The sequence below is a fragment of the Lepidochelys kempii genome, chromosome 1 (assembly GCF_965140285.1).
Source record: "Lepidochelys kempii isolate rLepKem1 chromosome 1, rLepKem1.hap1, whole genome shotgun sequence".
Taxonomy (NCBI): Eukaryota; Metazoa; Chordata; order Testudines; family Cheloniidae; genus Lepidochelys; species Lepidochelys kempii.
In genome coordinates, this window is record NC_136380.1 from 256,607,509 (window position 1) to 256,679,597 (window position 72,089).

General features: G+C 44.8%; 1 long non-coding RNA gene across 1 annotated transcript; it reads right to left on the reverse strand.

Annotated features, from left to right (window-relative positions):
* Positions 1-18,296: 18,296 nt before the first annotated feature.
* LOC140906367 (uncharacterized) lies at positions 18,297-45,835 on the reverse strand. Its single transcript, XR_012157088.1, has 3 exons — positions 45,645-45,835; positions 42,903-43,045; positions 18,297-18,377 (listed from the first exon to the last, which is right to left on the reverse strand). It is a non-coding gene; the product is annotated as an uncharacterized LOC140906367 (long non-coding RNA).
* Between the last annotated feature and the right edge of the window lie 26,254 nt (positions 45,836-72,089).

A 72,089-nucleotide genomic window follows, 5' to 3' on the forward strand; every position in this document is an offset into this window, starting at 1 on the left:
AGTCTCTGGTGTGCTGCAGTGCCCAAAGAGTGGACTCTCTCCGTATGGTCTCTCGTTCCTTGCAAAGTAAGCATCAGTGTTGCTTTTGCATGTCTAATGACAGTTTTCTATAGCCCACTGAGCCTAGAAAATATTAGAGGAGAGTTGGGTGATTAAATTCAGCTGGAGCTAGGCCAAAACTACTAGTTCTTCAACGTTTTGGAAAATATGCAGCAACAGTTTGCGGATAGCAAGTTCCAAAATGTTCCTCTCCTGTCTGTTCATCTCAAATTCAGGCTGTCTTGCATTCCTTCTTCCCCAAGCTAACACCCACTGACTTGTCCTCCTTACTGCACTCAGACTCACACTGGATTCTGTAGGAGTGGATTGTATAATTTATAGAGCAAACAAATAACAAACAGCTATGAACTATGAGGCTATTATTCCATCAAGGGAGCCTGTTCTCATTCAAATCAGAACCCTTCTGATGATGCCATAAACCACAAAAAGGATGCTGGAATCCTTTGAACCCTTGATGGAATTACAGGCACGTGTGGTAAACAACTGCCTTTTGTCTGGATAGGCTGGCTTTGGTAACCTCAAGCTCTTTGGATTGTTTAGGACAAAGAGGAATCAGTTTGATTCCCTTCTGTGAGGTAAAAGCTGGCATTCAATAATGCACCAATATCTCCAGCTTCCTAGTTAAGCGTGAGCAATGGCGAGCAAATTGTCATTTGCGAATTATGAAAAATGTGCCTCATTAGCTCAGAGCAATCCCGTCACATACCTACTACATCTGCACAGATTCCCTCTCCCATCCACCCCCATTAGGAGCTATATGGCTCAGAGGCAATACATTATGTACAAGGATCTGTTTCCTTTTGCAGCCCTGCCACGTTGCTCTAGAGTCAACAGAAGACTTACTGTCACTGAGCAGCGTAGGACAGAATGTGGGGTAAAAATGAATGCCTCTTTCATTTGTTCACATTACCTTGCATGACTGAGCTGCAATGTGCTGCCTGCCCCACTGATACCCAGCACCGTGCACCTCTGTAGTGCTATGTAAATAGTGAATCATCATCACCATCATCATCATTCCCGGCCTCCTTCAAGCATACTGAGCTTTACAGAGTACTGCCACTCAATCCAAGCTCCACTGTCTCGAGGGTACTGGCTCTCTGTCACCCACCCCCTTTACAGAATAGCCCCTACAGCTAGTTGGAAATCGGAATTTGCATTCTGCGGGAAACTCAGATATTTTGAAGTTTGTTTTCGTTCCAAATCAGTACAAAAAGCTGAAATTTTGAAATTTACCATGCAATGAAAATTCAAAAAAAAATTCAATGTGGGACTGTCAAAATGCTTTGTTTTGATAATGCCAAAACATTATAATATAATACAAAATATTAAACATGGTATATAAATTATCAACTATTAATTATAATAAAAGAAAATATGGAAAATATTGTTTTAATATAATATAAAGGTCAAAATAAAGTGAATCAAAATGATAAAGTCAAAATGAAACATTTTTACCTTACCAAAACGAACTATTTTGACACTATCAATTACAAATGATTTGTTTCAACTTTTTTCCATTGAAAATTGCATCAAAATCTAACCGTTCCCACAAACCATTTTGATTCTGGCAAAACTACATTTTCCTACAGAAACCTGTGCTGTTGAAATGTTTGAGACCAGCTCTTATACCCATCCTGCACTGCACTGCCAGACTTCTAAAGCACCATCCTGTTACAACTCAGCTACGTTGCAGTACCAGTCCCACATTCCTGGAGCTCTTCTACAGCCTGATCCAAAGCCCATTGAAGACAATGAGAGTTTTATGATTTATTTTCATGGGCTCTGGATCAAGCCCACACAACATAACCGCTGCAATCCCTCTAACACCATCTCTGAGCTCCACCCCTTACATCAGAAACAAACTCCAGTGTGCTACTAGGCTCTCTGGCATCCCCAACCTCAGAGATCCCTCCCCCTTTACAACACAACAATGCTGCAGTGGTACAGCACGTTCCTATCCTGCTGATATTCCCAGTCTCCTGGCAGAGGGCGAAGATACACGCTGCTGATAGCAAAGCAGTGGGAAGAACAGCTCTAATGTTATAAATAGGAGCTGTGTGATCACATCTATGTAACATTACTTGAAGGCTAGGAGGTGGCACCTTTGCCACTCTCCAACGTGCGATAGAACTACATTTTGGAGAATTTGCTAATTTACTAATATCCTTAGCTATTGACAGAAAAGTCTAAACACAACATTGTCATTACACAGTTAAAAATTTGGCTATGTCAAATGTAAGGTTGCCCACATGACCATAAATGTGTCCCTTATCTGTAGAGAGACAGGGTGGGTGAGATAATAGCTTTTATTGGACCAACTTCTGTTGGGGAGAGAGACAAGCTTTCCAGTCACACAACGCTCTTCTTCAGGTCTTGGAAAGGAACTCCCAGCATCACAGCTAAATGCAAGATGGAACAGATTGTTTAGCATACGTAATTAGCACATATTCTAAGGGACCATTCAAGGTAGAGTGTCCCTTATCTGCAGTATGACATGGTTTTTCATCACACGATGATATACTATTTCTCAAATAGAATATAATCTCAGATTTTTGTTTTACAACCTTATATACACATGTGTGGGATCTGGTAATATTTTCTTCCGTTCTTGTATATTTATACTCATTCCACTCTTATAATATAATGTCCAGGACAGCTCTATTTGAAACAAAGCAATTGGCACAGCAAATCAGACCAGTGGTCTATTGAGAGTGGCTGGTGTCAGATGCTTCAGAGGAAGATGCAAGAATCACAGGAATGGGCAACTACAGAACAACCTGCTTATCAAAAGAAGTTTCTTCCTAACCTTTGTCAGTGTTGGGTGGGCTTATGCCCTGAAGCCTGAGGGCTTATACCCCATATCATTTTTCTCCTGCCTACGTCACATAACTGTGGATGTCCTTGCTAGCCTTATAAATGTCTAATCCTCTTTTTTTTTTTTAACCACCCTGAGCTCTTGGGCTCCAGGAGTTGTGTCAAAAATAATTCCTCTTATCAGTCTTAAATTTGTAGCCTTTCCGTTTCATTGGCTGTTCCTTTGTTCTAGTTTATTATTGTCAGAATTAGTCTCTGTCTCATTCCTCATATAGCCTAATATTTGGTGTGCTAATTCTTTGCTGCTGCTGCACACTGAGCAGATATTTCACAGTGACAGCCAGGTCTTTCTCCTGAGTGGTTACAAAATTTGCAGATGGCACAATATTACCGACATTAGTCTAGACTAGAGAAGGCTGAAAAGGTCTGGCCAAAGCTAGATGCCTGGGCAGCACAATGACAGATGAAATGTAACCTTGGTAAAGACAAGGCAATGCAAGCTGGAAGGAATAATGCACATTTGTCTCCCAGTGCTTTTCCTGGGCTACTGCAACTCCACTTTGTCCTTTGCTAGGGACTCCATGCTACTAGTACAATCTAGCCCTTTGTTAGGATTTAATCAGCTTTACAAAATGCTCACTGCACCGGCTCAGTGATTTTCAGATGCTCACAACTTTGTCAAATGGCAGGCGTTTTCCTCAGGAACAAGGCTGAGCACTGCTGCTGTGTGAAGCCAACTTGCACGACAAGCCGCAGCTTTCCAACTCCAACCTTTTAGGCTACATCTTGGTCAGGCCTCAACAAACAAGGGCTGGGAATTGTAGTGGACTGTGAAGGCCAATTTTAGTGAAAAAGCTGGAATAAAAGTAAGGACTACTTGGCCCTCTAACCTGGACATATTCCCTAAAGGGGCTTTCTGGGTGATAAAAGCAGCAGAAAGAGGAAACTAATTTTGACCAGATTTGGGGTTTCCCAAAATTGTTCAGCTTGGTTAGAGCCATTCTGGGGAGCGGCCAGTTCATTGTGTAGCTACATTAATTTAACAGATAACTGCAGTGTTACACATTGGGACCTTGATCCTACAAAAATTTATGCACGTGCTTAACTTTCTGCATTGGGAGTAGTAGCCCTGTTGAAGTCAATGGGACTGCTAACAGTATATACAATTAAGCATGTCTTTGCAAGATCAGGGCCTTAATGAGCTTAGCAAAATATACCCACTATAACGCATGCTCAGCATGAAATTTTCAAATACTCATAACTGGGTCAAATACAAACCAATCTCCTCCATAATAAGGCTGGGCACTGCAGCTCAGTCAGAGCTATTGCCATGCCAGATTGTGACTTTCAAATATTAGCCATTTTGGCAATAAGGGCTACTGTAAAGGGTCACCAGGAAGAATGAAGAAAACCGTATTCTGTTCTCATTCTCACTCAGAAAGAGCCTGAATCATTTCCATGCAAACTTTCCAAAACGGTTCAGAAAGAATGGAGAAATTTAGCCCAGAAAGGGGATGTTTCATGAATTAGGATCATCTGAAAATACAGCTTTGTACTGGAAGTCATTTTACCACCTTAAGTATACTGGTAGCTGCCACTTCTCGTTATACTTTATTAATATGTGTTATAGTGTAATATACACAGAACATATTGTTTTGTTTCTGGGATTCTAATTCTTCTAGCAAGAGAAATGCAACCAAACATGAAACAATGATAAACTGCTGCACCAAATGTACAAGGTTAGTAGGACTTGGAGGTGTCTGGAGCAGTGATATGAAGATGGCTTACTTTGTTTTACAGTGCGGTCATTCTTATATATTCCTGGGAGAATTCTCAACATAGTGATAACACATAGCAGTACCTTGCACCTTCTCCTACACTAAACAAAGAAACCATGGGCACCATTCACTCACATGGGACCTGATTCTCAACTGTGTAATGCTACTCTTATACCAAAGTCACTCCACTGACTTCAAGGAGAGAGCCAAGCACCTTCTGCTCAAAAAAACCAACCAACCAAAAAAAATTTTAAAAAAACCAACACAGGCCTCTATCACTTGAGCTACAGAAGAACCTTTGTTAGCTATTGCAGTATTAGGGCTTCTGTCCACACTAGGCGCGGGACTGATGTTAATCCCCACTGAAGTCAATACAAAGGCTTCTATTCATTCTTTCAGAAAGGTCCTCTGGTTTGAGCATTAATCTAGAGTTTAGGAAACCTTGGTTCAATTCCCTGCTCTGTCACTCTTGGGCAAGTCACTTAGTCACTCTCTGCCTTAGTTTCCCAGAGGTGAAATAATAGAATTGTGACCTCAAGAGGTCTTCTAGTCCAGTCCCCTGTACTCAAGGCAGGACTAAGTATTATGTAGACCATCCCTGAGAGGTGTTTGTCCAACCTGCTCATAAAAATCTCCAAAGATGGAGATGCCACAACCTCCCAAGGCAATTTATTCCAGTGCTTAACCACCCTGACAGTTAGGAAGTTTTTCCTAATGTCCAACCTAAATCACCCTTGGTGCAATTTAAGCCCATTGCTTCTTGTCCTAGCCTCAGAGGTTAACGAGAACAATTTACCTTCTTCCTCCTTGTAACAACCTTTTATGTACTGAAAACTGATTTATGTCCCTCAGTCTTCTCTTCCCCAGACTAAACACACCCAGTTTTTTTCAACCTTACCTCATGGATCATATTATCTTGACCTGTAATCATTTTTGTTGCTCTTCTCTGGACTTTCTCCAATTTGTCCATCTCTTTCCTGAAATGTGGTGCCCAGAACTGGACACAATACTCCAGATGAGGCCTGGAGTAGAGCGGAAGAATTATTTCTTGTGTCTTGCTTACAATACTCCTGCTAATACATCCCAGAATGATGTCTACTTTTTTTGCAACAGTGTTACACGGTTGAAACATATTTAGTTTGTGATCCACCATGACCTCCTGTTTACTTCAGACCATTTCTCAGATTTGTCCAGACAATTTTTAATTTTAATCCAGTTTTCTCCAAAGCACTTCCAGCTCCTTCCAGCTTGGTATCATCTGCAAACTTCATAAGTGTACTCTATGCCATTATCTAAATCATTGATGGAGATATTGAACAGAACTGGACCCAGAACCTATCCCTGTGGGACCCAACTTGTTATTCGCTTCTAGCTTGACTGTGAACCACTGATAAGTAGTCTCTGGGAACAGTTTTCCAACCAGTTATGCACCCACTTTATAGTAGCTCCATATAGATTATATTTCCCTAGTTTGTTTATGAGAAGGTCACATGAGACACTATCAAAAGCTTTACTAAAGTCAAGATATATCACATCTACCTCTTTCCCTCTATGCACAAGGCTTGTAACTCTGTTAAAGAAAGCTATTAGGTTGGTTTGACACGATTTGTTCTTGACAAATCCATGCTGTTACTTATCACCTTATTATCTTCTAGGTGTTTTCAAATTGATTGCTTAATTATTTGCTCCATTATCTTTCCAGGTACTGAAATTAAGCTGACTGGTCTGTAATTCTCTGGGTTGTCCTTATTTTCCTTTTTATAGATGGGCACCATATTTGCCCTTTTCCAGTCCTCTGGGATCTCTCCCATCCTCCATTAGTTTTCAAAGATAATCATTAATGGCTGAGGTACCTCCTCAGTCAGCTCCTTGAGTATTCTAGGTTGCACTTCATCAGGTCCTGGTGATTTGAAGTAATTTTTAATGTGTTCTTTTCCCGTTTTAACCTCTGATCCTATCTCATTTTCACTGGCAATCGCTATGTTAGACTTCTAATCGCTACTAAACTTTTTGGTGAAAACTGCAACAAAATGTCATGTAGCACTTCTGCCATTTCCACATTTTCTATTATTGTTTCCCGCCCACTCATTGGGTAATGTTCCTATCCTGTCCTTGGTCTTCCTCTTGGGGATAACAGCACTGCCCTACCCCACAGGGGTGTTGTGAACACAAATAGATTAAAAATTGTGAAGCACTTTGGAATCTACTGATAAAAAGTGCTGTATACGAGGTAGATATTAATTTCTGAATGGGAAATGGATCAGGCCCATCAAGTATACTTGAGCTGGTCTGATATTCCATCCTAGAGGACAATGATATGCATACACACTAGCCAGCTGTACATTAACAACCCCCCTGGACCCAATCCTGAGCTGATTTACACTCTGTAGAATCCCACTGGACAGAATGTAATTTAGCATAGGGTTTAGTCCACTGGTATCATGATGGATGTGTTGTTTCAGTGTGGGATCGTTCTTTTTACTGCTGTGGTAGTGAGCTCATAACCCCCACCACAGGATTTGGGTGGGATTTTTTAAAAGAAGATAAATTGTGATTCCTCTTGGCCGAGGCAAAGCCTTGTAACCCTGGAAATGAACAAGACCCATTTTCCAGAACCCCACCTGAAGGCTCTCGGCCTGTACAAAAGCAGTATGCGAAAAACAAAAGCCACAGCAACAAGGCTAATAATAGTTCCAATAAATGTTCAGTGCATAATACCACAGTACATAATTGTGAACCTGCTCGTGGGAAGTGTTGCTTATATTCATTTGCATATTAATTCCAGAGAGAAATGCTAGCTCTTTGGCTGGGATAAATAACTCCAGTTGTAGTGCCAAGGTTCTTGACTGTTAAGTTTTTATTCCGACTTCCCAGCAGACATTTCTTTTGTAACGGCCAGGGGAGTTCTGGGCCATTTGGACTCCTGCAAGGCACATGCACCTGTTGCATTGCCATTCTAGGGCAAGGGATCAGAGTCAACCATAGAAACTGCCATGCTAGATCAGACTGGGGGTCCATCTAGTCCAGTATCCTGTCTCCAAAATTGACCAGATGTGCAAATTAAGGTCACAGATGGGCCAGGCTCTAGAAGAGCCTCTTTCCCCCCCAGAAGCAAACCATCGATTCAAATAGACTTTCATTGCATCCACCCTCCTAACATCCTTTCCAGAACAGGGAACAATCTGAGACTTGCCCTGTGGGAAACTGGCATGGTTGGGACGCTCCTTATTGTCAAAATGAGCATTATGCAGTGACGGTGCTGGGGCGAGGGGAGATGACCCCTTGGAATAGGATGCAGCCACTAAGGATAGGGAGGGAAATTTGAGCAGGATTCAGCCTATGGGTACACACAGCCATGCAAATATCATTGAGTACATCTAGTACACTTTGAGGTGGGTTTTATTTTTTGGGTTTTGTTGCCTTTAAATTGATCCACTGGAAATTAAAAAAGAAAGAATCCGCAAATTCATTGTATGTTCTAATGGACAATGAATGGCTTTTACGGCCATCACAAAATGCCTGCATATAAATTTGCAGATGCACACAGTGAAAGGGATAAGGAAGAATGGAAATTATAAGGTAGAAAGGAAATTATAAGGTAACATTTGTGATTTATGGAAAATTCTTCATTTTACTGCTAATCATAATGGACTCCTGCTGCTTATAACCTTATTGTAATCAAAGGAGTCTATTCATTTCTCACACCGTTATGTGCAAATAACTCCCATCGAAGCCAATATGAGTTATGTGCATGCTCTGAGTGGCAGAGAGGTCCCATACAATTAAATCATTTACTCCAGCTGCATTGTATTTGATAAGAATGGTTCATAATATCATAATTATAGCTAACAGTACATATTTTAATTTAAAAGATGCGTGGGCCTTGGCCTCGTGGCCATCTGTTTAGAAGGAGCGGGAAGTAGTAGTTGGAATGCTGGACTGGGAGACTGGGTTCTTTGCTTGACTCTGCTCTGACTTGCTGTGTGACCCTGAGGAGGTCACTTAGCCTCTCTGCACTAAACCTTCCCCTCAGTCCAGGCACACAGGAGTAAGTGAGGGGTATGTACTGGCTATTCCTTTCTCCTGCTCCAAAGCGGGTGGTCAGGGGGTGGGTGGAGCCTAGGCTCCATCCCTCTCAAAATACATCAGCCAGCACAGCTCAGCTGCCACAGGAGGTATCATAATTTGCTACTGGTATAAGCCAGCTGCAGATTACTACCTGTATCCCACAGCAGAGAGGAAGCAGGGATGGAATTGTGCCTCAACACTTGTAGAGTGACGTAGCTTGTAGACCAACCCTTGCTCAGGTCTATGCCCCATATAGCCCTATTTGAAAAGTGTAGCGAGCAAACACCTTCTTCCTTCTCACCCCTCTGTTGGCAGCAAGCTGGGCAGATCCTTAAGGAGCCAACGTTGAGAACCATAAATTACTTTTAAAAAATAAGACCAAAATGTGCAAATCCCTGATGAAATTCATAGATTTATTAAGTCCACAAGGGAACATTATGATCATCCATTCTGACCTCCTACATAAGAGGTCATAACTGCACATTGAACTACAGCATATCATATAGAAAAGCATCCAAACTTGATTTAAAGACTTCAAATGATGGAGAACCAGCTAAGTGGGGCCAATGATTAATTACCCTCACTGAAAAATGTGTGCATTAAATCCATTTTGAGTTTGTCTAACTTCAACTTCCAACCATTGAATTTTGTAAGATCTTTGTCAACTAGGTAAAAAAGCCTTCAACTATCAGATATCTTTTCCTCATGTAGGCATTTATACAGAGAGTTGGTCAAAAATGTTTAGACAGAAAAATTTTCCCATCAGAAAATCAAAACATTTTGTGGTAATGTATAGATTTCACTGGAATTTTCAACAGGAAATTAGATAACCACTTCATTTTGACATGGTCAGAACACTTTGTTTCAACTTTATTGTTTACACTTTTATTTTAGAATAGAATATAGTTTAAAAGTGCAGATACGATACTATACTATATAGTTGAAAGGATAAAGTCAAAATAAAATGTTCTAATCTTATTGGAATAAAAGGTTTCAATGGGGTCATTCTGATGTTTCCAAAATGAAATACTTCAGAAATTTTGTTCAGTGATAAATTTCAACATTTCAACTTTTCATTCTGATTCTACACAAAAGCACATTTTTGAAATGTCAGACTTTCCCACAGAACAGAAATTCCATTTTCCAGCCAGCTATATTCACAGACCATAATCAAGTCACTTGTTAACCTTCTCTTTGATAAATTGCATATAACTTATCACCTCTCACAACCAGTAATATCACATCCAATATCACATCCAATATCTTCATCCTCTGCAGGCCAAATATAAAAAACATAATCCATACTGTAAGGAAAAAAGAGACAAAGTATTTATGTTTAGGTGCCTATAGTTAATCAACCTATTTAGATAATTAAATAAGCGGGGCTGATATTCAGCTGTGTCCTAGCACCTACAGTTCCCATGGAAGTCTTCAGTGCATAGCACTTCTGAAAATCTGGTCATCTACTTGGGTGCCCAAATACATATTTAGGTCCTAATTATAGGACCTCAAGTTTGAACATTTGGGCCCTGGTACCTAGATATTAAAGTGATGGGCACTTTCGAAATACCTTAGATGGACAGAAAATGGATATTATTAACATTGTTTACATTCTCATATTACCTAGAGCAACGGTTCTAAAAATTTAGCAACCCGAGGACCCTCTCTTTTGATTTAAAATTTTTCAGGGACCCCACCCCCAAGCCTCCCGCTCCTTTCCTTGCCCCCTTCCCCAGACCATGCCCCTGTCCCATCCCTTCCCCTAGGCCCCTTCCCCCACTCAATCCATCCCCCCTCCCTCTGACACTCAGTCTCCCCCACCCTCATTCACTTTCACCAGGCTGGGACAAGGGGTTAGGGTGCACGAGGGGGTGCGGGCTCTGGGGAGGAGTTTGGGTGCGGGAGGGTGTGCGGGGTGTGGGCTCTGGGAGGGAGTGTGGGTGCGGACTCTGGGATGGGGCAGGGAGTTGGGGTGTGGGAGGGGTTGAGGGTTGTGGCTCTTACCTTGAGCTGCTCCCGGAAGTGACCAGCACATCTCTCTGGCAGCGGCTCCTAGGCAGGGAGATCAGGGGGTCTCCACATGCTGCCCCTGCCCACAGGCACTGCCCCCGGAGGTCCCATTGGCTGCAGTTCCTGGCCAATGGGAGCTGCGGAGTCGGGGCTTGGGACAGAGGCAGTGCGCGGAGACCCCCTCCCTCCCCCAGGGCTGCAGAGACATGCTGGCTGCTTCCGGGAGCAGCACGGAGCCGGGTTAGGTAGGAAGCCTGTTCCCAGGTGTGCTGGGAGGGAGGGGGAGGAGTTTCTCAGCAGGGTCTGCGGACCCCCAGGAGTACCCTGAAGACCCCAGTTTGAGAAACACTGGCCTAGAGACTGCAACCAAAATCAGGAGCACCATTAGGCTGAGTACATACCCATAGTTAGAGACCACCCCGGTCTAAGAGCTTACAATCTAAATAAATAGGACAAAAAATGGGAGAAGAAGCATAGGTGAAATGACTTGCCCAGGGGCATGCAGCAGGGCAAGGCACAGAACCCAGGTCTCCTGACTCCCTGTCCTGTGACCAGACAGAGGGATAGAAAGAAAAGTGACTGTGATTCATAAGAAACTGACTCAAGAAAGTGCTTAACCAAGCAGTCACCTTGCTCTCAATGAGGACAGGTCACAATTCTCACTGAGTCCCAGTGGGGACATGAGCGTTTAAATAATGAATCCAAAAGCCTCCTTTGTGATGTGCTGTAACATGATACTTTGGTCTTCTCCTCAATTTGTCCTCTGTGTTCGATTCCAGAGGAATCTCAATGAACTCATACAGAGATTACTTGTCTTAAACTGCCTAGCAATAAGAGAGAGGTAAGGTGCCTTTAGATGCTCTGATATTCTCCAGTGCCAGCCTTTCCACTCCAGCCTACTTGTGCAGGTTTTTGTCTGCTGTTAAACAGCTTCCATATTCTATCCCAGCTGTGGCTGCATTTAGGGGAGTGGGTGAACACTACATAATGGGAGCTAGGTTCTCAAAAAAACTTAGGCATAGCAACACTGAGCATGACCATGCCTAACTTTTAGATACCTTAGAAAATCACTGGGATTCACAAAGCCTCAGTTAGGCGCACGGGCTCCCTATGCAATGAGTGGAGAGAGATAGGAGCCTCAGAATGGGATTCACAAAAGCCAGCATGCTAGGTGGCTCCCTGCCTAAATTTGCCAATGAGAGATGGCCAGGTAAAGGGTGTGTCCTAAACCAGACCCCTTTCAGTGAGTTTGGCACCTGTCTCTGCTTGGGATTCTCAGCTGCAAGCCCTCTCTCGGTGGTAGGCACCTATGCTGTTTCAGAAAGAGGTTAGGGAGGACCTCCCTCATCATTTTTAGCCCAGTGGGTGATGGGGAGAAAGGACTTGAACAGAAATCTACCAGCTCTCAGTTGAGAGTTCTAGCTTTTGGGCTGTGGGATATTCTGATGTAGGGCTCCCCCAGTCTCTCCTTTTGAAGCTGCTCCACTGTGGCTAAATAATTTTAAAAGTCATTGGAGCAGGGGGACTGGATCCTGGGTCTCCGATGGGAGTGTTTTAACAAATCAGGCTACAAAGTCATTCTCATGCTTGTGAGCTCTCTCTGACTTTTTAAATTATTTATTCACAGTGGAACAGCTTCTACAGGAGAGAGTGAGGAAGCTCCACATTAGACTATCCCACACCTGAGCAATTTATCTCACAGAGGGTAAATCCCTGTTCAAATCTCAACTCCTCATCAGGTGCGGGGGGTACTTGAACCAAGCGTCTCCCACATCCCAGGTGAGTACCCTAATCCTTGGATTAAAAGTTATGAGGGGGTGGGGCCTGCTGCCAGCATTGTTTTGTGTGAGTTTGTTTGTCCATGGGAGCCCGATCCCACAGATGAGCTCTGAACACACTTACTGGATCAGGCCCTGCAGGTGAGTTAGGTGAAGGAACATCTCTCTTCCCCTACACTGAATATTGCTCTGAGACATAGATGTCGGGACAGCTCGAGTGAAGCTGCAGCGTGCATGTGCCCAGGCCCGAGGAACTTCTACCGCAAACATACAGGCACCCACAGTGTTTGGCGGCAGCTGAGCAGGGGCTTTGTGAACCTGCCTGATTCTGGAATTAGGCGCGTGACGTGGCAGCGAGATGTCAGCTCCTTTTGTGAATCTAGCCCTGGGTTGTGTGTCAGCATCGGTATATAAAACATTTTGGAATCCTTTGGATGAAAGGAGAGTGGAACATTGTTCGGGGGCTCGTTCCTTCACCCGCTTACTTCCCTGGTCCTTCCTGCATGAACAGAGAGCAACAATACCCGAAGTCCAAAGGTGCAAACAATTCAATGTTTATTGGGGTGAACTCCCAGCAAGCATGATTCCAGTTTCCTTCCTTAGTATCCCCCTTCCCAGCTCTGACACCACAGAGCCTTACGCCTGTGTCCCTGTTCCCGTTCCTGCCCTTAACCCAACATGATTCCAATTTCCCCACCCCATTCCCTGTTCCCATTTCCCCCTTTAGCCAAACATGATTCCAATTTCCCCACCCCCATTCCCTGTTCCCATTTCCCCCACCCACGCCCTTCCTTCCTTCCTTCCTTCCTTCCTTATTGACTGCAGACTATATAGTAAAACTTGAATTCTGCTTAGCTATACCTTAACCAATCATTTTACTGAAATTTAACTAACCAATCCTAACATATTGTAACATGATTATTTAACCAATTATATCCCACCACCTTAATTAGTTTACACCCAGCAAAATTAATTCTACAGCAGACAGAAACAATCACAGACCCAGATAGAGATTATACAGACAAACAATGGGGAAATGGGGACTACAGTGATAGAATGAACACAGAAGTGAGGATTTCACATCCCAGCTATTGATAAGTGAGTTCTTGCCAGACAGGCTGCTATCAAACTAAGTTTCCTTTTACATCTTCTAGGCACTTCCCTTTCTCTGGAGGCGATAGGCACTATCAGGACAGGATTGTATTCCTAACAGCCCAATAGCACCTTATTTCAATGTGACTGGTTTGGAATGTGAGGAGGTGACCGGTCGCTTCCCAGCTTATGGCTGCCTCTGTTGCTTAGCCAAAGGCCTTAGCCTCAGAACAGGGCCTCAGACTGTCACAGTAAGAGAAGGACTGTACACTGGCAGACAGTGATTTTGATTCTTTCTTTTATACCTCTATAACTAGCCAAGTGATAAGAATACACCTAAATTCTTACAGTATAGGCCTTTACAGACGGGCCTGAATATCTATATCCTAACAAAGATATTTGTACTAGTTATTCTAATAATTTTCTCTATTAGCCACAGGAGCATTTAAACAAGTATGCAACAAAGTCACTATCATAAACAATCTTAGGGGTAGATTCTGCAAGCACATATTATTAGGCATGGTGCTTTCTACTCTGCATAGCCCCATGGAAGTCAGTGGGACAATTTACAGTAGTAAGTGTGCTCTCAGTGTTAAGAACCTGATTCTTACCTCCACTAAGACCCCTTTACACCACTCTGTGTACAGGGGCCTTTAAGTGAGTGTGGATGTAATTTATGCCCACTTTACAGCTCCTTTACACTGCGAGAATTGTGTAAGAGGGACTTAGTGTAAATGAGAATCAGACCCCATGTGTTTTCAGAATCAGGCACTTATTCTGAACACACACATTTTTACCTGATAACAGGCAGTACAAATAATTATTCCTACTATTACAATGGTAACAATTGCAACCTGGGGAACTTCCTAGAGCGGGATTAGATGAAGAAATTATCTTTTTATGGTAATGGATAGAACCTGCACATACAGGGGCATCTCAAAGGTGTATACCCCTTTTGTATGAAATTACAGGTGGTTCTTTACATGCCTCTGATAAATTATGTTCTCAAGTCCAGATGTGCTGTGTATAATCTTATTAATATCCTTTGAACAAGTAGAAAAAATATTAACCAAAGGCACAAAGGACACATACTGCGCTCAGTCTGATCTTTGCAGCTCAACAGATCAGGTCTCTCAATCTCCAGAACCTCTTCTTTTGGTCTCACTGACTGGAGCCTCAGCCTCCTCCTTCTCCGGAAAATGTTGACTCTCTCTTAGCAATCAGATTCTCAAGGGCAACTTCTTCTAACTCACAGTGACTGGAAATATGGCAAACTAACTGACGAAAGCTGACAGTGAGCAAGTGATTATTTCTATCGGGAGGCTTCCGTATAGCGTTGGAGATAAAGCATTCTCTCTTTAACATCTGAAAGCAAAATATCCACTCTAGCTTTATCAACGTAGTGTTTGAATCTTTCCACAGGATGGATGCTGTGCAAAGAGATGATAGCCCCAATATACTGTAACAGCTCTCTCACATGAGCCACTCTCCACTTGGTGTTTGCTCTGCGCTATTGTTTACTATTTAGCCTCACATGTATGGTCACTACAGCTTGGTCAGGGCCTGATGCAGCAATCGACTTAGACACGTGTGGCTTTAAGCATGCAAGCCGTGCCATTGACTTCGATGAGAATACGTTCACGCTCAAGTACCTTGCGGAATCAGGACCTACATGTTTTGCAGACGAGTTTGACAAATGAGCCCCAGTTATGAAGCCTTTACAGTCTATGGCACTGATCGTGCAAACGCTTATGCACATAAATGGTCCCATTGACCTCAGAGGTACTACTCATATGCACAAGATTACTCATGTGCAGACATATCTCGCAGAATCGGGGTCTCAATCCTTGTTTTGAACTGTACTATACTGGGCCGTATTCACTGGCACCTTTAGAAACTGTAAGCACTTTGAGGCAGGGATTCTGCTTTTTACTCTGCACTTTTCCCCAGACACATCTATGATACTGTATCAATAACCATTTATAATAAGATAGTGAATTTATCTCTGGGCATAAACTGCATACATTAAAATGCAAATGGCGGAAGTAGGCAGGGCATGTGGGGGGCGACTGGAGTCGCCACTGCATAGAGCCTCCCATACACCCCATCTCGGGGGATGGGTTTTGACATACAGGCCCCACATAGACTATTTCAGCCACCTGGGTGGCATGCCTCGGATAGAGTGACTACGGAGATGATCCATTGCCTGGGCAAGAGGATTTCTCCCTCTCTGCTCATTTCATCTCCCTTTTCATCTCTCCAGCTACCCAGGCTAGGCAATGGGGCCCTAAATACAAGTCTCCTTGGGGGCAATAAAATAGAAACATTCAAAACTATACACTAAAGCAGCATCATTACCCACAGCCCCAGAGCCTGGCTCCAGTGGGGCTCCCTGGGAAGTGTGATGTCAGGAAATACAGCCTTCTGGGAAGTTCCAGCAAAGCGGTAACTCTCCAGTGGGTTCAGAGGACCTGACATGAAACAAAAGGGAGGTTCTCAATAGTTCACATGCAGAATAGCACCCTCAACCTGACTTGTGGGGGACAATTCTGCACATTATACTACAGGAAATGGAATTTGCTGTTCTTATTTGCAGGTCACCTTTACACAATTGCATGTGATCCATGCAAGCCTCCCATCAACATGCCATGATCAGCCTGGTCTATCGGACCCCACAGCTGCTCCTCTTCTTTGCAGGGGCATAATCATTCATGAATCTAAAAGAGTTTTTGCATGAAATCATCTCAGCTAATAAAACACAACAGATCATCCTAATCTCCTGAATTCAAAGAAGTAATTTAGAGCACTGATTCCATCAGAATGAGGAAGGGAGATAGAAAGACTTGGGCAGGATGGCCAGCTGGGTAATGAATTTTTGTAATGTATTTGCTGAGAAAGTACTGAGGTGAGAGAGACTGTTTATACTGGTATTTTTTTCCCCTTCTCATTAGCTATGGATAAACTGCTGCCTGAGATTTCATACAGGAAGGAGTGTTAGGAATCTACATATTCTTGGCTCTGTTTGTTGCCCTTGGTCTGTGCCAGAACTCCTACTGAATGTTAAATCTCTAATCTAACTCTGCATTTCTAAAGCACCTATTGCCATAGTATTGAAACAACATTGGTAGTTAGTGTCAACTCATTCTTTTTAAACAAGTACAAAGTACGTTGACACCATATTGAAACACTACGCTAAGTTAGACTGGAGACATGCTGCAAACATGCATCACGTGTTTCATCCCAAAGGATATGCAGTCTAACCCATTGTATAGTTTTGGGACCTAAACATCTTGGTGGTTAAGCTTTGGGACTAGGACTCAAGAGCTGAGTTTCATCACAGCTCAGCCACGGATTCCTGGTGTGATTTTGTGCAAGTCACTTAATTTCTCTGTGCCTCAGTTTCCCAAGATGTATGGGGATAACAATTCCTTTCTCCCACCCGTTGTCTTGTCTGTATAGATGGTAAGCTCTTCAGGACAGGGGCTGTCTCTTACTATACGTTTGTACAGCACCCAGCACAATGGGGCCCTGTGTGATCCAGGGAGTTCCTCAATGCCAATTGGCAGAGGATACACCCCACCATAACTCACATCAGGCCTGACACACTCATTGTCCCAACACACTGTGGCCATAATCTGTATCTAAAAGGGTTAAGTAAGGTGTCATATGCAAACCAGTAACACACTGGTCATTAATATTATTGCACGGTGTATGTACGGGGGGTCATATAAAGAATTATAGATGTATGTTGGAAACATATTCTTAAAAGGTGTTTTGCAAGTACTGCATAAGCCCAGCCTGTCCTAGACATAGGAATGTTACTTGTTTTGCCTGTTTTCCTGTTTCTTCAGTGTCTATAAACTGAGCCAGGTAGGGCTACAGAGGACAATGAAAATTATATTTATGTAGAAGGTAAATAAAGCCATCAAGCTCAAAGAGCAGGGGGGAAGAGGGCTTAATGATCATAATGGGGGATGGAGCTTGCACCCTCAGGAAGCTTTTCTTTCTCTTTAAACAGAGAAAATAGACTATGGGAAATAAAAGCAAAGGCCATAAGCCATTTTGCATCCATCAGCTAGGGGACAAAGGGTGAGCAGTGCCCTATGAGTGGATAAGAAGTGGATCCTCTTGGCCTGAAAACCCAGAGGAGATGGAAATGACAATAGGTGAGAAGCCTGCACAGACAACAATGGTAAATGTCAGTTTTAGAGTTCAGAGCCAAGAGAAAGCTCGTTTTGTTTTGTTTCCCTTGTAACCACATCTGGTGTCTTCTCTTTTTACTTAGCTGTTCTTTGTTAATAAACTTACTCTTGCTTGATTACAAAATTGTCTCAGGGCTGTGTATTAAACGAAATTTGGGAGAGACCCAGGACGAGAAGGGCTGTTGGTGTCACCTTGCAAGGAATAACCAGGTTGCTGGAGGCCAGAGTGAGGCCATGTTGCTGGTGTCAGGACTCTGAGCCAGAGGTGCATAGCACAGAGGCCCTCAGGGTTACAGGGCAGGTGGTGACAGAACCTCTGGCTGATCTCGGTTGCATCCTAGAAGCACCACTTGGTGCACAAGAAACTTCCATTGACTTTAAAAGGTGCTGCACTCCCACCACTGACAATGTGATTGGGTCCTTTATGGTTCCCACTAAATTCATAAACAATATATTTTTCCAGAAGTTTAGTCAATGTCAGTTAAAAAGGACTTACGTTCTGGGGCCATCAGGAGGAAGATCATAAATCTTTGGAGTTCATAGGCTCTCTTGTGTCCATGTAGTACAGTTCTCCCCTTTTTAAATCATGTATAAAAGAAATGTGTGAGATTTCCATTACACTCATTGCTTGCAGCTCTCTGATCCTTTAAGGCTTTCTCAGGAGGGCAGAAAACGATCAGTATAAGGAGAAGTGCTGGATGTTGGCTGCTGTATATGTAATTTTGTAAAAAGTGATTTCATTCTGATTTTGTGCCTTCTTGCACTATGTGCTGTATCCCTGGAACAACGGCTCAGTTAACATAATCCAAGCTCCTTCCCCTCTGCCTTCCAAAAACATACAGCTCAAAGAATTCCCACTCCCCTAGAATCACCTTGTGCAGCTCTGGGCTTGTTCTGCATTGTATTGCTCTGCATCATGCTTATCTGTGCGCTTGGGACCTGATCCTGGGAGGTGCTGAGCACCCTCCACTTCCATGGACGTCCAGAAGATGTGAGGGCACTTCACCTCACAGGAGGGAACTACTTATAGCGTGACGCTTTCGGTGGCAGGGCCCTGTTCTTTCTTTGCAGTGATCATCTACAGAGGATTCCTGAGTGCTGGTGGGAGCCCCTTGATAAGAAACCAAAATCAAAACAGCCATGTACCACACTGAAAGAAGGTCTACACCCCTAATAGAAATTCTCTATTCTCAGTCTATTGCTTAATCATGCTATCCCAGAACTCCTGAAGAGCATATATTTTTACTTTGGGATGCAGCAGACTGCGCCTCATTTAATTTCCTCTGAGAAACCCCATGCTGTGTCCCTAACCCAAGGCACTCACCCACACATCATGCCCATTTCATACCATACAAGTTGAACACTGGGCAAGATTACCAATATACTCAGTATATATTACAGGAACAAATTATAAACCTCTGCACTAGAATAGACAATAGACATTTCTTGGCTAAATGGTGTTATCCCCTTCCTCAGTTAAGATGATGGGGGGGGGGGGAGATAGCTCAGTGGTTTGAGCTTTGGCCTGCTAAACCCAGGGTTGTGAGTTCAATCCTTGAGGGGGCCATTTGGAGGGGAAAGTGGGGTTTGGTCCTGCTTTGAGGACTAGATGGGACTCCTGAGGTCCCCTCCAACCCTGATATTCTATGATGAGAAAGGGCTTTAATTTAAATCAGAAAATGTATGAATAGATTCCCCAATCTCTCCCCCAGCTTGTCTGTAAACATGTTGACCCTGGGATATGGGACTTATCACAGGCTAAAGGGGGAAATGGTTTGTGAGACAGTTCCTTGTTAAAATACTGATAACCCATCATATATTTTACAGTGTCACATACACTTATTACAATACCTATAGCTTTTCATCAGCAGATCTCAAAGCACTTCACATTGTTTTGTGTATTTCTCCTCACAACACCCCTGTGAGGTAAGGCAGTGCTATTATTCCCATTTCACGGCTGAGTCACAGAAAGGCTAAGTGACTTGCCCAAGTTCTCACAGGAAGTCTGTGGCAGAGCAAGCAACTGGTCCCTTATGGAACTGGAAAGGTAATAAATAATAATGAAGGGCCTGATTCTGCCATCTGTACTCATTTATTCTTGAATAGTACTTTACTAGCAGGTACATTGTGACCCAGGCCTGAACATTCACACATCCTCCGCCACAGCTACACAGGACCTGCCCAGATGTCCTGTTCAGGAACAGTATGGACAGCTGAGTCCACCCAGTTGATACTCAACCTCACCCCCAGCAAGTTGTCAGGGAGGAACCTGGTCAACAATAGAAGGGGTTTCAGAGTGGTAGCCATGTTAGTCTGTATCAACAAAAACAACGAGGAGTCCTTGTGGCACCTTAGAGACTAATAAATTTATTTGGGCATAAGCTTTCATGGGCTAGAACCCACTTCATCGGATGCATGGAGTGGAAATAGAAGGGGTGAGGCATAGGCAGAACCATAGATTCTTCCACTCCACCTATATTCTTCCTCTGTTAAGTGAAACAGGAGCTCTGGAGGAGCTGTGACTTAGGGAGTGTATCTGTGTCACAATTCCTTGCCAGGGCTGTTCCTGGGGCATCAGCGCTACGTGCCATCTGTTTCTGAGAGTGAGCTCTCTGTCTAGCTCTGTGCAAGCCATCTCACTTAAACTAAATGCAGCCACTCACAGTAGAAAGGCATGATCTAACATGAGACAGAACTGGGGACCCAATTCTTTAAATCAAGGAATTCTCCAATTGGTTTTCTTTGGGACCACACAGAACCTCAGCGTTATGAACACCAGTCTTATGAATGACCAGTGATCTGAACCATTCTTCCCAAAGAAGGAGGAGGAGGGCAAAAAAATCACATAAGGAAAATGATGTGGATGAAGAACAAGTCGACATCTCGTCACATTCTGATGCCTTCAATACATTGGGCATGGCTTAGCAGAGGGTTGAAGGATGAGGAGAAAGTGATGCAGTGCACCATGCTGCAACTTATGCAACATACCTACTGTAATTTTGAGATGTTCAATTTTATGAATGTTTCAATTTTAGGAATGCCTCAATCCCCAGTTAGTTCATAACATAGGGGTTCTACTGCATTCCTGGATCCCTGATAGTAAAGTAACAGTGCAATTAGTGACAAATTAGTTATTTTAGGATGTTCCACCCCCATCCTCCTGGACAAGTAGAAACTATGTTTTGGGTGTTTTGGGAGTCATTTACTTTTAGTTCCTACTACAATCTCAGCCAAACAGCCATTGTGCCTGTGTGTACAGCTCCCTCTGCTGGCTATCGGCAAGATGTGCCTCGTCACCTGTGGCCCCTACACTTCCGTGCGTCAAGTGGGTAGCTATAAATGAATTAGCATCAGCACAGTTACTTGAATTTTGTTTTAATTAATCACAGATTGAGCAGCAAATCAACCACTAAGCAGAAGGAGAGAGGGGGAGGCAGCTCAGGAGAGTGATGGCTCACGGATAAAACTCCCCGATTGAAGGGGTGATGTGGGCAATGAGCCAAGGGAAGTTTAGATTCTAATGAGGGGCTTACTACTATTAAAATCCCTGCTCCCCACTTCTTCTGGCTGACACTGCCAGGAATGCCAGCCATCACCCGCTGCACAAGACATCCGAATCTTTTCCAGTGCGGCTGACTGCGATGTCACAACGTATCATGACCAAAGTGGGGAAACAGGCAGCAGAAGCAGCTTGAAGTCTTTAAAAGACAAAGATCCCAACTGCATGTTAATGTCCCTCCCTAGTAATGAAGAACGGTGGGGGGAAAGGAATGCAGGATTTTAAAACCCAACCAATAATGAACAGAGGGCCAGATACCCCAGCTCATCAGAGCCGCATCCCACCAGGGACAGGATGAAAAAACAACGGGATGTTAATGACACATGGATCTCTGCATCCACCGGTGTCACTTCACTTATATTTAGAGTACAAGCTCTTTGGGGCGGGGGTTGTCTTTTTGTCCAGTGCCAAGCACAATGGTCCATGACTGGGACCCTTAGGCACTATGACTATACAAAGAATAAATAATAATATGCTCCTCTTCCAGCTACTTTGTGATGAATGAGAGCTGCGTGAACATACCTCGAGCACTGTCTTGGAAGAAATACTGCACACTGAATCTTGGGTTTTCCAGCCAGGGCCCAATTGAATGGCTTTGCAAATGAGGGGAAAGGGGACTTAGATCTGTGTTAGCCAGCCTTGACCCATAGCATCTATTCTGTTCTGTTGAAATAAATCAGATTATTCTTAAAATGAACCATGTATCCCCATTGTAGACAAATAACCCTATTTCCAGCATGAAAGCAATGCATATCAAGAGCCTAACCTCTTGTACTCCAATTCCTATGAGACTGTATTTTTCATTGAGGCGTTCTGGTGCTACACATTAAAATACAGAAGCTAGTCATGTCAGCAGCTCACTGCTTGAGCGGGGTGTCTCACTGGAAGTATCTGACTCCAGTGTTCCAGGATCAGCACTGGCTGCCTATTGATCTCTGGATGGAGTTTAAGGTGGTGGGTATGACCTATAAAGCCCCAAATGACCTGCCTACCTGTGAGATAGTCTCTCTCCCTGTGCCATACGGCTGCAGCTCCAGCTGGCAGAGGCATTCAAGCTGGATTCCCACTCATAATAAAGTAAAGGGAGATGCCAGCAGGTGTTCTCTGGGAAGGCTGCAGTACTTTGGAATTTGTTCCCCCTTTGATCTGAAACAGCCTGACCTTGATGACTTTCTGGACATGCCGTAAAAGGTTTTTAGGTAACAGGGTTCTTGGCGAAGGTCGAGAGTGTGTTTCAGGGGGCGCGTGAGCTAAAGGGACATGTTTGCCGCTTTGACTTATTGACTGGCTGAGTTAATTCATTAGTTGTATACGGTTATGCAGTTGTATATTCTTGCTGGTGGGTGCTCATCATGTGCAACTGTAGGTCTAACTGATGGCTAGAACACCTAGAACGTTTTCCAGGGGTGGTTTTTTTAATTGATATGTAATACGTATCCTCGGGGCTTGTCTACACTTGAAACGCTACAGCAGCACAGCTGCAGCACTTCCGTTTAGACACCACCTATGCTGATGGGAGGGGTTCTCCCATCAGCATAGGTAATCCACCTACTCAAGAGGCAGTAGCTAGGCCGATGGAAGAATTCTTCCGTCAACATAGCACTGTCTATGTGGGGACTTAGATAAGCTTAACTACGTTGCTCAGGGAGATGGATTTTTCACACCCCTGAATGATGTAGCTGGGTCAATCTAATTTTCTAGTGAATACCAGCCAAATAAAATATAAATGCTGAGTCCAAAGTATATGTCACCAGAAGCCCTGAACTCAAAACACAACCTTAGAAAATGTACAGCTTAGATTCACTTCATGCTTTCTCACACCTGGGTACCAGTGAAAAGCAGACATTGACAGCCTGCTACAGCTGCCTTTGTAATCAATGGAGCTTTTCCACTGACTTTAATGGAAGCCGGATTGGGTCCTAAATGCCCAGCATTTCAGTTTTATTTAACAATGTGAGTGAAAATGTATTCTTCAGCTAGAAGTCGGGATGCTTTGATACAACATATTAATTCAAATTCCTTTTATTGTCCTTGGAGGCAGAGCTCTGTGGATTTAGTAGAAGTTATAGATAAGGAATTTTATGAGAGGGAGAGGAAGGAGGTTAGCCTCACTGAATGTGTTACTATTGGTAGCCAAGTGGTAGATTATCTCTATTGCTAATAGAGCATTGATTTAGAGCTCATGGATTTTGGAACTGAAAATATGAGTTGGCTCTCTGTGTTACCCACCTGTAACCTAACAGAGTGAGTCAAATACATGCTTTTGAAATAGGAGAAGGTGGGCAATTAGGACTAAATCCTAATCTGATCTAATCTACATCATCATGGTATCCAAATGCAAACCAAATTACAAAAGAATTCATAAACACTGCACTGCATTCTCCCCCCTACCTTGTAACATGTCAAGCAAATGTGTAGGGTAATTTTTAAATATTATTTGCTATCCACAGGGAAGTGCTTGTAGAAAAGCAAATGTAAAACCTTGCCTACCTTCACAGAGCAGAGATGGACATTGGTGCATGGTCTCAGAACCAAATTAAGACACAGGCATGTGCCTAGGGCCTTAGCTCTGATTTGATGACATCAGAGTCTCCACTTTCCTGCAGAAAAATGGTTTCTGGGCTTCCTGGTTGTGAAGAGAAACTTGAAAAGGCAAGCTGAGTGTAACTGGATGCAGTGATGTCTGCCTGAGTCTGCAGACAGCCTCCAGTAGAGGGAGAATCAGCAGCTAGAGCTGGTTGGGAAATTACTTTTTTCCCCCCCACAAAAAATAAGGATGAAAATGAAAAAGGTTTTGTTTAGATCAAAAATGTTCTTTGAAATTTTTCAGGAGTTCTCAGAAATCTGAAAACTTCTTAGTTTTAAGCAAATGAAAACCGAACATTTAAAATTTTAGGGCTTTTGGCCAATTTTTTTCTATTTTTGGCAATCTAAAACCAAACTGTTGCTGGTCTTCAGGTTTTCATTTTTCACACGCTCCTCCCCCCACCCCCACCCCCTTTTTCTTTTTGATGAAAGCAGACATTTTCTGTGAAAATTTCCATTTTGTCAAAAAAAAAAAACCCCAAACCCCACAACCAATTTTCCGTCAAAAGAACATTTGGACAAAACATTTTCCTCCAACTCTAGCAGCAGCCACTAGAGCTGCGTGGCCCCGGCCCCACCCCCACCAGCAGTGCAAACCAGGACTCAAAGGGAACCTGGCTACCAATACTGCCACGCATGAAGGAGCCATTGTCACCACTAGAGTTCCATGTGGGGGTGTGGTTAGGGCCCCCAAAATGCCCTAATCTGGACCTGCATAGTCCAGCTGTCCTGTACGCCGTGGCCACAGAGCCTAGTTATTTCCCAGCTTCCCCCCTGTGCCCCCACAGGGGGAACAACAGAGACCTACTGTGGTTGGCCAGCATGGTCCCTTGCTCACACGCAGAATCACAGATCTGGGCACTGGGTGTGTGCAATCTCTCCCTGATTTAGGGAGGGGCGATGGGTTCCTCCTGGGCTGTCAGTCCTTTAAAGAGACTGAATAGGCCACCGAGCCCTGCCCAGGGGTCACCCAATCAACTGCTCCAAAATGGAGCTGTCAGCCAGGAGCGCGGTTTGAGGCCTTCGAGCTGAAGAACACTCTTTCCTCCATATCAAATGAGGGGGGACACAGGCCCTGCAGTATCCCTTCGTGCCTTCCCCCTGCCTGACAGGGTACCTATTTGGGGAATCCAGTCCTTCTCCTGCTTTCTCTTCCCACCCACCGCAGTAGCACCATGGCATTTACTGAAGTCACATGGTTTCAGTAACCCCTGGGAGCTCTAAACAGACAAAGAGAAGGGCCTGAGACTCACAGAGGGGGCTTCTCTGGGCTGTGGAGGATGGAGGGCACATGCAGATGAGTTACTCTTAAGTCACTCAGTTGGCTCTGGCTGTGGAGCAAGCACTTTTCCCTTCCATATTAGCCTGACCCCCCCCCACCCCCACGACCAGTCGGCATGTGATCATGTAACTAAGGACAGTATCATAGTGCATGTGTACAGGCAACCTTCGTTCTGTTAAAAGAAAAGGAGCACTAGTGGCACCTTAGAGACTAATCAATTTATTTGAGCATAAGCTTTCGTGAGCTACAGATCACTTCAGCGGACGCATCTGGGGGTTGGGTGGGGGAAGCTGCGATGCCTACACAACTTCATAGCCTGGGTCGGGCGGCTGGTTCATCAGGGTGAAGCTCCTGAAGTGTACAAAGGAAACTAATTTCACTCACTTCTGCTCTTATAGAAATAGGGGCGGCTTGGCTCCTGCTCTGAACGTGTTTTCATGTTTAGAATGTGTGACGGCAGCCTTCTTGGCTGACATGCCGGGAACTGAAGCAGGGACCTCCAGAGCTAAAAGCGTGAACAGCTGTAGCTTGAACTCTACAGCCACGGCTTTTTAGCTGCAGCTGTAACAGACTCACCTCCTCTGCGGAGCAGGGGCAGAGCGGAACATGCAACACACAGCCACCAATGGGTCACAGACGCACCTACCTAAACTTTAAGTATATGGGCAATTAAATGAATGCAAATATTGCAAAACATAATCAGCCAACAGAAGTGAAAACCCAAGTCTGCCCTTAATCAGTTACATCAAGAGCCTCCATACGCAGCCGGACCATTCATACCCACTCAACTGACCCATGTGCTTCTTCATATTTAAATGGATGGCTTGCCCTTATCCCAAGGAGTGGTGACATGCTGCTTCCAGCCAGTGATCCTCTGAGCCACAAGAGCCCCTCCTGCCCCTGCCATTTCAGCATGTGATCTGTCTCCCTGGGGAGATAAGACAAGGAAGTTGCTTAATGGGCCCCCCATGGGATATTACAGGGAGGTGCAGGAGTGAGGAAAAATGTCAGCACATAATTCATGATCTGCCTCAGGCAGAAGGGGACAAAAAAAGAAAAGGGTCTTCTCCCTAGTATGGACTAAACAGGAGATCCCGCTGGAACCCATCCAAGAAAACAAAACACTGAGAGTCTAGGAATACTGTGCACTTCACATTCTTCTGAACATCTCTAGGGAAAGGCTGTGGGGATTAGAACTTCCTAAAGGAGGAAGAGGGGGGCTGCTTTATGAAGAGAGCAACAGAGAGATGCACATTCTCCCCAGCAAGGGACAAGAGTCTCCTTTGGTTTGTTTGTGTGTCTTTCTGATCCGCTACAATTTATTTAATTGCCATTTAAAGACAAAGTTCTCTCCCAAGTTGTGTTGGAAGGTAGTGGATGGCTTTCTTGTTGTGGCAGTTTGCCAGCTGGTCAGCCTGACATAACTTTCTCTGGCAGAGACTGAAATGTTGATGCATTGTCTACATTTGGAAGTGACATTTTTCTCGAGCTTTCATAAGCAGAACTAATGGAATCACTAAAGTGCAATCTCTTTGGTTTCTTCTTGGAATTTCAGCTGAGTTTTAGTACTTCTGAAAGTGAAGCCTTGACAGCACTGGCGGCTGCCATCCGTAGTGTGGATAAGCCCTATGCAAGACTGAATCACATGGGGCTCTGACCCACAGAACCCCCCCGCTATTCCATCCTGGGACCCCACATGGCTCTGCCAGCGCTCCTCACTCCTGCCCTGCAGCATCCCCAGAAGTCCCAGTCCTGGATCCCCTCCACAGCTCTGTCATGATACCTCCCATTCCTAGCCCCGCAGCGCCCTCTGCTATTACAGTTCTGAGACTGCCACCACATGACTCTGCCAAAGCGTCTCAAACCTCCCTTGCAGTACTCCCTGCTATTCCTGGCCAAGACCTACAGGTGAACTTGGACAATACAGATTACCCCTGACTTGCAGCACACCCGGATATTCCAATGTAGGGTCTCTCCACTCCAGCGACAGCCATTGATGCTTAACTGATGCTCTAGAAACTAGGATGAGAACATTCAACTCATTACATTTGTGGCATAAGTAGAATTTGAACCCATTATTCGACAGAGAATAAGAAAGCATGAATTAGTTGCCATCCTTTTGAGAAGGGCAATTCGCTACCACACGGTGCTTCGGAAAGGGCTGGATGTCCACAACCACCAAGACAAACATCAACGTCAGAGTTTTACATGCTGTAAAATTCTTTTAAATTGTTCCAGTTACATCTCAGAACATGGAGATACTGGGGTGTAAAGAGGTCAGGACAGTCCCCAGCTCCTGTTGTACCCTGTACAGCCAGCAATCTGAAAAGGGCCATGTACACAGAAGTTCAGTTACTATTATCTGACTGAAGTGCTGACTCTTTAATAGCCCTCTCTTTCTCTCAGTTCTTGTATGGCCTGCATAATTGCAAAAGCTGGTGTGTGAGGATCAGGAGTGTTCTGCCTTTTTCATGGCAGGTGGATCAGACTCTGGGTTTCTCGTTATGCCAAGGAGCTACAGGAGAATATCACAAGGACATCAAGGGAATCCAGAATTGCACCTACCCAGCTGCTTGAGGGATCCCCCTCTCTCCCTGTGCCATCCAGCTGCAGTGTAGCCATTCCAGCTGTAGCTCACTCGGTTTAAAATGGAGGCAGCTGAAGGAAGGCACTATCACACCCCAGTTTGTTTGAAACAGCCCAGATGTGTTGCCCTACAGGACATACGGCAAAGCCCATCAATTCTCTCTAGCTTTGGTAGGAAGTGGGGGGAAAGCAGTGAAGTTTAAGTCATGAGAGAGGGGGACCTTCTCTCTCGCTTGGTCATTTCTGGCCATGGGGGGTTAGAAGATATTGAATTTGTCATTGATAAAAAGTGAATTTTTAAATACTTGACAAGGGTATGTCGCTATCTACACACTTACATGGCTTTCCTCACCGCAGTATCTGAGACAAGATCCCGGAACTGTGCTCTTTTATTTTTTGTATACATCAGAAGGAGGAAATAAAAACATTGCATATTAGCAAGGCCCTCAGATCTCACGCAGACATCAAAGGGAACATATGGTTCTCCACCCCCACAAAATCTCTCTGGCATATCAAAAGGATGCCATCTCTTCCTCACCCCACCCCTCCCCAGATTTCACATGAATATCAGAAGGCTCTTATGCCGCTGGATCTCATGCAAATAAGAGAAACATCTGACAGCTTAGGATCTTATGTGAATATATCAGAGGAAGCCTTGCACACCTGGATCACATATGACTATCAAACAGATAGTCCCCTCATCCTCCCCCAGTCACATACTGCTATCAGAGGTACATTCCCTGTCCCCCTCACGCCTCCACCACGTGAATCCCTTTGATATCATATGGATATCAGAAAGTGTCCCATACTTCTGGAAGTCATATGGCCCCTGGAAGGCTTCCCATCCTCAACATCTCAAGTTTATAACAGAGAAAAATCAAATCTTTAGTTAAAGGGAGCCTGAGGCATGGATCACAAATGGATCTAGAAGAGGATAGCCCATGGATTTCACAAAGTCACCAGTGTGATCCCTCTAGATCTCAGTGAGCAGATGCAGTCCCCTGAACATCACATGACCATCAGAGGTATCCTCCTTGGAACTCACATGACTGTCATAGGCATACCCCAGTCCACCCCCAAATCTCCATACCAGAGCTTACCAGGAAGCCTGGAAAATGCACCCTGCCTTGACTTCTCCCTGTCTCCGGTGATTGTCAATATACCCTTTGTGCTGAGTTTTATAATCTCTCCAAAGCCCAGGTTGTCTCTGTAATGATTATTCAATAAAGGCGAAGGTAAACATGGGTGACGCTCAAAATTACTTCATCTAATACTTCAAGAGTCCTTTCTTTTCAACTAAATCCTTCCTATAGCATGTACCATTCTACCAGCCCCAGAAGCCCATTCTGAAGTCACAGACATAGTCACGCATTAACAATCTATAAATAGAACAAGCACTGTTTGCTCAACCAGTTAGACTCTCTAGCACCTTTACAAGGGATTAGCCCTCATAAAGAGTGCACCAATAAGAACAGGTTTGGGCAGGCATTCTGTGACAGGGATGAGAGCAGAATCTATTTGCCACCGTGTTTGCCCAGCCCTATGTAAAATAACAGTGGTTGGAAAGAAATGGAATATACCAAATGCTAGTTTGGCTGAGAAGTAAATGAGCAAAGTTGGGCGGTGTTATACTTTGGATGTGATGCTAACTTTTGACACAGCCTTCAGCTTATCTGGCAGTGGTGACAGAAGTTGAAGGTCACATAATGGCTGCTCTGTTTGCCTTCACGGTTGCTTAACAACCAGTACCTAAATTATTGCTTGAGAAAATCTAGCACATGAAAGACGCAGCATAAGCCAAATCCTAACATGGTAGTAAGCTGATTCTGAACAGCTGCCTAAAGCAGTGGGAAGAAGACCATGGTTGAGAGCTCCATTCCTCTGGCACAATGGAAATTTCTGCCATAAGGGTAAAGCTCATCAATGCAGGAGGTTCTGAGGGCCATCACAAACCTCACCCTCCTCCACTCCCAGTGCAAGGCGCACGTCTTCAACCTGCCTTCTCTAACATGAACACACAGCAGCACTCACATTAAAAAAAAATCCTACCACACCAAAACATTTCCCTGCATGTATAATTCTCCCCCTGAGGAGAGGGTGAAACACACGTGACACATGTGAGTCACGTTGCTTAATGCACCAATAGAAAGCGCTCAGAGGCTACAGTGACGAGGGAGATATAAGAACTGGACTAGAAGAGACATTTTTATTGTGTCTGTACTAGGGCTGTGCAAATAACAGATGTTTTGGATCACTGGCAAGTCCAAAAAACTGGGGTGGAGGGGGGATTCATTTTGGGTCAAACTGAAAATGAAATGTTTTGAGATTTTTGGTGAATCAAAAAGTTGAAAATAAAGTTCATTTCAGGTGAAACAAAATCTTTGGCTTCAACAATCCTGAAACATTTCATTTTGATTTGGAGCATTTGAAAATGTTGCTGATGTTTTTAAAGGAAATTTGGAAATGAAAAGTTGTTTCAAACCAAGCAATCAAAACTTTCCATTTCAAAAATATCAAAATGAAACCTTGCAATTTTTTCAGGGTTTTTTTTTCTTAACATAAACAATTTGATGAAACTGACATGAGCGCCAAGACGTTTCAGTCACTGAAACATTTTGCCAAGAAAGAGGTTTGGACAAAATTGTAGCCTAGCTCTACACTGTAAAGCCCCTAGCAGAATGGGGCCCTGATCTTTGATTGGTACCCATCAGTGCAGCTGCAATACAAACAATAACAATGACAGCACAGCACAACGGGTCTGGTGGCTGGAGATGCTGAATGTCCTCTACACATCTGGGTGATGCAGCATTGCTCCAGGACATGGAAAGCTTATTTGCTTGCATAACTAAACACATTTATTCACTACCAACCTGAGGCCACATAGTTTAGTCTCCTGAGGACAGAAATGCTTTAGTCTAGCTAAAGTTTTTGGGCTTAATACAGGGGTATCCCAGTGAAATTTAATTGCCCTGTCCTAGATGATTTAATCATACCTTCTGGCCTTAAACTTTATGACACTATGAAATAATAAGTTAGAGGCGATATGCTTCCTCTTTGATTCTAGTATCAATCCCCTGGGCCATTACCTTCGAGGATTCCATTGTTACCATACATAGAGCCTCCATATCATAACAAAAGACAGATGTGTGTTCTCCATACTACTGCGAGGAGAGCTCGTGTTAATCAAATACGTTCTTATTTATGACAGGTTTCAGAGTAGCAGCCGTGTTAGTCTGTATCCTCAAAAAAAAAAAAAAAAGGAGTACTTGTGGCACCTTGGAGACTAACAAATTTATTTGCGCATAAGCCCGATGAAGTGAGCTGTAGCTCACAAAAGCTTATGCTCAAATAAATTTGTTAGTCTCTAAGGTGCCACAAGTCCTCCTGTTCTTATTTATATAACTTTGCATTTACCTAACAGCACAAAAACCAGACCCGGCTTCTACCTGCAGCAGGCAGCTCTGTGTTCTGATCAGCATTCAAAGCCCTGCACTACCACGGAAAGGGTGACCCTTTGAACTCTCCAGCTGTACCCACCCATACATAACAACAGCAGCTGTGCAGCACAGAAAGGCACCTGAACTCAAGCAGCAGGTTAAATAAAGTTGTGTGGATTTCTACTAGGTTTTTTCCCCAGGGGAAACATTTATAAAGTTTTTAGGGGAAAAAAACTCCTCAGCATTACAAAGGGTGGGAATAAATTCAACTTGAACTGAAATTGTTAAAGCCCATCACCAAACTGAATAATCAAGATCCTAGATTCAATCTATTTGCTCTTCTCTTTCTTCCAATCCCTTTGTTGTTGTTACTATTTATTTATTTACTCACTCACTTCCTTACCTTGGAACAATAGCTCTCTGAGACCATTTCACCTCAAGGACAGGTGATGCCATCTCCAAGGTCAGTCGATGATCATTGTGTCGTAAAATAAAACATCATAAATGTTATCAGTTCAAACCCACAGGGCTGCTTTATTAACATTTCTAATGTACGGGCTCATTGGGATAGCTACAGAGATGACAGGGCCATGTACACAGGAGTTCAGTTATTCCTGGGGCCAGATCCTCAGGTGCTATAAATACTAATGGAGTGATGCCACCTGACGATCTGACCTCTTGTCCTGCCAAAAAAGTGTATTGAACTAAATTGGCTGAGGAGAGGGACCAGTGGGTGGGCCATTTGTTGTCCTGAAATAATCCTAGCTCACACAGCTGTTGTCCTCTGTATTAACAGACCCTTTGAGAAGGCATTTTGTGATGAATCATGCATCTCCCTGCAATTCCCCACCTTTCTCACACCTCCAAAGATCAGCCCTTTAGGAAGCAAAGAGAGATGTTTACAGCTACAAACCCAGGACAAGCTTGCCAGAGCCCTGGAAGGAAGGTTTGCCTGGGCTTCTCCCAGCAACTACAGGAGGTAGGCAAATCCACTGGAGTGTGCTTTGATCTTTGCTGCTCCAGTTCAGAGAGTCCTTGATAAAGGTGGAGGGAGACCTGGCTCAAAGAACAATATTAAGAGCATGTCTACTTTGCAATTCAACATGCGCAGCTGGCTTGTGTCAGCTGACTCTGGGCAGCAGGGCTCGGGCTACTGGGCTTTTTAAAGCAGTATAGAGGTTTGGGCATAGGCTGGAGCCTGGACTCTGGGACCCCATGGGAGGGGAGAGTCCTTCAGCCCGGGCTCCAGCCCAAGTCTAAATTTACACAGCAATTTTTAGCCCCACAGCCGCAAATAAGCTGACCCAGGGCCACCTGCAGCCATGCTGCAGGTCTTTTATTCCAGTGTAGATGAACCCTAAGACTACTGGTGCATGAGCCATTGCCCTGTGCCTGATAAAACTGGCATAGTAGACATCAAAGTGTCACTGACTGCACCAATGGAGCATTTATACTGCATTTGCCCTTTCTCCCGAAACAGAATCCATTCAAACTGGTTTCCCACTTACAGGTCAAGAATCCCAGGGGAAAGAGCAAGCACACTCTATATGGGGTAGCCCCCATCCCCTTGCACAAACACACTCCCACCCCGGCCCACAAAGACAAGACTACCCTGAATCACAAAGCGCTGTTCTAGTTAAACACTGAGCTGACATGAAACCCCCATGCTCAGTGTGCTCAGGCAGAGCTTCTGATGGAGCTAGTGTGCTGGACTGGGCAGACGCATTCACCCAACCTTCCAAAAGGCAGGTCAGAAAGACATGGCAACGCCCTTAAGCAAAGTGGTTAACAAGCAAAGACAGCTAGGATGTTAGGGTACTCTCCAGGAGAATAACTAAGGCACCTTCCTTCGAGGTTTTTAAGGTCAGGCTTGACAAAGCCCTGGCTGGGATGATTTCGTTGGGGATTGGTCCTGCTTTGAGCAGGGGGTTGGACTAGATGACCTCCTGAGGCCTCTTCCAACCCTGATATTCTATGATTCTATGATCTCTTTCCTACAGAGGTATCCCATATGAGGTACCCCTTACACAAAAAGAAATCCAAGGGTTCCCTTAACCAGAGAGCTGTCTCATATGAGGAGGGCTAGATTTTCCCTTGCCCAGGAAGAAGTAGGGGCATCTTTTTACAAGAACAGATCCGGTGATACAGTAGAGAGAAGGACGTGCGGGAAGAAAGACAAACACTACCCATTTTCAACTCCTCCCTTTTTTATCAGTATGAAAGAGTTGCTTGCTCACCCTCCTGTGGAGAAATTTGATAATAAAGTCAGGTCACTAAATATGCTTCAGTGTGACTCACTGCAGCATTCTCAGTCTTTCCACCACCCTTTTCCCCCCTGCCCTCGCTGCTTGCCCAGTCTCCAGAATCCCTGGAAAAAGCAAGTCTTTCATCTTATCAGGCGTGTTTTATTGCCCCCTGGTTACACAGTAATTTTGGTCTTAGCTCCACCAAGGGATCTCATGATGGGAAATCAGCTCAAGGATTGTCAGTTCATTGGACAAATAAGGAAGGGCCTGTGGATACAATTATAGGAGACAGATAAGGAAAGCACAAAAGGGGAATAAGCAGAAAAAGGGAGCCAGACCTGGAAAAATGTAGAAGGCAAGGGGAAATCCCAAGGGGATTAACCAAGGTTAAAACAAAAAGGTTCAACCAATTGCTTGTTGTTCGTTAAATAAAGGTTAATGAGAACAAAGAAGTGGGGCAGAGAGGAATAACTGGAACTCTTCAGTGTTATCCAAGGAATTTTCCCCCTGGTTTAGACACCCCAGCTGGAAGGAGGAGACAACTCGTGGGAGGTTCCTCAACCAAACCTGCTGCAGAGCTGAGAAAAAGGGGAGCACTTTTGTGCAGGCGGATTGACAGGGATTTCTCCTTCTGGCATGACTGGTTTGAAAGGAAGACGCTGAAAAGGCCTATGTGCAAGTTTCAAAGGGTTCTGTGTTTGGAAGAGGAGAAAACCTGACTCAAAGATTGTGGCTGAAGGGGCAGCAGTAAACCTGCGAGTTTCAGGCTGGGGAAGGTCCTTTTCTCTCTGCATCAAACAGTCTAATATTTTTGGAAAGTTTACATTGTGCCCTTCCTGCTAGTAACTGGGCACAAAGGAATGTATTAATTTAGCATTCGGTTATTTTCTCACATCATATTAGTACAAGAAAAAAGATACTGGGACTTCTAACGGATTCTTGCGGAAAAGTAAAAAGGAAGATCATCACCCCACAAACATTATTCACCTAAGTGAAGCGACTCTTTCCTGGGCAGTTTTGCCTTGACTCTGCAGGGAACACTCCTCCTCCTGGGATTACAGTGAGATTGTGCAGAGCCCTTTAAAGCTGCAGCGGTTTGGGGGCTGTTCAGATTTTTTTCCCCATTGTCATCTGGTGTTACTTTGCTAGATACTAAGGAGCTATTCTTGTGCTTGAAGTGGGTTCCTGGGATCAGAAAGAGAAGGTGTGGGCTCTCTCACACACCAGTGGTCTCTATTGCTGCCTCTGCCACTGATTTAGTTCAGGAGGGTGCCCGTAAGGAGAGGAATACACCCACTCACCTGTATTGCTCTTGGAATAAGCAAGCAGCAGAGAGCGCTCCAGTGGTGAGGATTTTTCTTCCCTTTTTCACCCAAAAAGAGATTTGGAGTTGGTCTTCTTTCCTCCTAGTGGGATGAAGATGAGTGACTCTGGGGAATGTGACAGTCGGGGGAAGCCTGTTCTGTCTTTTTCTATTGAGAAGATCTTAAAGAAACCCTCTGCTAGGACCTGCCTAAACAGTACACCAAGGACTAGCCGTAGCCATGCCAAAGCAGCTCCAGCCATGGGATCAGGGCCACAGCTGCAACTTGCCCTGGGTAAGCACCACTTCTCCTACTTAATGAAAACTTTCCCTCTTTCCAAGTCTGTTTGGTGTGACCAAGTAGAATTTGTACCAGTTGTGCCCTTTCAGGAATCTGGGAATTCATTGGTCAGGAGAGTATCGGGCCCAGCACATTCGATACACACATATGAATATAATCTTAACTTGAAACCAAAAAGATTTTGAGAATTACTTTGCTTATAGCCATGGCCGTCTACTGCCACCCCCTTTGGGGATTCAGTAGGCCACAAAGGCTCCAGAGCCCCAGGGCAGAGAGATGCACTATTTGAACAGGCAAGAAACAATGACCCAGATCCTCAGAGGTATTTAGGTGCCTAATTCCCATTGATCTGAAGCCTCACCTGATTTCAATGGGAGTTAGGCATGCAAATACCTTTGAGGACCTGGGTCCATGTGACCTGTGCGTAGCAACAGTGTGAAGTCCAAGAACACCTGGAAATTACAACCAAATAAAATATCCTGGGACCTTTCACCTAAAAAAAAAATATCCTTATTATTTACTTGACATACACATCTCCTCCTCCTGTAAAAAAGGCCTGAGGGCCAAATTCAGTCCTAATGCAACCAGGTGCATAGCGAGACCAGAGCCAAATTCCATGTAGATGCCTTGCCATGATAAATTCAACTGCCCAGATTCAAACAGAAACAGGACCAATGGACTGTAAGGAAAAGGTAGCTGAGTGGTGTTGGAAGTCAATTACTAGAACTAAGGAAGAAAGAGCACTTTTTCTTTAAAATACCTCTTTATCATGGGAGACAGAAGGGCTCCTTCATAAACTCCTGGAGTGAGCTAGTTAGCAGCAAACACGTCCAGTGCTACAGAACAGCGAGTGTGTTGGCCTTCTTAACTCTCATTTCCTTGACTTTGGTCAGTTTGGCATAGAGCTAATCAGAAATTATTTTGTTCCTGCAGAAAATTTCAACTTTTTGTTGCAAAGATTGAAAATCAATATTTTTGATCAGGTTTTTGACAAAACATTGAAATTTTCTACAGAAAGCAGCCACTTTCCACCAAAATAAATAAATACCCAATTCTCTGTCAAAAAACAGCTCATTTTTGACCAGCCATGGTTTGGCCCCATTGACACACCTTACAATGGAATTCAATAATTATCATTTATTATTTGTAATACAACAGCACACAGAGATACCAGTCATGGGCCAGGGCTCTGTTGCACTAAGCACTGTACAGACACATAGTAAGAGACAGTCCGTGCCCCCAAAGAACTTACAGTCTAAGTAAGAACTCGGCTTCAGCATGATTTCCACTCTTTTGGGTCCAAAGTAGGTTCTAATACGGCTTGGATGGCCAGTATGAACAGGACCAAACCAAGGCAGCACAACTGGCTTAGGTGGGGATTCAGAATGATATTCACAAAATATGTTCTAGCCTAGCACACTTTGCCTCTGTCCACACTGGTTGACCAACTGCGTTGGAATCCGGTTTGGCCGCAGCTGAGTGTTAACCATACTTAGCATGGTTAAACCACACTTAGCACAATGGTTAAACTCAATCATACACTGGAATTTTGGCTCCTGTTACACAAAAATATCTATCATGTCTGGACCTGGTTAAAACTTGGTCTGCTCTTTCAGGCTGTATCTTTGCGGACGGTGTCTGAGACGTCCTCTGTCATGGCTGTACCACCAGTGCAGCTCCACCAGTGAGGGTGGAAACACTAGTGTCAATCAGCTACCAATTTTTTAATCATTGTCATCGATGGTGGTAAAATTTCAAGTGGCCCATCTCCATTAGCATTCCCACCATCCATACCACCGGCTGTAGTGCAACGGTGGGAGATTTCCTAAGAATTGCCAGCGTAGATGAAGCCTCAGCATTGGCAGCACCATACCATGTTCTAACCGTAGCCCTGAATCATGCTAAAGCCTGTTCTTTAGCTCAGTTCTGAAACATGCTTAAAAACCAATGCAGTCCCATCCGTACAGCCGGACTGAACTCCATTTTAACAATGTTGGGCTCTTCTGTGTTGTAAGTGGGACTTGCACGCAGTCCATGTCCACAGTGTAGGCTGGACCTTTATGTCTTAACTGTGGCGTCTGGAATTGAGGCAGACATTGGAGTAACCTAGCTCTGTTTCAATTTGCATCCCTGTTGAGCTTGTCAAATCCTGGTACTAGCTCTGACAAGTCCTTGCACGGGACTCCAAGGATGTCAGGGATTCCATTACTGCATGTCACTACAAACACATTTTCACCCCAAATGGTTCCAGCTGAGAGCCCAGTCAGTTGTTCGACTTGTAAATGATGCAGCCAGCACAGCAAGGCCCACACCTTGACTTGATGAACTGTAATTTGTTTTTCCTTTTTGTTTAAAAAAAAAAATCAAGCGCAAGCGGAGGAAATTGTATCAGCTCAGAAACCAAATGTGGCTGGAGAGAGAGAATGTGATGACTCTTCAACCCATTACTGAAAAGCAATAATAGAGTCTGCCCATCTGTTGTGTGCTAAATTAATGGCATTACCCATATGTTTATGGCAATATAAAATATATACTTTAACTAATGATACTACTTAATACTTTAGATGCACACACAAGCTAATTAATCACTGAAACATGGACAAGCTATGTAAATTATATAGATGTCCCCTCCTCTACACAAACATATCAAGTGGGTTTGTTGTTGTTTCTTGTTCCACTTCATTGCCATCCTTGATCATGGGGCTTCTAAAGTCAGGACAAAAATGAAGCTTTTGGTTGGCAGGCAGTGACATTGCATGCATGTTAACAACACCAAGGAGATACATGAGTTAATTGCCCTTCCACTTCTCCAGCAGAACCACCAGTATTTTCTGTGTAAAGTTTAGTTCATAACAGCAGTGACACTCTCGGCTGTACATTTCAGGATAATTACTGTGTTTCATCAAAGTCACTCAACCTTATGCCACATAACACTGGCCTGGGGCATGTTACATAATGACTCAGCCCACTCCTGATTTGAGTTACTGCTGGTCAGGCGGGAACTGCAGTGCACTGAGAAACTTGTGGGAGACTCCAGGACTGGAAGAGCAGTGGGGTTTGCAGGTCAGCATAATGAGTATTTGCAGAGCCGGCCTGCAATGGCAGGAGAGGGGAAGGTCAGGAATCAGTGGCATTAAGAGAACCGTGTGAGTGCCTAGGAGTGGAACAGTAAGAACTGCTGCAGGTCAGAGGGCAGCTGCACAGAGAAAGGAGCTAGAGGGGCAAGCAGGACCAGAATAACACAGCATACAGTAGATCAGAAATGATTAGCAGATCTGATGTGGGAACCCTTCTCTGGGAGAGAAACGGAAGTTGCAGCTCAGGCGTGAAATCCATCGCCAGGATCTTTTGAAAAGTTTCCACAGCCCCTGCCCACAGCATGCTAGCTCTGTGGATCTGAGTCAAAGCTCAGTGGAGTTAATGGGAATCTTTCAGTTGACTTCCATGGGATTTGGATCAGGCACCACCTGCTTTTCATCCCTCAGGTTCCTAGGTGCTTAGATTTAATGAATTTACTTTGCAAAAATTCCCACCAGATGGCCTGTTAACTGCAGTATGGGATCCAAAGCACATTAGAATTGGCCATAGCATGTGTTTGAAAGAGTCCTACGGCATTAAAGATGCAGGACTTTGAAGTAGAAGCCAGTTTCATCCTGTTTACCGCATTTTTGTCTTTAGCTTCTCCCTCCCCATCCTCCCACTGGGCCGGATGGAGTAATCATCACCTTTTGTAGGGGCACCAAATAACACCAGGCATTAGCCCTATGTTCCCCTATGACCCACTCCTCCACTTCCCCAGACAGCTCTGGGTGCCATCTGCAAAGCAGACTCCCTCGAGTCAGACAACTTTTCCTGGCCAAGAACGACTGGTGTGTTGGATCCTTTTAATTCAGAAAGAGGGAGCCCTGTTACCTCTTATGGTGGGTGAGCTGATTAGCGGCCTGACTTTTCTTCTGCTGACATTCAAAGGAGCTTGATTGCAATAGGCGAGGAAGCAGGCCTGAAATAAAAAATTTGGCCTATACTTCTGGCAGCAGCATTCCAACATCAGGAGCCTCTTTGTCTTGCCAGGACAGTTCGGGCTGGAGAGTTTGGGTCTGGGGAATTAGTAATAGTAGCGGAAACAGTAATATTGGTATTATGCTTGTATTGTTATAGTGCCCAAAGTCCCCAGTAAAAAGAACAGGAGGACTTGTGGCACCTTAGAGACTAACCAATTTATTTGAGCATAAGCTTTCGTGAGCTACAGCTCACTTCATCGGATGCATTCAGTTGAATGCATCTGATGAAGTGAGCTGTAGCTCACGAAAGCTTATGCTCAAATAAATTGGTTAGTCTCTAAGGTGCCACAAGTCCTCCTTTTCTTTTTACGAATACAGACTAACACGGCTGCTACTCTGAAAAAAGTCCCCAGCCTGGATCAAGGAACTCACTGCCCCTGTCCAGAGAAACTTGTATATGTTGGTTGTTTTATCTCACCCATAACTGCACTCCACCCAGTTTATTGCAGAGGAGAGGCTAGATTAAGGCATGTAACTGAGTAGCTACCATCTGTTCAACATTGCCAAATCACCCAATCCATAAAAAACACTTTTTTATATAGTTAGATATAGAATCGGGGGGGGGGGGGGAAGCCACAACCCTCTCACCACAGTTAGCAATACTGCTGACAAAAATCATTTCCCGACGATATTTCACCACCACTTGCTGTGAGAATGAAAGCCAGGACAGAGAGGCTGTTTTGAGCCAGCTGTCAAGGCCATTTCTCTGCACATGACTAATGCTCCTCTCGGGTTGTGCCAGGCTGAAATGTCACCATCCCTGTAGCAAAAAGCTGCATTTGCCAAAGAAAATTTCTCCCTGGCTCAAATTCATAAATACTTTTTAAAATTCTCTCATGAATATTCCCTACAAAAATTGGCCATTCTGAATGCCGCCACCACCTCAGCCAGACTGCTCACTCCTTCTAGGAAGTGTGACCAAATAATAGGCACGTCAAAGTCACAGTGGAAGTTTCAGCAAAAGTGGGAACAGAACCCAGGTCTTTTTACTGCCAGCTCCATTCCCTACAGACAAAATATCAGCCTTCTTCCCTCCACCCTTCTTTTCCTAGTAACTTTCTCTCCATTTTCAATCCTACTGCAAAACTACTCTCTTGATTTTTCCAAACTCTCGGTATGCTTAATTCCACCCCATTCTGCCTCTCTGATCTCATAACTGCCTGCTCCCTGCCTGCTCAGTCTTTTCCTTCAGTCTCCACAGGTATAGGTGTTCTTCCACCTGTCTGTCACTCTCTTCCTCTGAGTCTTTCTCCTCTTTGGCCTATGATTATCCTATTGAGGGCCATATATCATGCCCATCTCTGTGGTATCTGAGTACTTCAGTGAAGTACTTTGTGATCTTTTGTGTGTGAAAGACTTAAAGGATGGGACAGCATATGAAATACAAGTTTACTGTATTATGTTAGTTATAAAATGTTTGAACTGCTCCCCCCTCAAGTGAATCGCTCTCTCTTAGATACTTCTAGTTGGAACAGCTCATAATCTTTAATGTATTTCTCCTCACAACACCTATGTAAAGTAGGGAAGCGGTATTATCCCCATTTTACAGATGGGAAAGAGAGGCTCTAGGTCAGTGGTTCTCAAGTAGGAGTATGTGTACCCTGGGGGGTATGCAGAGGTCTTCCAGGGGGTATATCAACTCATCTAGTTATTTGCCTAGTTTTACAACAGGCTACATAAAAAGCATTAGCAATGTCAGTATAAACTAAAATGTCATACTTGTTTATACTGCTCTATGTACTATACACTGAAATGTAAGTACAATATTTATGTTCCAATTGATTTATTTTATAATGATATGGTAAAAATGAGAAAGTGAGCCATTTTTCAGTAACAGCGTGCTATGACACTTTTGTAAGCAAGAAGTTTTTAAGTGAGGTGAAACTTGGGAGGTACACAAGACAAATCAGACTCCTGAAAGGGGTACAGTAGTCTGGAAAGGTTGAGAGCCACTGGGCTCCACGACTTGCCCAAGGTCACTAGGAAGACTTTGGCAGGGCAGAGACTTTGAAGCAGGTCTTCTATGTCCTAGGGCCCTAGCCACTGGACCATCCCTCCTGTTTGCATAAAATTATTTTAAAAAATAAGGGGGACAAGGTGGGTGAGGTAATATCCTTTACTGGACCAACTTCTGTTGTTGAGAGAAACAAGCTGTTGAGCAGCACAGAGCTCTTCTTCTTAATTAGTCTATTTAAAAAAAGACTAATTTTAATCACCAATGTCAAGAACTTCAGACTCCTCCAAGGCCCAGAAAGGAATGAAGTAAACATCAACCCACACAGTGCTCCCCCTTCCCTCCCTACCATGTTTGAGAGAAGAAGAGGGACCTTGCACCAGGGTCTAAAGGTCAACACGCTTGGGCTGTATTCGATTGTCTGTAGAAGTCTCTCCAAAGACTTGTGATAATTAGAAAAAGATAACATTTGAACAATTGTCCCTTATTGCTAAGAAGCTTTGGGTAATTTCCAAAGCTTTTTCTGACTGTATTTTCTTTGGATCAGTTTCTGCCCTCTGATACTTCTGTGCAACTCACGTTGAAGTCATTGTGTCTTGGCCTTTTGTCTCAAGGTAATATAATGATTGCCACTATGTGGGTGATTATCAATAGAACAGAGTAAAATGTATTCAAAAATGAAACTCCACAAAGCCTAAAGCATTAGGTACTTTGTCAAGGCCAGAAATAAAATACATATTAAAAGCCAAATTTTCTTTCCGTGCAAATAGTCAGGTGAAAAGTATATTGCTATGGGAACAGCCTCACCTAGCTAGACCAGATTAAAATTCAGCACAACCTCATTTTACTGTCAGCTCAGAAGCTGAGACAGGAAAGGAACAATACCCAGGGGCAGCTTGATAATGGGACAAAATCTTGACCAGAATCCAGAGTGATGGGCTACCAGTAATGCAGGGGGAATGTAAGTTCCGGACTCACGCTCAGTTCAAGGCTGCCAGAGGTGTGTGGATGAGGAGCAGTGAGGTCAAAGGCAAAACTTACACAGCTCTGCAGCATCCCTTCTAGACCAATGAGGCATGGTGTTGACAGACTGTGCAGGTAGCTACATCCAATCCTTGTAAATCAGGAAGATGCTCATATAATGTGCATTTGGAGTTTCCAAAGAGTTCAGGGCCTGGTGTTCAAGTGCACAGCACCCCCAATTGGAAGCAGATTTTCAAATGAGCCCTGCTCCCATTTAGGTACCTAATTAAGGTTTATTGAAACTACTTGGCATCCAACAGCCCCCTTTATGATCCCAGTTTTTCAAAACAGCGCAGCCTCCAGCATGCTGACCTCTTTTGAAAATCTGGCCACCTATTTAGGTTCCTCACTGGGAGCTGAGATCTAGTGACCACCTAGCGCTAACGCAGGGCACTCTTTTGAAAATCTTGCCCAGGGGGCCTGGAAAGTGGAAGGGGTGGAGGATAGTAGAAAAGAGTGGTTGGCTCCTTGGGGCTCAAAGCTTCACCTGAACCTGTATTCACAACGAAAATGTCAATGGAACATGTCGTTCTAGCATTGCTCCACAGTTCAGCAGGTACAAGCCCATCCCCACCAATGTCCACCTTGACTAGTTCAGACTTCTCACCTCTCTCCCTGCCTGCATGCTGGTCTGAACTAGGTGCCCATGTTTCTGGCTTTCACTGCAACAGAAGTGGAGGGTGCCCATCCCTGACACAAAGCACTCATGTACCATGCTCTTCACAGATTCCAGCAGCATGTGGAAATCAGACAATGCCTTACCTTCAGCAAAGATGCTTCGCTCAGCCTCACCCTCTGCACTTGTGGCCAAGGCCAGCACAATGCGGCCAGTTCACTGCAGAAGACCCACTGCCCTTGGTACAAGCCCAACTGCCTTTCTCAGTGAGGATGAGGTACATGAGCACCTAGGAGGCAAGAGAAAACATGAGGAAGATCAGCTGTGTGATTTCCCAGCAGACTATCCACTCCATGGTGAGTACACTCAGGTCCTACCTCTTGGAAGGGTGCTTGAAATCACAGTGGTTATGGTGCCTTACATACAGGGGTCACCATTAAATGTCAGCCATTACTAGCCATCACAATAGTTTTTTCCATAACATCAGCCCCTGTGTGGGTCAGAACCTAGAATCTTTTGTTTCCAAGAGCAGAGCTCTACCACTCGAGCTAAAGGAGCGACCTCAGTGGCCACGGGCAACAGCAAGGAGCAATCTGTGATTCTGCAATAGCAGGGTGACCCTGTGCGTTACACATATTTTTAGGGTTGGTGGTAGCTGTGTGGGAAACATTGACCTTCTTAACAAACAAGTTGCAATTTCCTCCTAGCGCACTCGGTGGTGCGTGACCAGAAAGATGAGATCCACATATGATAGAGAAGGAAGGGCTGGTTCTTGGCAGCAGCAATGAGAAATTCAGGGGTGGTGTGTGGATAGTCTTAAAAAGTCAGTGTAGTGTTTTTAAAATGCCAGTGCAGGGGACTATGCATTTTTTTAGTTCCTGTGTGTGAACAAGTGAAGCCAAGGAAGTTGTAGGACGCGGGATTGTGAGGCTGGCATCGCTGAAAGAAAATTCCACTCGTTTTTCTCAGCCCATATTCTAATGTTTATAAGGTAAATGCTTCTCACTGAATAAACTGTGACCTGCCGTTGAAGGAAAGGGCTGGCTCCTGTTGTCATTCCGTTAAATGGGAGCTTTGCCATGGACTGTGGCACACAGCAGAATCAGGCCCACAATTTGTAGTGAACCCCCTGCCAGAGGAGGCCATTTTGCTGTAATGGGGTGGTGTAGGGAGAGCCCAGTAGTGGAAGCTGTGAGCCAGTTTCTGTCTCACTAGCACTGATTTTATGCCCACAGGAAGAACTCACTATGAGTGGTTAAAAATAAACACTTCAGTAGGTTAGAGGGAAAGCTAAACTGCAATGTCTAGATGCTGAGCCGGAGCACAATTTCCCCAAAGCTAATGGGGGGTTCTGGTCCAGCATTCCAGTCCAGCACCATCTCTAGTTTAGTCACACAAGATTAGCGTTCTTCTGCTGACGTTAAACCACTATTAAATCAGGAAACTGATTGCTGCCAGTGTCAGAAACGATTAGGGCTAGTCAGATACTTTAGATGAAAGTTGGTGTGGGTTATCCTTGTGGGAATTCCTGATGGAGATTTTAAACTAATGCCTTCTGATCCCAGCTGTAACTGGGTTTTGAAACAGAGCGGTGGGTCTACTGGTCTGCCACTTCCTGGGACTAGTGGTTCCTGCAGCAGCTGATCCTCCTGTAGAAACCCACCACAGGCAGCGAACGGATTCTAATGGAGTGTCTGGTGCACACAAATTAGGCTCGACAGGATCTATTTCACAGGGGATGGCACTAAATCAGCCTCAGCAGGTTCGCTTGGGGGGTTGGATTTTGTAGAAAATCCCACTCTAACTGTACACACACCCCCAAAGGTCCCAGGAACTCTTCCTTCACTTAGCTGTATAGTCTTTAAGGAAGAGGGGCTGGTGGCCTTCTCCCATCTTCTCCTGCCCTCAACTATGGTCTAGAAGCTCCCTCTTTAGAGGTGGTGGCTCCCCTATGCAGTAACAGTGTCTTTAGGAAAGGCAGACAGGCAAGGGCCACTAAGTGTAGACCCACCCTCCTTGGAGTCGGATCCAGTGTCCATTGCACTTCCATTCCACTGCCATTGACTCAACTTCTGTTGACGTCAGCGGGCTTTGGAGCAGGCTTTTGATGCACTAGCTAGGCAGCCACTAGGGATTACCTCGCAATGCAGTAGCTGGTACACCCAATAATCCCCAGTGTGTGGTAGGTAGGGAATCATAGAATCATAGAATATCAGGGTTGGAAGGGACCTCAGGAGGTCATCTAGTCCAACCCCCTGCTCAAAGCAGGACCAATCCCCAATTAAATCATCCCAGCCAGGGCTTTGTCAAGCTAGGGGTTCCCTAGCTACAATGCCAAGGATTCTGAATCATCTCTGCATCTCAACTCATTGCAACAGCACTTGTAGCAGGAATGCGGGGGGGAGGGAGGTCCTCTGGTCCTGCTGCCCTGTGGGAGTGGGCATGCACTTCCTGCCCCCCGAAGAGCCTTGCACTGGGAGACACTAATCCTTACCTGGGACCCCACCTCAAAGACCCTATTTCCCAGAACTCCCAGATAATCCGGGAAGGATGCCACCAGGCCCCAGAAAGCAACTCTGTGTGTGTGTGCACGTGTGAGAGAGAGATATCAAGCCACTTGTAAAGGTAAGCTGTGGGGCATCGAGGGAGAAAGAGGACAATGGGGTTGTATGATGAGTATCACATTCACAGACTAGAGGCTGATGTCTGCAACAGAACCCTGAATGCATCCTGAGTCTGGAGAGAGCACGCGTTTTGCTATGAACCCCTCACACCACAGCATTACAAGTGATAAAACTGTCTAGCAAGATGGCCACTGCCAATAAGGGGTTAGAAATACTGTGTCATTTATAATAAATAGAATTATAACCTTATTACAATTTACTTACAGTGACAAGACTGCTGGAGTGAGCAAAACAGATAGAATATTCCTTTATGAGAGCCCAATTCTCCCCACTCTGGAGAAAAGTGATTTCCTATCCATTGATTTCATATCCTGGAGGTTGGGACCAGATATGTCAGAATTACCACACTGACAGCTCTCTTAATTTTGCTAACCACGCAGCTGGATGCCAGTTATAATGTGATTGACTTCGCCGCATTGCTTGCTATGTGAAAAATTCAGCAGTGCTTTCTCAGAACAGTTTGCGCTAGTAGTTTAGCCAGAATCTGCTCTGGAAAGTGACAAGATAGGGAAGGGCCCTGCTTTAGAGCTGTGTGTGAATGCTGATAGTAGTGGCTCCTTGTGAGATGATTAATAACTGGTACTGGGCTATGTGCAACTATAAACAGTTATCAAAACAGGCCAGGAGTGCAGTGGTTCTCATACAAAACTTAAATACAAGTGGGACAAGTGTTCTGCTGGTGTAAATTAACCCAGCGTCACTGAATAAATTCAAAAAGAACAATCGCTCCAAATTTACAGGCCAAATCCTGACCTCCTGCCTCAGTTTTAATTCAGGCTGACCTCAGACAAACCCCCGTTGATTTAAATCAATGCTTTGACTGTGTAAGACCCTTGAGATTTTGCCCTTAAATAAAGTAGTGTTACAGTTATGGATTTAACCACACTAAAGTCAGGAAATGATTACGTTAAGTTTCCCACACAAACTCAGCCACAACTCAACTGCTGCCAAAGGCAGGATAGGGGCTGAATAGACCTGGGGTCTTACCCAGTATGGCAATTGCTGAGTTCCGTACACATACTGGGCTTGGTTCTCTGCTGCCTTGTGCCTTGTGTGACCATTTACATCCACGCAAAACTGCAAGGCAGTGGATGAACAGGCCCAGTGTTGTAATTACTTGTTAGTCTGTGAAATATGTACTGTGGGCCCAATCCTCTGCTGCCACTAAAGAGCACTTAGTGCAGAGGTCCAACAGAGTAAAGATGACTTTAAGCCACCATTACATCCTTACTTCTGGTGCTGTTCTTCACTGGGCTAGACTTCTGGCCCAGGGTAGAGCAGTCTGAAGGTCTCTCTAAGTTGTGCTGGCTACTCATTGCCCCACAGGACTGAAGATGACTGGGGCACAGGGACAACCTGGTCACATTCCTTTCCCCCAGCCATGCCTCTTGCACTGACTATGGATGGAGGATGGCGTAGAAGTTGCTTCAGTGGCTCAAATTCACCCAAAGTTCTCCCATCACCCATGACAGGAGAAAAATTTGGCCCAAAATGGGCAAAGTGATCGAGTTCATGCTACTGTGAGAGCTTTCTCTTCTAATTCCTCATGTGTGTGGGCTGAAATCCATAATCTTAATGTTCAGGGGGAAAACAGTGAGGAGATTAGTTCTTTCGATAGTTTGTTCATTCCAAGAGACATTTAAATCTCTCCCAGGAAAACTAGCCCAACAGTGTGAGAGCAGCAGCACCTGGTTCTAGTCTCCTATGTTACATTACAAAAGGGGAACAAGGTTTCTATCTGTCTGTCTACCTTAAGGTTTCATACTGCCACCCATCACCAAAGTATCTGAGCACCTCCCATGTAAAATTGATAACAACAGCAAATTGCTTAGTGGGCTTCACGGAGTCTCTGGCACTTCTCCCTTTCCAGGATGATAACTTTACTTGGGGTAGAGTTTTTTGTTTGTTTTTTAAGATGTTGTTTGTTTGTTTATTTATTTTTGGTCATGCTGTAGTGGGTTCTTATTATTAGTCATGTGTATTACGGCAGTGCCCAAGGACCAACCAAGAATGGGGCCCCACTGTGCTAGGCCCTTCACAAACACAGAATAGTAGACAGTCCCTGCTCCGAAGAGCTTCCAATCTCAACAGACAAGACAGAGGCAGGGTGTGGGAAGAGGTAGAACACACAGGCAGAGTGAGCAATGTGGCCGTGGCAAATGTCAGCTTAGTGCCATGTTTTTATTTTTGTGGCTTTACTTTGGAGGGGATCAGCTAAAGGGAAAGAAAACTGAAGGGAAGGCAGCTGAGGGGGACAGGGCCCAGGAGAAGAGGGTAAAGGGGGCAGGTGTGGAGTGAAACTGAGGTGGAGAGACTGTGGAGGAGGGGAAGGATTAGAGCAAACAGCCAATCAGCACAGGGCAGAGAAAGTCCACTCAGACCTGTAGAGAGTTTTCAGAATAGCCAAAAGACCGAACCAGGGTCCTTGCTTTGGCAGCTTCTGCCCTTAACCAACCTGAGTCTCTGGCTGGCTCCTTTATAGCTTTCTCTCAAGCCCACATGGGGGTGGGAAGGAGACACCACCTGGATCCTAGTGCCTCCACAGTGCGGGGAGGGGCTGCAAAGTTGTGAGTCTGAGGGGGCAGGGGCTGAGTGGGATATTAGGGGTTCCAGCTGGAGTGGTTCTTATGGTGGAAAGGCCTTTTCAAAGAGAGGGGTTTTGCAGCAGTCCCTAAAGACCATCAGACTCTGGAGTTGCTGGTCTCCTGTACTGTTCCATTGCTGGATCCCCTCGACAAAGAACACTTTGTCCGCAGCTCTCACCCACCTTGTCCGGGGCTTTGTGATCTGCATTGTCCCCGAGGAGGGCAGATTTCATGGTGTTTCATAGATCATAATTTAACCTTTGATGAAGCTGGTGTTTGGTCCATGATTTGCTTTGAAGATTAGGATCACAGCCTTAAACTGACTGGTAGCCACCAGAAGGACTTGAGCACAGGTCTGATCTGCTCACAGCAGCCTAACCATGGAGAAGTCAGGCTAAAAATCTTAACAGATAGATACCCACTGAACAGGTCAGCAGTGATTTTTCATTTGCACAAACACGTTTTATTTTATTTTATTTTATTTTATTTTTTCACCAAACTTTGCAAAGAGGCTCTGTCATGGGGAGTACAAGTCACATCCTGAGGTTTTGTGGGGGTTGCCACAGGACTGGTAAGTGGATAAAAGGCATGAATGCATAGTTCAAGGATCAAGCATGGAACATGTAAGTGGGGCCTTCACTAGGCATGATCCTTACATGTCACTTTGAATAACTGATCCTGCCATGTTTTGCATCATCTCTGCATGAGCCTTATATGTTGGTTGGAAAGGGGAGCCATTTTTGAGTTACTGGTAAATGACGATAATTCTGACTTTCTTATTTAAACTGAAAAGTATTCTGAATCCTTGTGTAGAGTCACACCCACACTCTTGAATGGATTTCCATCACACATAAAAAATTTGTTTATCGTAGTATATTACTGTAGAACCTACTAACGCCAGTCATGGAACAGGACCTCACTGTATGTGCACGGTACTGTACAAACACAGAACAAAAAGATGGGCCCAGCCCCAAAGAGCTTACATTCTAAGAAATCTCAGTGTCCGCACTGATGTCAGACACAGACAATTTCTTTACCTTACAGCTTGAGCATATTATTCAATTTCCCAAACCTCATCATCTGTAGTTTCTGCCCTTCCTGGATCACGCAGTCCAATTTCAGAAATACCTGTGATGTCATAGTTTTTCACTCTCAAACAGGAACTTTATTAAGACATTCTTATATTTAATAAATGTGTAAAGTGTTTGTCCAACCACATCAAAGCATCAGTCAGTAAAACATTGCAAACCATTCTAATCCCAAATAAATATTGTCCAGCCAACATACACTACACTGCTTACCAGAGTCCAAGGATCTGGGACTGGGGTAAAACCAATACCCGACCCCGCTGAACAAAAGGGAGCAATTCCCAATGAACAGGGCAAACAGGGAAGAAAAGAGTAAATGTTTATACATACATTTTGTTGCCACTGTTTAGCTCACTAGTTTGCTGCACACTGATATAATAATTCCTGCATTATATGTGTTGTTAATGTATAGCACTCACATATACAGGTAGGAATGTGATATTCATATTTCCATGTGTTGTTGGGTTTACAGCTGGGAGCTGTTGGAAGCTAGTGCTTTTTCTTCTCACTCTTGCAAGGGTAATGCTGCTTTTAACTACTCCTCCTGCCTATTTAATGGAAGGCATTAAAGCTAAATTCTCCCCTCTTGCTTCTCAGCACATGCACGAGCAACTCTCAGTGATGTCAGTGAGCACTGAAGCATGCAAACGTGTAGACAGAGCTTCTCAATATCATAAATGTTGTTATGGGTTTTTTTTAACACAGTTTTTAAAAATTGAGACCATTAAGCAAGGATTCGGTACTTCCTTCCTCCAATCCCCATTTTCCTAGCCTGGTACATCTATAACGCACATTCTCCAGAGGCTATAGGGCAATAGGCTCCTGGTAATAGGACCTGTGTGATGTGACCATTTGTAGGTTAAGGGCGTTTCTGATAAATTTATCTTGAAGGTCTTCTGTGTTTTTTATTGGCTTTTTGCAAACTGGTCTGAGAACTTTCCATCACAACACCAGGATCTGGGCTTTTAATACTGCCACTTGGAAATTGAGGGCATGCCTTCTCTCTATAGTTTTTTACAAGAGTTTTAGCCTATAATCCGGCAAGAGCAGAGGCTACATAACAAGTTAATGACAGAATCAGAGTGCAGAGGAGGAAGCAGAGACCCTGACTGAGACAGCAATGTAAGCAAGTGTGCCGGATGTGTAAAGGTTTCCAGGTGCAAGTAATAACAACTAGCAAAAACAAGCTAGTGAAGGATTTGTCTGAGATCTCCCCAATAACAGACTTAGCTCTCATCCCTGTGTGAACAGTGTGTTTCCTACAGAGCTGGCTGAACAGTGTAAAAACCTGTTTGCCAAACTGGAAACCATTATTTGATTTGGCCTGTTGTTATCCCTTTATTAGCCATTGTTTGTGACCATCCTCAGGACTAACATTTGACTTACACAGATGTTCACAGAAAGCAAAGTTCAAGCCTGTAGCTGATATTTATTGAAGCAAGAAAGGAAATTATTGGTATAACAAACCAAAATTCTCTCTGGCTGAAAGTAGTTTACAACCATTTTGGTCATCCAATTGGGGCACAGAAACAATACCATGTGACGGAGGCAACCAGTCACAAAGCTCAGGTAATGACATCCACCTGTGGACTGAATACTCGCTCCAAGCATTTCACAAACAATCCAGTGCTCCAGCATGTTTGTAGGAATTAGCGGAGCCATGATCTCTTTGCAGCCAAGCAGAAAATAAGGGCTAAAGTCATCACAGGCTAGATTCTGATGTTAGGCACAGCCCTGAGCAAAGAGTGGTGTGTGATTTGCATGACCCCAAGAGTAGCCCCTCTGAGTCACAACTCCTCCCCTGACTCCTCTTTTCCCCCGGTGGTAGTTACTTACAGCTGGCCTATACCAGCAGCACATTGTGACACTCCTACAGTGGCTAGCCAGTAAGGAGGTGGAGCCACCCCTCCATCCACTGTTCCTACCCACCTGCTCCAGGGAAGAACTAAAAAGGCACATAGCCCTACTCATCTGAGAACCGGAGGTCTGGGTTGCTGTGTCGTGGGGCAAGAGGAGTTCCTACTCCCTTGTATGGGTGTATAGTCCAAGTCACAACCTAGCCCCAAGGAAATTGTTTGCAATGAATAATTTGACCAACTCTAATTTCTTAGGACCCATGTGATCAGCAGTTTAGCCAGGTGACCTCGGGCAAGTCTCTTCACATCTCTGTCCCTCCAGAGCCCATATCAGCAAAACAGGGCTCATGATACTAATAGCCTTTGTAAAGCTCTTAGAGATCTCCTGAGGAGAAGCACCATATGAGAATCAGTTATTATTATTTAGCACTGTTTTGCTGATTTTGAAGGAAGGAAGTGGAGATGTGAAGTGAGTGGCTTTTCCGTCTAGCATATTACCACATGCCCCTGTGTGCATTTATATACATACACACATATATATCTTTATGGCAGGTGTTTGGTGGACAGCACTTGAAATCGCTCCTCTGTCTAAATAAACAGAACCCAACCGTCAACAAACTCTGGTAAAAAAAGTTCTCTAACAGTTCCTCAAGTTTCTGTGACTTCTCCGAAACAAAGCTGCCACTATTTTGCCCAAAGCAAACAGGCTATCAATTACCATTAAAATTCTTGATGGTAATTGATTTGATCACTTTAGTCTTCAAAAGTTCCTCCCCGCCCTGCCCCCCAATCCACGGCTTTTTGCTGCAGTGGCAGCTCAGCAAGGCCTGTTCCAAAACATGGTCCACATTTAATTGTCTCTCATTATGGGGGAAAAGGGCTCATTATTCTGCTTGCCTAAAGATGTGTCTGACCTGGTATTTTTAGCTTCCCTGCTCACACGGCTTAGGGTCCCCACCTATCAGTTTTTCAGCCACATTATCTGCTAATTAAGCATTGTGTTCAGTGCCAGGGTGAAGGCAACTTTATCCAGAGTGATTTGGATGGAGGGAAGGGAAATCAAACCTTTAAAAGCTCCTATGTACTGCTGTTCCATTTCTGCAATGCCTCAACAGATAGCAGCAGGATGCTAAATGCTTCACTTCACTAGCAGAAGGCTCTACCAAGAGCAATTTGTACATACCCAATTAGAATCAGTCTCCCTGCTTTAGCCAGTCCCTTTTAATAAGGGATAAGGAAGCACTTTAATAAAGATTAGCCATGCTGCCATATGTCTACCTAAAAACCGCAGCACAAGCTCTTTGAAATCAGTAAGCAGTTTCTTTAAGTCAGAGGGGAGCCCCCACAGACATCTCTCCATACCCAGACAGACAAATTTGGTTTTAACACCGTCAGTGAAGTGCAACATAATAACTGGCTCTTTTAAAGAAGAGTGATCACTTCCACCCTGGTGTTGGCTGACATTAACCAAGTGTCACCATGACAAACATCGTTGAAAGTGACTTGAAGGACCAGACTGGACATCCTGTAATCAAAACAGATTAAAAAGAGAGGAGAAAAAGAGAGGGGAAGTCTTTTTAAAGGATTTTAAAAACAAGAATAACAAGACAGCGATGCTCAGTATGAAATCTCTTTTCTAAGACACCAGACATCCAGCCAGCTCAGGTACACAGAGAAAAAGTGGTTCAAAATAACTATAACTAAACCCACCCCTTCTTTTATAACTATTTCCAAACTGTCACAAAGCAGGGTGAGGACTGGGCCCTGATTCTTTTGTACCCTAAGGCCTCTTTACAGTAGGCAGTGTAAAGGGATCATTTCCGTGTCGGCTATGTCTACACGAGCACTTCTGTCGGTAAAAAGTGCCAGGTGAAAAAACCACAGCCCTGACTGACATAAGTTTCACTGACAAAAGCACTGGTGTGGACAGCGCTATGGCAGCGGGAAACGCTCTCCTGCCGACATAGCTACCACCGGTCGTTCTGGGAGGTTTAATTATTCTGACGGGGGAGCTCAGCTCTCTCCCACCAGCAGAGCAGCTACATGGGAGATCTTACAGTGTGCCACTGTAAGGTCTGTAGCGTAGACAAAGCCAGAGGTGAAAGTAAGCCGGTACGCCCCGGTACAGCGTACCGGCAAGAGCCAGTGCACCGTACTGGGGCAGCCTGGCTTCCCCAGGGGGCAATTTAAAGGGTCTGGGGCTCCCAGCAGTGGCTGGAGCCCCAGGCCCTTTAAATTGCCTCCAGAGTCCCGCTGCTGGAGCACTGAGTTAGCGGCTGCAGGGCTCCGGCAGCTATTTAAAGGGCCCGGGGCTCCCCTGCTTCTACCGCCCGGGCCCTTTAAATAGCCACGGGAGCTCTGCCGCCGCTACTCCAGGGCTCCGGCGGCTATTTAAAGGACCGGGGTGGTAGAAGCAGGGGAGCCGCGGGCCCTTTAAATAGCACCCGGAGCCCTGGGGTAGCTGGGGCTCCAGCAGCTATTTAAAGGGCCAGGGCAGTAGAAGAGGGGAGCCCCGGGGCCCTTTAAATAGCCCCTGGAGCCCCGAGCTGCTGCTGCTACCCCGGTGGGGGGGGCACTTACCTTACAGGGTGGGCTGGGGCTGGCTTTGACCCCCTCAACCTTGCCCCTTCCGGGGGCCAGAGCTGGTCCCAGAGTACCGGTAAGTCACTCGACTTACTTTCATCCCTGGACATAGCCCTGGAAACCCTTCCATGGCTCTGGTAGCATAAAGGAGCCTTAAAAGCAGAATGGTGTAAAGGGGCCTTAGTGTAAATGTGACTCAGGCCCTTTGAGTTGTGAGCAGGACTAGCCTAGAGGGACTGGGGTCCTAAGAAAGGAATTTTTTGGGTGGCCTTGTGGTTTGGGGCGGAGCTTTAGATGTGATATATCTTGATTTTAGTAAGGCTTTTGACACAGTCCCATAGAATGTTTTCATAGGCAAACTAAGGAAATATGGTCTAGATGAAACTACGAAACTACATAAGGGGGATGCACAACTTGTTGAAAGACCATACTCAAAGAGCAGTTATCAATGGTTTGCTGTCAAATGGGGGATATGTATCTGGTGGGGTCTCACAAGGGTCTGTCCTGGGTCCAGTATCATTCAATATTTTCATTAATGACTTGGATAATGGAGTGGAGAGTACATTTATAAAGCTTGCAGATCACACCAAGCTGGGAGGGATTGCACGTGAAACCCACACACTGTCTGAGTTTGATGGTCTGTCCCATCTAGTGGCACTGAGACCACTTAGGGAGAGTTAAATGAGTCTGCTCTGCAGCCTTAGCTAAGAGCCAGAGCTCATTCACTAAGCTCTAGAGGTCCCGGGTTCCACCACGAGTGGTTGATGTTACAAAAACACTTTGGAGGGCGGGATTACAATTCAAAAGGATCCTTGACAAATTGGAAAATTGCTCTGAAATCAACAAGATGAAATTCAATCAAGACAAAGTACTACAGTTAGGAAGGAAAAAACAAATGTAAACTACAAAATGGGGACCTGTTCAAATATGTTAAGGGCTGTTATAAAGAGGACAATTATCAATTGTTCTCTGTGTCCTCTGAAGATAGGACAAGAAATAATCAGCTTAATCTGCAGCAAGGGAGATTAAGGTTAGCTATTAGTAAAGGCTTTCCAACTGAAAGGACAGGTAAGCTCTGAAGTAGGCTTCCAAGGGAGATTGTGGAATCCCCAGCCTTGGAAGTTTTTAACAACAGGTTGGACAAATGCTTGTCAGGGATGGTCTAGGTTAACTTGGTCCTGCCTCAGCACAGAGGGCTGGACTTGATGACCTCTCGAGGTCCCTTCTAGCCCTGCATTTCTGTGACTCTATATTATCAGCAGAGATGAAGTGGGAATTGGGATCTAAATTTCCACAAAGTTCCTCTGGTGTTCTGGTTTTATCCCAAATCCAATTATAAATAAACAGTCAGATCCTCAGCAGGTGTTAATTGGTGTGTTCTCATTTATTTTAATTCAACTACATTGATTTACACTAGCTCATGACTTGGCCCTTTCAATGTTAACCATATGTTCGTTTAAAGACAGCTATATCTCTGCAGCATCTCCGAATGCTGACATATCTACCTGCCTGCATTTTGTGGGGTTGGTTTCAGCAGACAATGAACTTTTGACTGAACACCTTTCTCAGGACACGCTGCCCACTTGAATATCACCGGCTTCCAGGGGCACCCCCAGAAATTTTTCACATGCTATGAATCACGCTCACTTTAACTTAGCATGGCGTCTACCTGTATGCTTTTTTATCTTACACTAGGCAAAACCCTAGCAAACCCCCCTCAGGTCTTCCCCCTTCAGGTCTCCCTGCCACCCCTCTCCCGGCCGACTCTCCTGTGTGGGTGCTTATTGCAGCTCCCCATATTTGTAGCAGGTCTTGATGCTGTGGCTGAGTTAGTGCTGCGGGTGGAGCAGAGGGGACATAGGCTGCTGGAAGCAAAACAAGGACAGGCAGGCCCCTGGGGGAGCCTGGTGCAGGAGCCAGCAGCATGGCAGCAGTAGCAAGAAGCAGCACTGGCCTCCTGACTGCCCACTCAGGTTTGGCTCCGCGGCCCTCCACCATGACTGGGGGTGTTGGGGGCATATCTGAGTGAGTAGCTTTGCGACCTGGTACATGAGGGGGCGCCACACTGGTCAATTTTGGCCTCACCGCCACACATCATGATGGAGGGCAACGGGGCGAAACCTGAGTGGGTAGTGGGGTGGCCAGTGCTGCTGCTCCTCACCACTGCCATTGGGCTGGCTCCTGCACCAGTACCTGAATCACACCAGTCAGAACTCCATTTGGGCCACCTCCATGAATAGGGTTGCCGGCCTAATAGGTTTCCTGTGCCTCTCTCTGGCCCTGCCAGTGGAAAACACCATGCATAACGTGCATAGGGCTGCAGGCACCACTGCCAGCTTTTACATATAGAAATAGCTCAAGAAAACTCATATGTATTCTTATTTCCCCAGAGACTTTGGAAAGAAATTTGTAAAGCCAATGTTACACTTCCAAAACGTTCTGTCTTATATCTTCGTCCCACATTCTTTATTAGACTAATTTTTAATGCTGTTGTTTGCTGTGGGATCTCTAAGCTAAGGTCCCAAAGAAAAAAAAAATCTAATGAAACTACAGTCAGAGAAAGTTTCATCTTGCAGGGGAGAATGTTAATGTACAGTCCCAGATTTTTTAAAAAATAGATCTTGTTTGAAAACATAAATAGAATGACTGATTAGATTTAATTAAAAATGCAGTCTTCTAGCTCTCCTAGTGGCAAAGTCCTTGATTAGTTCATGGCATTCTATTTCGCCAGCAATTTCACTTCCAGTTGAAATCAAAGCCTGTCCACTCATTCTCTATGTGATCCATAGTTGACCTCAGGTTATTTTATTTTATTTAATTTGATGAGTTTCAGCTTTGAGAAACTGCTCTCAGCTGAAGTGACACTCCCAGGCACTGTGTGTATGTTCCCCTGTGCAATACACATATTGGAAAACAGTTCGCCAAGCCCTTTCAAGAGGGATACCAGAATGGAGGGTTAGGGCTCTTAGAATAATGCTGGAAAGATTTTTTCAGCTCATCACAAAGCCCAAAATCATGTATTTCAGAGGAACTGACATACAACACCACAAGCTCAAGAAAGCCTTCTGTTTCTGAAGGACATACTGCTCCTGCAGGGCTGGCCTTACCATGAGGCGAACTGAGGCGGCCACCTCAGGTGCCAGACTGTGGGGGGCGCCACTAGGACCCAGAGTGTAGAAAATTGTGTCTGCTGCTGGTGCATATGTATTCTCTCTGCTCGAGATGCACAGAGATGGTGGAGTGCTGTGCTGGAGGAAGGAGGGCACAAGAGACATAACAGGCAGGCAGGAGAAAAGGTGAGAGGGAATAACAGAAAGCAGCAAGAGCTGCAAGGAGAGAGAGGAGGAGGAGCCTCTTATGTACCTCTCTAGCACCCCCAGGAGCCTGGACTGATTAACACCAGCTTCTCAGGGAGCTTCCTGTTTCCTACTGCTTCCCTGAACCCACTTGAGGAGAACAGGCAGTCAACTGAAGTAGCAGGAGCCAGTTAGGCCCTTAAGATGCTGATATCTTCCCTCACTCAGGCCCTGTTACCAGCCTGCTTATTTGTCCCCTTCAATTGAGTGTTGAGAGCCACACTAGCTGGCACAGAACAGCAGTCATGAGTGAAAGAAGAAAACGCCCCAGAGCATTCAGAAAAAGAAAGAAAGCAAAGGAATCTTTTCTATCTAAGCGGGAAGGAGCTCTCCTGAGATACATAGACACAAATGTTCACGGTGAGCCTTTCAGCCCCAGTGAGGATGAGAGAGGTGAGGAGATGCCTGATCTTCCAGTTAGTCAGAGCGCAGGTGACCTGGCAGCTACTGCAACATCCTTATCTCCATCTCAAATGGATGTAACCATGCACATTCCTGAAGAAAAGTGTAGATCAGAGAAGAGTGTGGTGGAGGCGCAAGAAACAGCTGCTGCTGAGTTTAGTTCCTTAAGTCTAGATGATCCAGGACTGTGGACCTACTTGAGCAGTAGCCTGAGGAACTTCCTTGTACTGCGTGGGCCACAGCAAGTGAAAAACTTCATGTTCCCCAAAGACAATGAAAATAGAAGTTTCCATCCAACACATTACTGATGTGAAATCCCCAATGGTGACAAAGTGGAGAGGCCATGGCTTATGTACTCAAAAACCCAGAATGCTGCATACTGTTTTTATTACAAACTCTTCCAGTCTAATATTCCATACAGGAACAAAGGACTGGAAAAATCTGGCTAGAAATCTGGAATGCCATGAGAAGGCAGCAAATCACCAGAGAGCATTCCATAGGTGGAAAGAGCTTGAGATGAGACTAAGGTTAAAGACCACCATAGATGGTCAGCATCAAGAGAAGATTGCATCAGAGTATCTTTACTGGCAAAATGTTCTGAAAAGGCTCATTGGCATTGTGAGAATGCTTGCTACCCAAAACCTAGCACTGTGTGGCACTTCAGATCAGCTGTATATGCCAAACCATAGAAACTTCCTTAAAATTGTGGAGCTGATGGCTGAGTTTGATGATGTACTCCAGGAGCATCTAAGAAGAGTCACCATCCAAGAAATGTACACACACCACTACCTTGGAAAAAACATTCAAAATGAGATCATACAGTTACTGGCAACAAAAGTCAAACAGAAGATTGTGGCAGATCTGAAGTCATCAGGATATTACTCTGTTCTTCTGGACTGCACACATGACATCAGCCATACGGAACAAATGATTTTAATGGTGCGTTTTGTAACAACAACAGAACCAAGTGAAAATGTCCCTGAAATGGTGACTGCCAAAGAGCATTTTCTAGAATTTATTGACATTGATGATACTACAGGAGCTGGTATGACAAATGTGCTTCTTAAAAAGCTGGAAGATACAGGAATTGTGATAGCTGACATGAGGGGTCAGGGCTACGATAATAGTGCCAACATCAGAGGAAAGAACAGAGGAGTGCAGACATGGATCCAAGAGTTAAACCTTCGAGCTTTTTTTGTCCCACGCAGTTCTCATCCATTGAACTTGGTGGTCAGTGATGCAGCATCAGCTTCTAGTGAGGCTGCTGAATTTTTTAATGTAATTCAAAGCATCTATGTATTTTTCTCTGCATCAACTCATCGATGGCAAATTTTGAAGCAACATCTGGGAACATCCTCTCTGACACTGAAATGACTGAGTGCCATAAAATGGGAAAGTCGAGTGGAGGCAATAAAGCCTATCAAACACCAAATTGGGAAGATAGATGATGCCATATTTGCCATTATGGAGGATAATGCTATGACAGGAACTGTTCATGGGAGAACCGTAGCAGAGGGAAATGGAATCACCAGAAATATACATAATTTCAAATTTCTGTGTGGCTTAGTGTTGTGGCATGACATACTGTTTGAAATAAATGTTGTAAGCAAGAGACTCCAAGGTGTTGACCTTGATATATCTGGAGCAAAGGAATCACTGGACAAAGCAAAGTCATACCTACAGTCTTACCGGTCAGATGAGGGATTTCAAAACGTTCTGAAGAGTGCACAGAAAGTGGCAGTGGAACTTCAGACTGAAGCTATTTTCCCACCCATTCAAGAATACAAGAGTCACCGAAGAAGATGACATTTTGATTACGAGGCACGGGATAATCCCATAAGAGACCCCAAACAACAATTCAAAGTTGAATTCTTTAACCAGGTGCTAGATTGTGCAATACAGTCAGCTGAAGAATGTTTCATGCAGGTCAAGGAACACAGCAGTATATTTGGGATTTTGTAGGATATTCCAAAACTCCTCACTATACCTGAAGAAGACCTACACCAGCAATGCAGGGCACTAGAGACAGTGTTGACACATGATGACATGTGCGATATTGATGCGAGTGATTTAAGTGATGAACTGAAAGCCCCTTCAAGATACATTTCAGCAGGATCAACTCCAAAGGCTGTCCTGGAGTATATGTACACAAATAAGATAACCGCCCTCTTTCCAAATGCTTTTGTTGCTCTGTGCATACTTGTAACACTTCCTGTAACAGTTGCCAGTGGAGAATGCAGCTTCTCCAAGTTGAAGTTAATAAAAATTCATCTACGCTCCACAGTGACACAGGAGAGGCTGGTCGGCCTTGCTACCATCTCAATAGAGCATGAGCTGGCCCAGACTGTGGACCTTCAGGAAGCAGTTCAAATCTTTGCAACCAAGAAGGCACAGAAAGCACCACTTTGATTATTCAAACAGATAAAATGCCAGTGTTTACCATGCAGACAAGAAAAGCTACATTTGCTGTTTGGGCATTTGAAAGTTAAGTGTTACTTAAGAATTTTGAACAAGGCATTTTAAGTTTTAGTTCTCCTTATTGGGGTAGGTAGCAGAGCAGTACCATGAGAGGAGTAGAACAGGAAGAAGGTAGAATTCAGACCTTTCAAAGTTTTGGCCCAAGTAAAGGGGTATGGGGGCGTCATTTGAGCTCCCCGCCTCAGGTGCCAAAATGTTGTGGGCCGGCCCTGTGCTCCTGGACACTTCGCCGTCCGCTGATGTGACCGAGAACATTGAAATGGACACTGCAGGGGGGCACTTTCAACTGCTCAAATGCTGGCATTGTTTGAGAATACTTAAACATCCCAGGCAGTGGGCCAGATCCTCAGCTAGTCTAAACTGACATAGCTCCACTAATTTGGCCACACCGATTTCCACCAGTTCTGGTTATGGCCCAGCATTCTCCAGATCGTTCCTATTCCCACATTTTCCTTTTCCTGGAATGAAACCTTAAGTTCCAACCAATCTTATAGATTCTGGAACAGTACTGCCCTCTATAGCTGATCCTCCTCTGTAGGCTTGGCATTGTTTCTTTGGATGTTTTTGAGAAGTTCATGTAGCTGCCTGATTCTTGTGTCCAGATCAGCTGATGAACTCCTACCCAGTTAATGCTGCACCAGATGCCATGCTAGACAGCCACAGTACTCAGCACCTGGAAGTTTTTTAAGCTGACATCCAGGACTAGAGGCTTCATGCTTCACCAATTCCAGTTTCTTGTCATAATGTTACTGACTCAAATGTGTGTGAACATATTATCCTCTAAGGAGCAGTTCACAGAGAACATAAATAGAAAGCCTATCGCTACTAGGTCAGCTAATATGGCCATTCTCTTTTAGCTGTAGTAGTAGAGGCATGTGGGGTTTGAGGGCTGAAGGTTCTAGCCCTGGTTCCACATTATGGGGTATAAGTGATGACCGTGATGTCTATACATAAGCTCTTTAAGCAAGGACTATCATTTACTGTATGTTTGTGTGGTGCCTAGCACTGTGGGGCTCTGACCTGGCTGTTGTCTAGGTGCTATCACAATGTAAATGTTAAATGACAATATCAGTAGCATGTGGATTCATTACAGAGTGAGAAAGCATCACCGGCTTAGCAGAATATTGTCAATACTGTCGCTCTTTCTTTTCTGCTGTATTTCACACAAGGGTTTGACGGCCAGCCAGGCTCATGGAGTTGTGTGGTGAAAAGCCTCCAATGAGAATCCAAAAACTAAGTTCAAACTGTGACATCCACATGGAACATAAAATGCCTAGAGATTCATATTCTCAGCACAAAACACCCATATTTTTTCCCTCTTCATGCTTGAACCATTGCTGTTATATCCCTTTTAGCAGCTATTTTCCATGGAGACTCCAAGTTGATGCAATGATATAATCAGGGCTTCTGTGAGATCTTGACTACTGCTACCTGCAACATATGTGCACAAAAGTGTTTCTCGTTTCAGATCACTGCCCCAATAATGTCAAAAAGACTCAGTGTAAATGACATTTGCTCCTTGGGGCTAATGTCAAGGATGCAGTCTAATGAGTGGTGGCTGATATGCTCGTGAAAAGTCCAATCGTTTGGATTTAATTCTTTGAGATGGGAGCTGTATTAGTTCATTCTGAATGAGATGCAGAGTTCATGACAACTGATGCTTCTCATATATTCTTGCATAACTGGATCCATTTTTAAAGTACCTGAAATGTGCCAAAAAAACTGCCATGTTTCAAGTGGAATAATTCACTTACCAGTCTCCAAAAACTATATCCCATTAGCCTTTCAAAAATCCCCTCATCTCCCATTAGCCTTTCTGCCAGGGTATGGTCTCAGAACTGATTACTCATTGGTTTTCTATGTCAGCATGGTGACAAGGCAGTACACTGGATTCCAGTTCAGACCATTTCTGTGCAATTTTTTTTCTGTAGCTCAGAGAACAATTATGTTAGTTAGGAAGCTGTATCACATCTTTCCAAATGTTTTAGCCCCAAAGAGGTAAGTTTTATTTTAACAGTCAAATCTTCAGCCAAAGCAGAAAAAGTAACTGTTTTTGAGAGAATGCAGTAGCCCTCTCCAGATAACTTTTCCCATTAGGAGGGGTTTGCTTATAATTAAATTGGCAGTTGTCACCAGACCATGGAAGATCAAAAGCTACTATTCAGATAGGTTGTTTTCCTCCAGCAACATGCATTATACCAGTGCTCTCACTGCCAATCACCTCAGGTCAGAGTAGCAAGATCATCATAGTCACTCGTGAGATTAGAAATGGTATGTTCTTATCATGCTTCAATTTTACAAGTTCAGAAAAAAAACATGAATCGCAATACTTGGGGTGTATCTTCTCAAGCTGATCGGTCAACAACATCCTATTTAGGTGGAGAGTTCTCCATTTGTGAACCACAGGTCCAACTGCACATACTGCAAATCAGCTGGCTCAAAACTGACTGTTGCAGACCCCTGATCCTGCTGCCGCTGCTCTGTGCAGGGCTTGCCTCCTTGTGCCATGTTAGAGCAGCCTGAGGGTTACTCTAACTTACGCCACAAACAAACACTTCCTGAGGCTGTTATGCAGGCTTTAAGACGACTTTGTGCTGGCAGTTTGGCACATAGTAGCCACACCATAACAGAATATCTGACCATGTAACTTGGCGTTTGACCATGAATCTGACTTACCATTACAATGTCTAGAAACAGATATGGCTGTGTTCTGAAGAACTGTTCACTACGTGGCTTTCCGCAAGGTGACTTTTTAAAAATTCAGCAAATACCCTGCTCATTATTAGTTGCAAGACTTCTATTTAGCGGTATGTAATGCTGAAAGAATGGTATAGAAAGAGCAGGAACAAGTGATCCAAGCTGGAGGGGTCTGCTTGCACCGCCAACAGGAGATCATACGTAGACTCTGGACAGAATTCTGATCTTACTGGAGTAAATAAGGAGTGATTCCATTGAACTCAATGGAGTTACACTGATGCAAAACTAGTATAAAGTCAGAATCAAGCCGAGTGGTCATCCACGTGACCTGTAACTTCTAAAAACGTATAAACATGCATACAATCGAGCTTGTAAGACAAATATTCCAACTGGTGGTTATTATTATTATTATTTATCGTAGATATTTCAGTAGCCCCTAGAGGCCAGAGCCCCGTTGCGTTAGGTACTGTACAAAAACATAACAGATGGTCCCTGCCCAAAATAGCTTAACCTACGTTTAAAAACAAATGGCAACAGGAAGCTAGGTCAGACAAACCAAGGGAACACAAATTAACAATGAAACTGACGAATCAGTAGACATAGCAGTCACAGCAGCCTCATTGTGTGCAGTGGTTTTGTGTAGTAGACAAACAGAGGAACTAAGCTGAGACCAGCAAAAAAACTTCACCCAGGACCTTAAAACAAGATTTAAACACAGTTCACCAAAGGCAACTGGCTACTGCATTCATGCATTGTGCCACTTTTCTTCAGCCTGACTCAAGATCTCCTGGTCAACAGAGAAATTAATTTAAGTCAGGGGAGAACTTTGAATGCTTGTTTCAAATTAAACAAGTAGGTAAACCTGTATGCTCAGACTCCCTTAATGGGAGTATTCTATTTTCAGAGCAGAAGGCCATAGATAATTACAGCAAGATGAGTCTGACTGGTAAATTTAGGGTTGGAAGACCATCTGGGTAACAGAGAGATTGTGATTGGGTTTTATGATGGGCACAAGGACAGGTGAAAAGGATGCTGCGTGAATGAATCATTCAGTCATTTTACATCAATATATACTACAAGCATGTTATACTCGAGCGCTATGTGATATAGATGGTTATAAGCACACTATTAGAAAGTAGTGTAGAGATGGTTATAAACAACCTGTTGGACTCTGTAACAACTGATTAACGATTTTAAAACATCTACAGTAATAATTTATTAACCCTTTATAAACTATCTATAAATGTACCCTTCTAATACAGCGTGACTGATCTTTCACTGCTTGTACAGATGAGAGGAAAGGGAAGCGGAGAATTCGGACGACATTCACAGCAGAGCAGCTCCAGGAGCTAGAGAAGATTTTCCAGGTCACTCACTATCCAGACATTCACATTCGCAACCAACTGGCAGCAAAGATCAACCTCCCCGAAGCCAGGGTCCAGGTACAGTCTGTGCCCCTAAAATGCTAGATGCATCACACCAACCCAAACACACACACACTGCAGCCATACCTTCTATTGAAGGTACATTTATAAATTGTTTATTATTTATTATTAATCATTATTATTATTATTCCTGGCTCTTATACAGTACTTTTTCATCTTTAGATTTCAAAATGTTTCACAATAGAGCTCAGTATCATTATCCCCATTTTACAGATGGGAGGGAAAAGTATCTTTCACCCTGGATGGGATTAACCAAATGGTTAATAAATAACAGATGTAATAAGCAGCATATCACAGACATAAGTAATGTGTTATAAATGGCAATAAGCAACCTGCTGGACTCTATAACAACTGACTGGCCACTTATTAAAATATCTACTCATCATTTATCAATCCTTTACAAACTACTTACGTACATTCAATATGAATTGTGACCCACATTTCTGTTCCCCGCCATCTCAAAAATTAGCCCAAATGGAAACACAGTCTGTTACCTTTGGTAGTTCTCTGTTTGATACTATATGTGGGCCACATTCACAGGGGGCATAAATCAGCATATCTTCCCTGGACTTTAATGGAGCTAATTTATGCCAGCTGAGGATCTGACGCCATAACCTTACTGCATGTGAGATCTATTACATTTAAAATATATGAGCGTGCAGCAGTTTCGGATGCTGTTTACAAGACACTAGAGGGGAATGCCACGTACTTTATAACTGAAACATGCTTAGCCCAATTCTGAATGTAAATCTTCCATCTGCAGGGGTAATCTATTCAGCACGATGCTGGTTCTGGGATCTCTCTCCTACTGTGTGGAAAGGGTTTCCATACTATGAGGCATCAGTATAACTAAATCCCAGTATAATACATGACGTTTAACACAGAGGACAGTTTATATGACTGGGACTAATTTTCAACAAGCTATAGTTTTATTGCCTAATGTTTAGATGACAAGAAGGCATTAGAATGGAACGGCCATAGCACAGCCATCGGCAGGGACAGTTTACTCACAATGCCCGACCAATATATAAAGCACAAGAAGGGGGACTATTTAGTGTCTGCTGTAGACCACCAAATCACACTAGAGAACAGGACGACCGGCTGCTTAACTACCTATCTAGAATGTGTAGGGAAACAGCTGCATTGTCATGGAGTACTTCAGTCTGAGTGGCATATAATGGAGCTTTCATGCTGCCAACACTAAAACATTCTTAGAATTTCTCATAATTATAGATGACAGTTTCCTAACTCAAGCACTGATGCACTTGCATCCATTATATAAATGAGATTATAAGTTTGGTGGATAACAGTAACAGTGAGATGCTTAGACTTCCGGAAGGTATTTGATTTGGCATTGCACATTTTTATTAAGATACTAGAATGATGTAAAATCAACATGGCACCTAATCTATGGATTAAAAGCTGGCTAATTGACAGGTCTAAAAATGTAATTGTACAATCATCTCTGAGCCGGTGTTTCACGTGGAGTCCTGCAGGGTCCTGCGCTTTTGATCAATGACCCAAAAAGAAAACATAAAATCACTGCTGATAAAGTTTGCACATGACAAAATGACCAGGGGAGTAGTAAATACTGTAGAGGACAAGTCACTGATACAGAGCGATTTGGATCGCTTGGTAAACTGGGTGCAAGGAAACAATATGTGTTTTAATACAGCTAAATGTAAATGTATGCAGCTAGGAACAAAGAATATAGGCCGGGGTGGGCAAACTTTTTGGCTTGAGGGCCACATCGGGGTATGGAAATTGTATGGCGGGCCATGAATGCTCATGAAATTGGGGATAGGGGTGCAGGCTCTGTGGTGGGGCTGGGGATGAGCGGTTTGGAGTGGAGGAAGGGGCTCCAGGCTGGGACTGAGGGGTTAAGAGGGCAGGAGGGGGATCAGGGATGGGGCAGGCTGTTGGGGCATGAGGGGGTGAGGCCTCTGGCTGGAGGTGCGGGCTCTGGGGTGGGGCTGGGAATGAGGGGCTTGGGGTACAAGAGGGGGCTCTGGGCTGGGATCGAGGGGTTCAGAGGGCGGGAGGGGGATCAGGGCTGTGGCAGAGGATTGGAGCACAGGGCAGGCTCAGGGGTGCAGGCCCCAGGCAGCACTTACCGCAAGTAGCTCCCGGAAGCATGTCCCCCTCTGGCTCCGAGGTGCGGCCAGGTGGCTCTGCGTGCTGCCCGGTCCGCAGGCACCACCCTTGCAGCTCCCATTGACTGGGAACCATGGTAGGAGCCAGAGGGGGGTCATGCCTGCTGCTACCTTTGACCAAGCAATGCAACCAATGATACACCTCTGTAGTGGTTAGTCTGTAAAAATTTAGCTATGTCTCTGGAACTAGCCAGAAAGATCAAGTCACCTGGCAGACAGATGTTCCTTGGAGAAAAGTAGGAGTTTTTTAGCTAGGGCAGGTTTTATGGGTAAAATTTTCAAAAGCACTTGAGTGACCTAAGCTCAGGTCCCAGTGAGACACAGACTCCTTAAATCATTCTAGTGCTTTCAAAAATTTTAGCTGGTAGTATAGAAAGAAGTGTCATCAATATAGTTCAGTTGGTAACACTTTCACCATGAGCCAGTAGATCATCCAACTGAACCCTCCACCAGGCCTTTCATCGTTATGTCCACTGCTGAAACTGCTCTCCCATGCTGGGGAAAGGAGCAGTGTTGTACTAGGGGCTATGCCCTTCAGGAAATGCATTAAAATAAGGACCCTTCAATATGTCTCTGATTGCTGTTTATAGATTCCCTTATCACTTTCTCAAAAGGATAATGGAAAGCCCCCGTATCCTGGCTGACAGACCTCACTCAGTGTGAGCTATTGCTGATCAAACAATGGTTGCCATGTTTGTCCAAACAAAGATACTACACAGCCTGTCCATTAGCTATAGTATGAAAGGTGTATTGTGAAAACAAATTATTTTCTTTAGGTTGGGCCATTGGCCATACAGGCCTCTCCACCCTGGACGCTTGTCACTCTCTATCAAGTCTTCAAAGAGTATCAGAAATAGCTCTTTGAAACAGATGTGAACCTTTCTTTTGACCTGTCTTATTCCTGCCATGCCTTCATTTGCCTCCCCTCCTTCCTCTCCTGCAACCAGATCTGGTTCCAGAACCAGCGAGCAAAGTGGAGGAAACATGAAAAATTTGGCTATTTCGGTGGCCTCCAGCATCTGACTGAAGCCGATTTCATTCCGGCTCCAAAGTTGGAAATCACAGTGAGTATTGAAGGCCATGTGTAAAGGAAGTGAGCAAGACGGAGAGACTCACCCTTTTCAGTATCATGCCCTTGTATAGGTGTTACCCGAGGGAGGGGGAAGAAAAGAAAGAATGAGTCTTTGTGACCCAGAAGAATACCAGTTTTTCTCAGAGAGAGACATTGTGCCATTCTTCCTGAAACTAAGTCTATTCAGTGCATATTTGGGGAGGTGTCTCTCTGCTGAAATATCGTTCCCCCTTTTATTTCCAAGCCCTTTCCCCAAAAAGCCTGCATTGGACCAACCTGTCCTTCCAGCTGTATTTTAATTAGACACATGGAGATCAATCAAGAGTAATACAATGCACTTCATCCCTTCAGAGGCTGAATATGTTGTCTCTGGGGCCCTCACCGTTTTTATATCAGTTTTTGAGCAACCATTTGAGAGGAGGAACACCTTGTAGAAGCCATAGGTTAGAAGAGAACTAGATAAGGACTTCAGTGTAGGCAACCATACCACCTCATTTCTACACAAAATTCTTGCTATGTTCACCCCTTGCTGTGTTAATCTGTGCTTGTTTGCCCTGGTACTGTTTCTTAGACTGGACAGCATTATCCAGGTTGGTACACACGATATCTCTCTCCTATTTCAGGAGTGGGTGAGGTTCTGTGGCCTGCAATGTGGAGGTCAGACTAGATGATCAAGATGGTCCCTTCTGACATTAAAGTCTACAGTCCTTAGTTTTCATTGCTAAACACTGGGAAAATTCATTAGGTGATTCCTGGGCTGCTCGTAAATTACATCTAACTGAAGGTCTGCACTGACTTTTTTTTAAGAATTTTCTTCTGTTTTTTCCCCCACTTATGACAGGGTTCCAGCCCGATGCCCAGAAACATCTGTGCTGCAGGCCCCGCCATTGAGTATTTCTCACCAGCCCAAGGGTATCTGACGTCAGCCTGGCTGCCCAACACATTGCCTTTTGCACCCACACACTTGGACCCGCTGCCCTTCCCTAAATGTTATCTGTTCTTTGACTACCTCCCTCCATATGGCATCCCTCTGCCCCAGAAGACTGAATGGAACAGTATTTGTGCCAGTTCCACATAAAAGAGGAGGAGCAGGAGTGGGAGACTCTGGAGGCATCCTTTGGTCATTTCTGACAGATCGTATTCATGGGCAGGTAGGGTTCTCTTTGGAACAGGGCTGCTCAGCCTTTGGATGGCGTGTGGTGCGAAGCCAGCTTGGCATAGCAGTAATATTGTAGTGGAAAGCCAAAGCCAAGCTAACACCATAGAGCACTGCTGGCCCTTGGAAAGTGCTCTATTATCATCCTTAAGAAGAGTGTACTTTGAAACAATATGACTTTCCAGAGGTCATGTACCTAATGGGATAGTGCACTAAGCAGTCCTGGTGAAGAGCTGAAGCTTTCTCCAGCCCTGAGAAAACACCGGATGATCTTGTTGCAGGGATGATCTGAGGCATTGAGATTTTAGCAGGGGAATTCTTGTGCTGAGCAGGACCGGCTCTAGGCACCCGCAAAGCAAGCACGTGCGTGGGGTGGCACATTTCCAGGGGCGGCGTTCCGGCCGTCCTTTTCTTGGGGGGCAGTTGCGCTCTCGGAGCTGCGCCACTTAGACGGGGCGAGGGCGCTGCACCCCCGGCCACAGCGGAAAGGGGAAGCCCCAGCCCGGGGATGCTGAGCTGCTAGGGCCCAGCCTCGACCTGGGGAGGAGAGGGCGAGACCTGCCGGGGAGCCGGGGCTGCACCGCCTCATCTGCGCACTGGCTGCTGCGCTGCCTTGTGCCACCCCTTATATCAGGGCTTCTCTGCGCAGCCGGGTGGAGGAGGGGGGAAAGCCCCTGCAGGCGCTGGGAGAAGGTGACATCACTCCCTCCACTTCCAGCGCCGCCTGCGTGCCCCAGCCCCACCTGAGCTTGGGGCGGCAAAAAACCTAGAGCCAGCCCTGGTGCTGAGGCGCATGTCGTGATGGTCACTACAAAAACCGTGGCTATTCCACTGACCAAAATGGCTGACCCCAGCAGATGTGAGTCTCTTTCCTTGCAAATTTCACATTGGTCCTGTTTCTCTGGGTTGAAGAAGATTTTGGTCAAAGATCAACCTTAACTTGTTTTCTCTGGAATGGAAGGGTTTGATTTGCTTGTTGTATTTTGACTTGAATAAAAGAGGATGAATACAACTTGTGCTTGACCATAACAGTCTGAGAGGGATATCCATATTGAGTTGAATATTTGATAACATAGCCTCTGGGGTTGAGAGATTTCTGTAGATGGTTAATTAAAATGTTTAAGAGGAAACCTCTCTTTTTTCACCTGAATTAAGAAAGCACTAAAATCCCATCAAGAACAACACTTAAAAAGACACAGGCTAATTGGTTAATCTACTAGACAGAATAGCATGGTTGTAGGCAATGTTTTTTGTAGCTCCCAGGATATTAGAGAGACAAGGTGGGTGAGATAATATTTTTTACTGAACCAACTTCTGTTGTTGAGAGAGATGAGTTTTTGATCTTATGCAAAGCTTTAGGATATCCTGGGACCAACAAGACTACAACAACATTGCATATTACATATTCATACACACTGTACATAATATAACTATACATCTAAGATATGGCTGGTTTTCATGCTTATTAGGTGTATCGTCCTGCTTCCATTAAAATCAATGGCAAAACTTCCAGGGGCAAATCAGTGGTGCAGGGTGCAGGACTCCCTGAACTCCCTGCCAGATTAATAGATAGCAACACTGTGACAGGGTGTATAGGCCCCACACAGATGAGGAAGGGGCCAGAGCGGCCCTGGCAGTGGGGGCTAGCCCCACCCCTCTCATCTGTCAATCATAGACGATAGGGAGGAGGCTTGTAAAAGGGAGGAAACTGCAGTCAGCGGGGAGGAGGAAAGGAGCAGGATTGCTCTAAGCAGCAGACTGCAGAAGACTCCTGACACTGCAGAGGCAACTCTTAGGCAGGAGACCTTAACCCCGGCCCTGAGGAGAATACAGCAGACTCCCAGGGTAAGACAGACAGGCTGAGCCTGTCTCAGAGACCCAGCCAGAGCAATTTCCCTAGACCTGTTATATTGGGGCTGGATTGATGGCAGGACTGTAGACTTGCCACCTTGCCCCTTTCTGCTGGGACCAAAGGGAGAGAGTATTTCTGAAGACATGGGGGTCTGTGACTTCCATTTTGATCCCCCAGCTGGAGAGATTTACAGAAGCACAGCAAGAGAAGAATACACACACACACACAGCCCCTTGCAAATAGTAGGGAAGTGGGGCTGGTGTTATGACCATCCAGTGTAGATAACTGGGTGTGGCTAGGTTTGCCCACCCCCGAGGGAGGAACCACGAAGAACTCTGTTACAGCCATCTTCAGTGCTGTGGCTACCATAAGGGTTACACCCTGGAGGTGGAAAATACTGATTGGCCGGAGTTGTGACCTCACTCCCAGAACTATCACTCACTAGTGACACTATTCAAAATGGCAGCTAAGAAGTAATGGGAGCCATTAACCCATAGGTTTGCTGGGTAATTTGTAGCATGCTCATGGGCTTGCAGATAAGTTGGTCATCCCAAGCAGAGCGTTTATTTGAGAAATGCCTGTGAATAGCTAGATGCTGCGAGCATTTCCGTTTTCTTCTGTCCATTGACTGGTGACCACATGCTAGATCACATTTAATCAGAAGCATTCTGGGTCTAGTAGCTAGACTCACTATATGGGCTGAGACTGAAATTGAGATATGTAAGCCAGCCGGCCAACTCACTGGCAAGTGCATCAACAACACTCCCAGAAGCAGCAGGGCTTCTGTCGTTTCTCTTCAGCACTGAGTTTTATTTCTCCAAATCAAACCAGTTCAACATAAATAAAGCAAGATCCAGTCCAGGTACCTGCTCTGGCTCCTGCAGGTCTCACTCTCAGTTGAGCTTCTTGTTGGCCTTTTATTTTAAAGACCAGGTGGCCTGCAGGCTATCATCTGATCCCTGCCCTCAGGTCCATCACCCGGGAGGCAGCCAATTAGTCATGTAGGATTCTCTTTAAGGGACATCCTGTGACAGGATCTTTGTAGTCTATAGGTAATATTTCTACCACATAAGCCTTTCCCTGGTCAAGCCAAAAGTGACTAGATTCTATGGAGGGGATTCCTTTCTTAAAATTGTCATGAAATAGGGTTTAGTGCAGGGGTGGGCAAACTTTCTGGCTTGAGGGCCACATCACGGTATGGAAATTGTATGGCGGGCCATGAATGCTCACAAAATTGGGGATAGGAGTTTGGGAGGGGGTGAGGGCTCCAGCTGGGGGTGAGGGCTATGGGGTGGGGCCAGAAATGAGAAGTTCAGGGTGCAGGAGGGGGTTCTGGGTTGGGGTATGGGGGATGAGGGCTCTGGGATGGAGCAGGGCGTTGGAGTATGGAGGAGGGGTGTGAGGGCTCTGGCTGGGGATGCGGGCTCTAGGGTGGGGCCTGGGATGAGGAGCTTGGGGTACAAGAGAGGGCTCTTGGCTGGGATCAAGGGGTTTGGAGGGGGGAGGGGGATCAGGGCTGTGGCAGGGAACTGGGGCTCAGGGATGCAGGCTCCGGGCGGCGCTTACCACAAGCAGCTCCCAGAAGCATGTCCCCACTCCAGCTCTGAGGCACAGCCAGGCAGCTCTGCGCGCTGCCCCATCTACAGGTGACACCCCTGCAGCTCCCATTGGCTGTGGTTCCCAGCCAATGGGAGCTGTGGGGGCGGTGTCTGCAGACACAGCGCCTGTAGATAGGGCAGCATGCAGAGTCACCTGGCCATGCCTCTGTGTACTACGTAGGAGCCGGAGTGCGGTCATGCCGGCTGCTTCCTGTGAGCTCCCTGACTGGAGTGCCAAAGTGGGGCAAACCCCTACCCCGCTTCCTGGCAGGAGCTGAGGGCCGGATTAAATGGTCTGACGGCCTGGATGTGGCCTGTAGTTTGGCCA